This window comes from Lycium barbarum, chromosome 5 (assembly GCF_019175385.1).
Source record: "Lycium barbarum isolate Lr01 chromosome 5, ASM1917538v2, whole genome shotgun sequence".
In the NCBI taxonomy this organism is placed as follows: domain Eukaryota; kingdom Viridiplantae; phylum Streptophyta; class Magnoliopsida; order Solanales; family Solanaceae; genus Lycium; species Lycium barbarum.
Window position 1 is genome coordinate 22,166,110 of NC_083341.1, and position 72,089 is coordinate 22,238,198.

Sequence of the window (72,089 nt, forward strand, 5' to 3'; positions counted from 1 at the left end):
TTTTTACTATTCTTTCAAAATGTGTTTCAAGTGTATTTCATATGAAAACTTATGCCTCTATTTATAGTGCTACATATGCATTCAACATATGAGAAAATGGAGGAACCATTAAGATGGTGGAGGAAAATGGAGGAACCATTAAGATGGTGAAGGAGAAGTATTATATTTGTGTATTGGACATCCATAATATATTTCATAACACTTTTCTGTTTTTCCAGTTGATTTTTCTTATAGTAACTTGTGCCTTTTTTTTCCTTTTTCGAGAGATCATTCTTGCTGATATTTTCAATTTTCAACCATTTCATGAAAGATGTCGTTTTCTTCTCTTAATATTTTGCTTGGGAAAATAAGGAACTGTTAAAATATTTGACTTTCAAATTAGAACAATAAATATCACGCTCACAGAGACGTATGAAACAAAGATGATAGATTTTTCATCTTGTTCTTCTTTTTTCTCTATTGTTGAGTTCTGTAACCCCATACAAATTCCACAAAATAAAAAAATACGTAATAAAGAAGTTAAAGAGTAGATAAACCTTACTTTTGGTATGAGAAGAGAGAACGTGCAAGTTTGAGAATGATAAAAGTTGAATGAATAGTGCAGTAGCTTTTAAAAAAAGTAGAGCAACCACCTTTGATTGATTAAGAGTAATCCTTACAGGCAGAACTTGATAAGTCCGAGATAAAAAGATAATATCAACAACAGAAAGTGATGGGGGAGATTAATAGTATGTTTAGCTAAAACAATCCGTTTGTCCATTAGATTTTTTTTTTTTTTTTTCAATTTGTTTTCACTTTATTTGAAAATCAGCGTTTGGCCATGAAAATTCAAAGTTTGAGAATAATATACAACTTAAAGTTATATTTGGAATTTGGAAAACACCTAAAATCTTGTTTTCAATCTTTTCACTTTCAGTACATTCAAACAACCAAAAATTCTTTACAAAAACTACAACCAAACACAACTCCAACTTCAAAATTTCAAACAAAGTGAAAATATTTGATTTTCATGGCCAAATGCCTACGAAGTTTCTTAGAAGTCAAAATACATATTTTCTTCATAAAATTTCATTCTTTTGGTGAGTTGAGGTGTTTGACCAAACTTTCAGAAAAAATAAGTCTGGAGGAGTAAAATTATTTTTGAGAAGGTGAAAAAAGTAACTTTTCTTCGCAAACACTTTTGTACTTTGACCAAGCACAAATTCTACTCTAATATTGACAAAAATATTTTTTAAATTAATTTTCCAAACATAAACTATTATTTTCAAAAGTATTTTTCCGAAAATATTTCACACAAAAAATATTTTCTTAAAATAATTTTTTTAAAAAGTTTGACATTAAAAAGTAGATCACAAGAACAAAAGGTAAATTTAACATTAAAATATAAGATCAGGACCTAGAAGTAATTAATTGAAAAAGTTGACATTAAGTTGAAAATATTTGTGAGGACTACAAAAGCCTTTGATTGTCCCTTATAAATAGTACTTTTTTTGTTTCTCACCCGATGTCCCTAATTATTTCACATAGTTAAAATTTATGCAAATAATAGTGTTTGAATTGTGAATAAATGTAGACTCCACAGGGCATCAAATTATAGATACATAATCACTACTAAAAAAAAAAATAGGATTTAGCGACAGACGAATTCCGTAGCTATACAGCAAAATCTATTGCTAATCCTGTTTAACGACGGATTAGCGACAGATATCTGTTAGTTACGAGCAATATAGCGACAAATTAGCGACAAGGTTTGTAGCTATTTCCATTTTTTTTTTTTTTTTTTTTTTTTTTTTTTTTTTTTTTTTTTAGTGAATCAATGAAAAAGAGTAGATTCAAGATATGAAGGTATAGTATGACCAAAATTTTAAAGGGTAAGAAATTTTAATTGGAGTATAATCTTAGATTGAGGTGTTTAGACAGTATTTGCTTCAATTTGTTTTTTTTAAAAAAGAGTATTTATTAAAATTTAGGTTAAGACTTGAATCACCTTAGCAACATATTAGCAGAAAAAAAATAATTATGCATTGGATTAAACAACTGTTGAATTAAAAAAAAAAAACAAAAAAAGGGAAATTCAATTCTCAAAAAATTTAAAAAATTCCAAATAGCATTTCTTGAACTTGGGCCTGTGCGTAGCACGAGAAATTCTTTACTAGTATTTTATATGGCAGTATTTAATTGGCCACAAAACTTCTTTTTTTTTTTTTAAAATAAGCTATTGGTATATGTTAAAACTTTCTTAGAACTTGTAATCTTAGATATACCTGCTATGATATTGTTATAGCTATAAGAGCATGACTCACACAATTCAAGCCCATGTTGCATTTTGGCCCTTTAAATTAATTTTACAATTTTGTCTTTCGTGCTATGCCATCATTGAAAATCTAAAAGTACGCATAACAAGTAAATTAGTGTTCTTTGTTATTAAGCACTTAGCTTCTTATCAACCTAGAAGTCAATCAATCTTTCTCTATACAGTCAAACTTCTTTATAACAATATTATTGGGTCCGACATTTTTTGAATGTTATAGAGAATTGCTGTTATACACCTATAACAGCATTGACATTTAAATAATATTTCGCTGTTATAGGCTAAAATGTTGCATAAAATTTAATATTTCATTTTTAATTGTCAAATTCTAAGTTTAATCACATTTGTATAACCAAGGAAAATCTTTTAATGATGAATATATATATATATATATATATATATATATATATATATATATATATATATATTCATATGATATTTTTTGTCATAAATAGTGTATTAAATGATCAAATATTTGGCCAAAATCTCTACATTTGTTATCGGTAACCATATATATTCTATTTTTATAAAGATGATTAATTATTATATTACCAAAAAAAGAAGATAACTGTTATATGGGGGGTAATTTTACAAACAACGTACTGTTATAAAGTTGGTTGTTGCTGTTATAGCTGAAATGCTATTATAGAGAAGTAAAATATAACATAAAAAATCGGTTCCGAAAAAACTTAGTTGTTATAGAGAGATGCTGTTATATGCGGATGCCGTTATTGAGAGGTCTGACTGTAATTGGCTCACCCTTATCAGTCTGACCTCCTTATGTGTCACATATAACCCCTTAGGGATCTAGCATCCTTACTGAGGTTTGTCCCACCATTGTACTATGCAGGGGTAGAGCCAAGTGGTTGGAAGGGGGTTCGTGTGAAAAATTACACTATATATAAGGTTAAAATCATTTTTATGTATATATATTAGATGTTGAATCCCCTTGGCCTTTTCATGTGTTTGCTTTTTTATATTTTGAATCTCCTTAGGGAAAATTCTGACTCTGCCACTGGTATCATGGGAGTTCATCTATAATACCATCTTTGTCACGATCCAAGTAGATGGCACGTATTGTCTGCTTTGACCCAATAGGCCTCAGATTCGTTTTGGGGCTACGCTAGTATCGAATCCAAAAATGCGCATAAACTTGTACTTTGTCTTGTAGAACTTCAGTTTTTTTCTCCCGCCTTGATGTGGGATTTACTTAAGATTTCACATGCCCTTCTTCAAAGGCTTGCAATCTACAAGCCTATTCATCCTGCTTTTTTACGCGCCCTCCCCCGTGAACATCACAATATCATGAAAGGTCAACAGAGAGATTTGAAGTTCAAAAAAAAATTCAAATATAAAAAATGTACACTTTTTTAAACCTATTAATAAAAGAGTGAGAAATACAATGTGAAACAGAGATAGAATACAGTCAAAGCTCTCTATAATTTTCATTCGATATAACAACAATTCACTATAACGGTTTGATTTTCTCCAGAATCGATTTTTCATGTCATATTTTACTTCTCTATAACAACATTTTACCTATAACAGCAGTGACATTTATTATAGCGATACACTCGTTGTAAAATTATCTCTCTATAACAACCATACTTAGATATTGTGTAATTATATTTTGTAAGAAATATATTATGTATAAAACAACAACAACAACAACCCAGTGAAATCCCACATCGTAGGGTCTGGGGAGGGTAGAGTGTACGCAGACCTGACTCCTACCAAGGTAGGACGGCTGTTTCCGAAAGACCCCCGGCTCAATAAAAGCATAAAAAGAAGTCAGATAAGGTTAAGAGATTCGGATAAGAGATTTAAAGCGATATGGAAATGAAATAATGCAAGCGACACAGATAACACATGATAATCAGAGCACAGGAAATAACAGATAATAGCAGAAATCGGAGCACAAAAAATTATATTGCAATAATGCGACTACTAATAAGAACGGATAACGAGACTATCTACTAGCCTTCTACCCTAATTTGGGTCCTCCAAACCCTCCTATCTATGGTCATGTCCTCGGTAAGCTGTAATTGCGCCATGTCGTGTCTAATTACCTCTCCCCAATACTTCTTCGGCCTACCCTTACCTCGTCTGAAACCATCCATGGCCAACCTCTCACACCTCCGCACTGGGGCATCTGTATCTCTCCTCTTCACATGCCCAAACCATCTCAATCTCGCTTCTCGCATCTTGTCTTCCACCGAGGCCACCCCCACCTTATCCCGAATATCCTCCTTCCTAATCCTGTCACTCCTGGTGTGGTCACACATCCATCTCAACATTCTCATCTCGGCAACTTTCATCTTTTGAACGTGAGAGATCTTAACTGGCCAACACTCCGCCCCATACAACATAGTCGGTCTAACCACCACTTTGTAGAACTTGCCCTTAAGTTTTGGTGGCACCTTCTTGTCACATATCACTCCGAAAGCAAGCCTCCATTTCATCCACCCTGCCCCAATACGATGTGTGACATCATCGTCAATCTCCCCGCTACCTTGCACAATAGACCCAAGGTACTTGAAACTACTTTTCTTCTGGATGACCTGGGTACCAAGCCTTACTTCCAAGTCAGCCTCCTGAGGTGCTTCACTGAACTTACACTCCAAGTACTCTGTCTTGGTCCTATTCAGCGTAAACCCTTTAGACTCTAGAGTATGTCTCCAACACTCCAGCTTAGCGTTAACTCCGCTACGAGTCTCGTCAATCAGGACTATGTCGTCCGCGAAAAGCATACACCATGGCACCTCACCTTGAATTTGCCGTGTCAATCCATCCATCACCAAGGCAAATAAAAACGGACTAAGAGCTGATCCTTGATGCAACCCCATCACAACTGGAAAGTTCTCTGAGTCTCCTCCTACTGTCCTTACCCTGGTTTTGGCTCCCTCATACATGTCCTTGATCACCTTAATGTACGCCACAGGTACACTTTTAGCCTCCAAGCATTTCTATAGGATCTGTCTTGGAACTTTGTCATAAGCCTTTTCTAGGTCGATGAATACCATCTGTAAGTCCCTCTTCCTCTCCCTATACTGCTCCACCAACCTTCTCATAAGATGGATGGCTTCTGTAGTTGAACGTCCCGGCATGAATCCGAACTGGTTTTCTGAAATAGACACACCTCTCCTCACCCTCATCTCCACCACCCTTTCCCACACTTTCATAGTATGGCTTAGCAGCTTGATACCTCTATAGTTGTTGCAACTCTGGATATCTCCTTTATTCTTGTATACAGGGATCATTACACTCGCCCTCCATTCTTCGGGCATCAATGCCGTCTTAAAGATGACATTAAACAACCTAGTCAGCCAGTCCAAACCTGCCGGGCCCGCGCTCTTCCAGAATTCCCCCGGAATCTCATCAGGTCCGGTCGCTCTTCCCCTGCGCATCCTACGAACAGCACCCTTAACCTCGTCAACCTTAATACTCCTGCAATAGCCAAAGTCGCGACGCCTTCCTGTATGTTCTAAATCACCCAACACAATGTCTCTGTCCCCTTCTTCATTCAAGAGTTTGGAGAAGTATGACTGCCATCTCCGTCTAATGACAGTCTCCTCTAGCAATACTTTGCCATGCTCGTCCTTGATGCATTTTACTTGATCCACATCACGTGCCTTTCTCTCCCTCGCCTTGGCTAGCCTGAACAATTTCTGGTCCCCTCCTTTCTCTTCTAGTTCAGCATACATGCGTTCAAAAGCTGCCGTTTTTGCCGTCGAAACCGCCAACTTCGCCTCCTTCCTCGCCATCTTATAAAGTTCTGTATTCGTCCACTTCTCCACCTCATCCTTGCTTTCTATCAACTTCGCATACGCCACCTTCTTTGCTTCCACCTTCCCTTGAACTTCTCCATTCCACCACCAGTCCCCTCGATGCTGACCACGACTACCTGTCAAGACCCCCAACACTTCCCTTGCTACCACCCTAATGCAACTAGCCGTCTTATCCCACATACTGGTCGCATCCCCACTACTATCCCAGGCCCCCATATCCTTCAATTTCTCTCCCATCTCCAGGGCACTAATAGTGGTCAAATTCCCCCATCTGATCCTTGGTTGGTCCTCCACGACCCTCTTCTTCCTCGTCATCTTGATCGCTAAATCCATCACCAAGAGCTTATGTCGGGTTGTATGATATTCGCTCGGAATGACCTTACAATCCTTGCACAGACCTTTATCATCCTTCCTAAGGAGTAAAAAGTCTATTTGAGTCTTAGCCACAGAACTATGGAAGGTTACCAAGTGTTCCTCCTTCTTTGGGAAACTCGAATTGGCTATCACCAACCCAAAAGCTCTTGCAATATCCAAAAGTGAGACTCCTCCTCCATTCTTGTCCCCGAAGCCAAAACCTCCATGCACATCATCATAACCTCCCGAAATAGGTCCGATGTGTCCATTGAAATCACCTCCCACGAATAGCTTCTCAGTAGGCGGTATGCCTCCCACTAATTCGTCCAAATCCTCCCAAAAGCGCCTCTTCTCCTCGTCGCCTAAGCCCGCTTGCGGCGCATATACACTAATAATGTTCAAAGTGAGTCCTTCAACGACCACCTTAATCGACATCATCCTATCAGTGACTCTCCTAACCTCTACCACCTGATCCCTTAATTCACTATCTACTAAAATGCCCACCCCATTTCTATACTTCGACCTACCAGAGAACCACAGCTTATACCCGTCTACCTCCTTAGCTTTAGGACCTACCCATTTGGTCTCTTGGATACAAGCTATATTAATCTTCCTCTTCTGAAGAATCTTAACTAGCTCTATGGACTTCCTCGTTAACGTTCCAATGTTCCAAGATCCTACTCTCAACCTAGACGCTCCTTTAACCCACTTACCCCTCCTAACCCTCGCCCCCGTCCCTGAACGAGAACATGACCCTAGTCTACCATCACTAAGCAAAGCCACGAAAATGAGTATGAACTAATAAACTATTCAAAAGTCTAAAGTTAGCAAAAAATGTAACTACAAGTGTATGGACAAATATTTATGGTAATCATCATAGTAAAAGAGTCAATTGTTAAGCTTAGATAATCTTCAACGGAAAGCTACTAAATTTCCTTTTGCTGAAAGTTTGGACAAAATTCTTCGTCAATTCAAGCGTTATATTATCACTAAGGGCTCATTTGGTATGATGGATAGAGAAAAATAGTCCTGGGATAAAAATTAGTACCGCCTTATCCCATGTTTGGTTGGAAAAAAAACTCGAGATAACTAATCCTGTGATTAGTTATCCCGGGATTAGAGTATTTTTTTATCCCACCTAGAGGGTGGAATAACTAATCCTGGGATAACTTATCCCAGAATTTACAAAACAACTTACAATTTTAGAATTCTTAATCAAACTTGAAATATTTAAATTCTCAATTAATTTTAAATGCATATGTTCCTTAGATTTTAATTTTATCGATATGGTACAATTAGTTATGGATTTATTGATAATTTATTAGTCCTTTCAATTTTTAATTAATGAGAAATGAAAATCAATTGAGATTTTAAAATTAACGAGTATATATTGTTTTCGTTTATAACATAGAAAGTACTAAAATAAATTGTTTGCATACTTTTGTTTATAACAGCTAAATGAGATTTAAACATCAAATACCTTTATATATACATAACAACACCTCACTATAGCAGTCATGAAATTTTCACACAAACGCTGCCATTATAGAAATGTTTGACTGTATTTTTTTCTAGACAAATCGGCCAAAACCCAATATTTAAAGTAGCACATTTGGATGTTTGGGGCACTCAGAAAATATGGAATCCCATAGTGTGGAGAGAATTGAGAGTCAAAATCAGATCCCACAAACGCTGGAGCTAGTAAAGGAGGAACCTCTTTCTTTGGAACATGCTTCAATGGCATTAATGCATTATCAGGTAAATATCTCATTATTTGTTTTTTTCAAGACACATCCAATAATTCATAATCACTTAAATTTTTTGTCTTGCATATTTGAAATTTGGTTTACTATCAATATTTTCTTTTGGCTTCACTTTTGTTCAAAACATGTCAATAACATGTGTACCTTCTCTGCCTCTAATTTAGTTATATACACTTATGGTGCAAATACTATTTGCATTATCAGTGTAGTTTAATGCATTATAGCAAGTTACTTACTATTTTTATCAGGTTTATGTTATTAGTATAGTTTAATATAGTATAACAAGTTAATTACTTACTATTTATATCAGCTAGTTACATACTTATTATATAGATTTATTTGTAATTACCTTATAAGTGACGTAACTGTGAAAATATTTCCCCCTTTTTTCTTTCTTTCATATAGGTATTGGAATTATATCAGTACCCTATGCACTTTCACAAGGAGGATGGTTATGTTTAATGATTCTTTTCATGATAGCAATTATATGTTGCTATACAGGTTTCCTTTTACAAAAATGTATGAATGCCTCACCATCAATCAAGACATATCCTGACATTGGTGAATTTGGTTTTGGGTACAAAGAGAGAGTCATAATATCAATTTTCTTGTACCTTGAGCTATACTTAGTTGGAGTCCGGAACCAAAATGCCCCAAAAAAAATCATGTGGAACCAAAATACCCCAACAAAAACAAAGTGACAAAAGTACCTTTAGCGCAGTAATTTACTGTGCTAAAGCAGTTCACGGAGACGGAGCCGTTAACTGCTTTAGCGCAGTATTTTACTGCGTTATAGAAGCAGTTAATTTTTTTTTTCTATAACGCAGTAAAATACTGCGTTATAGAAACAGTACAAAAAATAAATAAATTGGCCAACTTTATTTTTTGCACACTTAGTGTTTTTTTCCATACTTTGACCAATGATTAGTCGTGTGTCAAGACTCCGAAACGACAATATTTTATATAGAACCTGATATTTTTTTCTACGTACAATAATGTAAGCTCAATACATCAATGATACGTAAAGGTTCGGATCGTCATTTTAGGGGTTGAAAAGGTGCCCGAAGTAAGTTTTGTTTGTAAACTTTAGGTTTAAGTGTTCTATATACATAGATGTCCAATTTTTGTTTGAAGACTTGTTGTCGTTAGCTTAAAGTTTTTTATTTTTAGGGTTTAAATTTAAGTATGTTATTTTTTAAAGCGTACCTTTATTTCGAATATACGCGGTTTTTTGTGCTCGGACGTCCGATTTGCGCGATTTTTTTTTTTTGCAACATATTCGAAAGAAAGTTACACATTAAAAAATAATACACTTAAGGAACCACTTAGTGTTTTTTTCCATAAAAAGATCACGACATCTTATTTTAATAAATCTTTTCTTTGCAGCACTTAGTGTTTTTTTCATACTTTAACCAACGATTAGTCGTGTGTCAAGACTCCAAAACGTCAATATTTTATATAGAACCTGATATTTTTTTCTGCGTACTATAATGTAGGCTCAATACATCAAGGATACGTAAACGTTCGGATCGTCGTTTTAGGGGTTGAAAAGGTACCCAAAGTAAGTTTTGTTTAAGGTTTAAGTGTTTTATTTTTTAAGGTTTTGATTTAAGCGAGTTATTTTTTAATCACGACATAACTTTATTTTGAATATAAATATAATTCTAAAAAATATAGGGAGAAAAACTAGTTGTAAAGTGGTCAAACTTTAGATGGTCATAACTTTGTGCTCGGACGTCCGTTTTACGCTTTCTTTTTTTAACTTGCGTATTTTTTCGAGATCTATGCGGACAAACTGCTGCAAGGCGGTTTGGCCGAGCCGATTTTAAAAAAAAACACCTTTTATCCCATTCAATTTCAATTTTCCCCCAAATTGGCCTGAAATTTTCAGTTTTATTTATTTATAAGATGATGATACGCAATAAATTTCAACGTAAAAATTCCGGGATAATGTAGCTGTGAATGTCAATTTCACTTCTGCGGTTTTAATTTTTGAAAATAAAGCTGACTAATTTTCTCGACATATAAAGTTGACTAAAATAACCTTACAGTCAAACACTAAGTTTTTTCAAACAAAACTTACTTCGGGCACCTTTTTAACCCCTAAATGACGATCCGAACGTATACGTATCCTTGATGTATTGAGCCTACATTATTGTACGCAGAAAAAAATATCAGGTTCTATATAAAATATTGACGTTTCGGAGCCTTGACACACGACTAATCGTTGGTCAAAGTATGAAAAAACACACTAAGTGTTGCAAAAAAAAAGTTTGCCAATTTTTTTTTTTAGTGCTCGCTATTTTACTGCGGTATACAAACAAAAAAAAAAATCTTTTACTGCGCTAAAGCAGTTAAAAACCTTTTGGCAACGGCTTTATTTTCAATAAATCTAAACCCTAAAAATAAAAAACCTTAAGCTAATGACAACAAGCCTTCAAACAAAAATGAACGTCTATGTATATAGAACACTTAAACCTAAAGTTTACAAATAAAACTTACTTCGAGCACCTTTTCAACCCCTAAAATGACGATCCGAACGTTTACGTATCCTTGATGTATTGAGCCTACATTATTGTACGCAGAAAAAAGAATATCAGGTTCTATATAAAATATTGACGTTTCGGAGTCTTGACACACGACTAATCATTGGTCAAAGTATGGAAAAAAACACGAAGTGTTGCAAAAAATAAAGTTGGCCATTTTTTTTTTTTTTTGGGTACTGTTTCTATAACGCAGTATTTTACTGCGTTATAGATTTTTTTTTAACTGCTTCTATAACGCAGTAAAATACTGCGCTAAAGCAGTTAACGGCTCCGTCTCCGTGAACTGCTTTAGTGCAGTAAATTACTGCGCTAAAGCTACTTTTGTGACATTTTTTTTGTTGGAGTATTTTGGTTCAAAATGGTTTTTTTGGGGGCATTTTGGTTCCGGACTCTACTTAGTTGCAGTTGAACTCCTCATATTAGAAGGTGACAATTTGCAAAAATTATTCCCAAATGCAAATATTCATGTTGGAGGCTTGAAAATTGTAGGAAGAGAAGTTTTTGTTATTTTAGTTGCTCTTATAATATTGCCAACAACATGGTTGAGGAACTTAGGTTTATTGGCTTATGTTTCTGTTGGAGGAGTTTTGGCCTCTATTATTTTGGTTTGTGCAGTTTTTTGGGTTGGTGCAGTTGATGGTTTTGGTTTTGAAGAGAAAGGTGATATTTGGAGATGGAGTGGATTGATAGGTGCAGTAAGTATGTTCACATTTTGTTATTGTGGTCATGCTGTTTTCCCAACAATATGCAATTCCATGAAGGATAGGAGCCAATTTCCTAAGGTAATTTTTTTTTTTAACATGTGCTCCATCCGTTTTCTTTTTGGATAATTTCAATAATATGCAATCCGGCATAAAATATTACATTCATATAGCCATATTTTTAATTTGCATCCCCATAGCCATTATTTTTTTGCAACAGTGTTTATAAATACGATATACAACATTATACACTTACCGTAGACAATGTATAAACCTTGTATAAGATTGTATAAAACGGCCCTTTCGAGTCATATTAGCAATATGAGCCACTTCGGATAAATATTTTCTCCAAATAGACATAGAGTTTATTTTCCCTTCTTTTCTTATACTCCTAGTAGTTTAATTTTTTTCCCCGATAATATAAAAATATTTATAAAATTAAGTCATTTACGAAAGAAAGAATTGATAACTCTATTTAATTAATACTCCTTCCATTTCAAACTAAATGAATATTTAGAGTGTGACACACTCTTTAAGAAAGTTAATTAAAGACATTAGTTCAAGGATAATTTGTCAATATTATTCTTGTGCTTCTTTCCAAACTTTCTTTAAAACAAGAAATAGGCAGTATTTAAATTTTTGGAAGATTAATTAAAGAGAAGGGTAATTTTGAAAAGAAATAATTAATATATTTTTGGATTTTGAAAAATTCATTCATTTTGGACCATAAAAAAAGTGTCAGAAATTTATTTATATTGAAAATTTGAAATGGAGGGAGTATGCTTTTATTTTTTGGGGGGCTTCTCATTCGGTGATCGGTACTCATATTGAGACATGACTAAATATGAATTTGTGTCAAAAAGTACCTAAATATGCTTTCATTGGCAATTTATAATAAATGATAAATATTCTGCGATAACATGCCATATTATACTAAATAGTTGTAAATAAATTTTCCATTGTACGCAGTATATAACTTAACTCATTCTTCTTTTTCTAACAGGTTCTGCTCTTGTGCTTTATAGTAAGCACCTTCACATATGGATCGATGGCAACTATGGGGTACTTAATGTACGGGCAAAATTTGATGTCACAAATAACCTTAAATCTCCCTACTGGAAAAATTAGCTCGAAAATCGCGATATACACGACATTGATCAATCCATTAACCAAGTATGCTCTCGTCGTCTCTCCAATTGTGACTGCCATTGAAGATACATTACCTTTTCGAAAGAGTAGATTTATCGTGAGCGACTTCATCAGAACATTTTTGGTTATCAGCACAATCATTGCGGCGTTAGCCGTTCCGTTTTTCGGATATGTCATGACATTTATAGGCGCATTTTTGGGCGTTAGTGTGTCTATATTATTGCCATGCCTATGCTACCTCAGGATCAAGAAGCCTTCATCAAGGAATTTTGATATAGAAATTATGTTTATTGGGGTGATATTAATTTTTGGTTCTTCTGTTGCCATATCTGGAACTTACATTTCTTTGAAAAGCATCATAAGTCATGTTTAGGGGTGGCAGATGAGCCGTTTGAGCTGAATTTGGACGGATCAAAATGAATTGAATGAATAAATAGGTCATTGGCCAGCAACCATGCTCAAAAATTTATTTGGGCTAAAATAGGGTTGTTTTAGATGGGCCAAATAATGACTTGTCGCTCAACCCGTCCAACTTGATCCTTTTTTTCCCTTCTAGAAATATCAATAGACATTACAAACCAAATATTCCCAAACAATTCATATATAGTGTGCACAAATTCAAGTTCCTAAGTTCTGAAATCACGCATTTCAATCTTTTCAAAATTAAATTTTACTAAGTTGCATGACTAAATCTTGACTTGATTTTTATAGTTGAAGTCATTTGTAAGATATGTTGAAAAAAATGATTAATTCTGCTTCATAAGTCCTTCTTTTGAATTTACTTTAGAATTTAGTAATTTTTATTTTAGACCTAATACTATTGGAAACAAAAATATTGATACTAACAAAAATTTCTTACTTGTAGCAAGTCCTTAGTTTTAATATTTAAATTTTGTTAGATGTAAACAACTCTTTAGTTATCTGTTTTCGATGTCCACGGTGAACAAAAATTTGAAATAATAATAATTTTTAGTTATATCCATATAGAGTATACGGAAAAGGGCCAAAAATGTCCTGGACTATCTCAAAAGATCTAAATATATCTTTCATCAACCTATTTTGCTAAAAGTACCCCTCCGCTCATATTTTGACTCATTTTTGCCTTAAAAAGTAATAGACCTCTTTTTTATTTTATTTTTAATAGTTTTTTTTTAAAAAAAAATTATTTAAATTTTTCCTCCCTTTCTTTTTAAATTGACATTTAAGGCTTCGGTTTGTCTTATGCTCAGGTATAATTTATTTTTTAAATTATTATTTATTATGTGTCATATTCCTATTGGACGAAATTTAAACTCAACATATATAACTTTTTCATAAGACATATAAATTATTTTATTTGTTCAAAATAAATTATTATTTGGTCACAAAAAAAATAATAAAATATAAAATTATTATTTTATTTGTTCACCCAACTTTGCCATAAAACATACTCTCTCTGTCCCAATTATGTGATACATTTCGGATTTCGAGAGCCCCTTGATCATCCCTAGCTTCCTCTTTTTTAACTCTAAATGAAGAGAACTGCCATCTATCAATGTTTAGGTGCCCCTTGATCTGTCTAGGCATGGAATTTGGGTTAGTATAAGCTCTAACTATGTCAACACCATGGCTCATGGAAGCAAGTTTATCAGCCACTTTGTTGGCTTCTCTAAAACAATGCCTAATAATTACATTAGACAATTTACTAATTTCAACTGTTTCCTTAATCCTCCAAGTTTGGACCAATTGCCAGAAATGCAGTTCCGAAGGAAAAGAGAATCAGTTTCATAATTATGAGATTATTCCCATTGTCAATGCACCACTTGACGCCAAAGAGAAATGCAATTGCCTCAACATTGTTACTGGTACCAGATCCTAGAGGTAGGATAAAAGCCATGATGCAGTTACCTAAGGAATCTCTGATCAAACCACCTTCTCCACTTGAGTTGCCAACACAGGATCCCTCAGAGTTCATCTTGACAAACAAGATTGGAGGTTTATGGGTGTTCATCTTAACAAACAAGTCCTGACACTATTTCATAAGTTGCCAAAGTTTTGAGGATAATTTGTAAGTGTCCTTTCTTCCACTACTGAAGATGATAGTGTCATTTGCAAGAGAAAGATGATTAACTTGAGGGCCCGAATCATTCATGGAAAACTTTTGAAAGCAAGTACTCTAGTGCATTTAACATTTTAGGAAGTAACTCAGCAGAAAGAACAAAAAGACTAGGAGAAAGAGGATCCCCCTTTCTGAGTCATCTAAAGAAACCATGTCTGCTGCCATTTACTAGCACAGTGTACCAATTATTAGAGATGTATCTATTGATCAAATCAATCCAAGAATTAGCAAAGCCAAATTTTCTTAATATGAAACCAAAAAACTCTATTATAAGCTTTAGATATATCTAATTTAAGCACTACATTACCACCATAGTTAGGTCTATTAATTAATATCATTCACAATTTCCTGCGCTAGAATTGTAGGAAAAACAAGGAAATATATGGAGAAATTTTCTGCATATCATTTTGTGTTCACTATACCAATATATATACAAAACAAAAGAAGATAAGGTTGTACTATTCTAATCCAGCTGTCCTATACAATTTACTGGCATATAACTAACTTTTATTCCTTGTACAAGAAATAGGAATCTGCTAGAATGTATATACGTGTATGAATCTAAAACTGAGGAAATATCTACATTTGTTTATGTGGGCTGAACAAGAGTAATTGGGCCTTTTTCTCTATATCTTTGTCTGTACAGAACCAAAGGCCCAATAGTGGTAAAATTAACTCAGTGAGAGAATGGAACAGATGTTGACTTCGATATGCACAAGGATGATGAACTTCTTGTCTTCTTCAATAGATATGAACACAGACCATGTCCAACACCCCCCTCAAGTTGGAAGGGTGTGGAGAAACCCCCAACTTGCCAAGTAATCGATGATGAGGGAGAGCAGGCAGCGGTTTAGTGAAAATATCGGCCAATTGGGAGATTGAAGGAACAAAATGTAAGGAGATAAGTCCGGCAAGAAATTATTGTCGAACAAAGTGACAATCGAGCTCCACATGTTTGGTACGTTCGTGGAAGACAGGATTCCGGGCTATATGAATCGCCGCTTGAGAGTCAGGGTGAAGAGGTACCGGTAGTGAAGGAGAAATAGTAAGATCTGTTAATAATCGAACAAGCCAAGTGATCTCAGCAACTACCCGGCGCATCGATCGGTACTCGGCTTCAGCAGATGAGAGGGAAATCAAAGGTTGCTTCTTTGATTTCCATGAAATTGGAGTACCCCCAAAACTGATGAAATATCCACTGATTGAACGACGTGTCTCCGGGCATGAACCCCAATCAGAATCGCAATAAGCTTGCAAGTCAAAAGAAGAAGCATACCAGAACAACAAACCAAGACCAGGGTTTCCAATTAAATACCGAAGACAATGCATAGCAGCCTGGAGATGAGGCATTCGTGGTGACTGTATATATTGACTGAGGTGTTGAATCACAAAGGATAAATCGGGGCGTGTATGAGTTAAAAAATTTAACTTTCCAACAAGATGACGATATACAGTGGGATCTGAGAGAAGCTCACCAACATCAGCTTGGAGCTTTGTAGATGGTTCAATCGGAGAAGAAGCAGCCTTTTTGTGGAGACAATCAAATTCAGATAGGAGATCAAAGGTAAATTTCCGGTGAGTCACTATCAAACCTTTCTTTTCTCTGAGTAATTCCAATCCAAAAAAATAGTGAGCAAGACCCAGGTCTTTGATCTTAAACTCCTGATGAAGAAACACCTTTAGAACAACCAGTTCAGTTAAGTCATTCCCTGTCATTAAAATATCATCAACGTAGATGACAAGAATGCAAACACCACCAGGAGAGTGCTTAAAAAAGAGTGAGTAATCGTTTAAAGAATGAGAATAGCCTTTGAATTGAAGGGATGCAGTGAGCCTTGCATACCATTGACGAGAAGCTTGCTTCAGCCTATAAAGTGACTTGTTTAATTTGCAAACAAGTTTAGGATTTGAAACCTGTAAACCAAAAGATATTCTCATATAGAATTCCTCCTGTAAAGTGCCATGTAGAAAGGCATTATTTACATCTAACTGAAAAAGATCCCATCCCTTTTTGATAGCAACAGCCAGTAAACACCTTACAGTGGTCATTTTGACCACTGGTGAATAGGCTTCTGTATAGTCTATCCCTTGTCTTTGAATGTCACCTCTAATAACTAAACGAGCCTTGTATCTTTCAAGTGAACCATCTGCTTTGTATTTTACCTTGTAGACCCATTTTGAGGGTAGTGCTTTGTGACCAGGAGGGAGACGGACTAAATCCCAAGTTTGATTTTCCTGTAAAGCTGCAAATTCCTGTGCCATTGCATTCTGCCAACAAGGATGTAATGATGCTTGGGAGAAAGACGTAGGTTCAGGAATGAGGGTAATATTGTTTAAAAGGGACTGGTTTGAATGACACAAAGCAGAGAAAGATAATACATTAGGTGTAAGAGGAGCTGCAAGACAAGTATTAGTCACATCACTTAAACAAACAACATTACATATGTAGTCAGCCAAATGAATAGGTGGATGTTTAACTCTAGAATATTGTCTAGTGGGAACAGGAACAGGAACAGGAACAGGAGAAGGAGACTCTGGAAGTGGAGGTGATACTGGTGGTATTGGGAGAGGAGGAGGAATATCAGGAGGAGGAGTAGTATCTAGTGGACCTGGATTAGATGGAATAGGATCTGGGAGAAGTTCTGAAAGATAATTAAGTTCATGAACTGTAATAGAAGGAGGGTTGAGAGGAAAAATAGGAGGAATAGGGGTAGGTGAAGAAAAAGGGAAATTGGACTCATAGAATTTGACATCTCTGGAAATAAAAACTTTCTTGGTTTTGAGATCCAACAGTTTATATCCCTTTTGGTGAAAAGGATATCCAATGAACACATATTTAGATGCCCTAGGATCAAGTTTAGACCTCAAATGTGGTAAAGTGCTAGCATAGCAAAGACAACCAAAACTTTTAAGAGACTGGTAATTGGGAGGTGAATGAAAAAGGATCTCATATGGTGTTTTAAAATTGAGAATCCTTGAAGGAAATCTGTTGATCAAATAAGTAAAAGTTAAAAGACATTCCCCCCAATAAGATAAAGGAAGATGTGATTGAAAAAGTAAAGCTCTACAAGTTTCCAAAAGATGTCTATGTTTTCTTTCTACAACACCATTTTGTTGTGGTGTTGCAACACATGTAGTTTGGTGTAAAATTCCTTGAGAGGATAAAAAATCAGAATTGGCTAAGCTAGACCCAAGCTCTTTAGCATTATCAGATCTGACAATTTTTACTTTAGTTTGAAATTGCCTTTCTACCATACATAAGAACTGTTTTAATACATGAAAAGCATTGCTCTTAGTTTTTAGCAAGTATGTCCATGTGCCCCTACTATAATCATCAACAATGGTTATAAAATATCTAAATCCATCATGAGTAGTGACTTTATAAGGTCCCCAAGTGTCCACGTGAATAAGATCAAACACTGCCTTTGTAGAAATGGTACTAGTTTGAAAAGGCAGTTTAGATTGTCTAGCTTTAGCACAAACATCACAAGAAAAAGGTAGAGTAGGAATAGATGAATGTAAGGGAAAATTGGAAATATTCTTCATATTAGATATAGGCAAATGCCCCAATCTTTGATGCCAAAGGCTTACATGAAGAGTACTTGTACTAGCTGAACTAGAACTTACTGAACTAGGAATGGAATTTGAAAATACTTGAACATTAAAAGGAAAATTACAACTAAGTTTATTTGATAGACTGCTAGGTGAAACAGAAACTGGAGAAACTGAGTTGGACTTGATAGGTGCAGATTTGAGAATGTAGAGACCCTCTTTGACATCACCAAGAACCACTGGGCTCTTCATGGAAGGGCCCTGAAAAATTGCACCAAAGGAGAAGAATATTAACATACAATGAAACTGAGAAGTGAATTTATGTATTGATAGAAGATTGAATTTAAATTCTGGTACAAAAAGAACATTGTGTAACACCAGATTAGGTAAGACAGTGACACTGCCTTTATGAGTCACTTTGAGTTTTTGAGAATTTGGCAAACTAACATATAAAACTGCAGATAAATATTTGACATTAGATAATAAAGAGAAATCATAAGTCATATGCTCTGAAGCACCAGTGTCAAGTATCCAAGAATTAGAATGAATTTGAGAAGAACAAGAAAAAGAACTGGGGTTGAAATGAGAGGTGATTATACCAGCACAGTTAGCTGAAATAGTGGCATCAAAATTTGCATCTTGTGGTTCCTCATACTTGAACTGCTGCAGAAGGTTTACCAATTGAGAATGTTGTTCAGGAGTCATCTGTTTCCCGAAAGAGGAAAGATCTCCTCCAAGGTGATTGTTCTGATCTTGACCAACTGGTGTTGCATTGCTATGAGCTGCAAACTTGTTTTTCTTTGAAATTGTGAACTTAAAATTAGGTGGAAAACCAATTAGTCTGTAGCATTTACCAACATTGTGATTTGTCATTTTGCAATGTGTGCAAAACATTCTTGAATTTTGGTTGTGAAAAATCCCTTTGTACTTTGCTTCAGATCCTGCATATTTCTGTTGATTGTTGTTAGCAAACCTTTGAACATTGTTGTTGTAATTCTGATTTGACACCATAAAAGCAGCCTCAGAGGGGTGTGCTTCCATATGCACCTCTCTTTGTTTCTCTTCTTGAATAAGCAAAGAATAGGCAAATCCCACAGTGGGTAAGGGATCCATCATCAGGATGGTGCTCTTAACACTAGAATAACTGCTGTTCAGTCCCATTAGGAACTGAATCAGTCTTCCATCCTGATGGGATTTGATAGTCTTAACCTTCCCACCACAAATACATTTGCAAGAACAATGATCAAAAGTAATAAGAGCATCAAGCTCATCCCATATTTTCTTAACCTTAGTGAAATAACCTGCAATATCTGAATTCCCTTGCACTGCATCTGAAAGTTCTTTTTGAAGTTGATAAAGTTGAGCATCATTACACTGTCCAAACCTTGTTGCTAACTTTTTCCAAATTTCTCTTGCAATTTTGGAGTAAAGAACAGATTCAACAATGTCTTTTGAAAGAGAGTTGAGAATCCAGGAAATAACCATGTCATTACACCTGGTCCATATTTTGTGATCTGGATCTGAAGCATCAGGCATTTAAACTGTGCCATCAATCATTCCCAGCTTGTTCTTAGCTGATAAAGCTATAATAAAAGCTCTACTCCAACCTGCATATCCCTTTCCATCAAACAAGGAGTTGACTAGCAATATCCTTGGTGAATCTGATGGGTGAAGGTAAAAGGGACTAGAATGGTCATTTGCAGGATTGGTTTTGATGTTTGTTTGGGTCAATTCCGTGTCATCTGAATTCACCATTGTGGTGAAGATTGAAAAATGAATAGGAGCAAAAAATTAGAGAAGAGCACCTAATGCTCTGATACCATGTAGGAAAAACAAGGAAATATATGGAGAAATTTTCTGTATATCATTTTGTGTTCACTGTACCAATATATATACAAAACAAAAGAAGATAAGGTTGTACTATTCTAATCCAGCTGTCCTATACAAGTTGCTGGCATATAACTAACTTTTATTCCTTGTACAAGAAATAGGAATCTGCTAGAATGTATATACGTGTATGAATCTAAAACTGAGGAAATATCTACATTTGTTTATGTGGGCTGAACAAGAGTAATTGGGCCTTTTTCTCTATATCTTTGTCTGTGCAGAACCAAAGGCCCAATAGTGGTAAAATTAACTCAGTGAGAGAATGAAACAGATGTTGACTTCGATATGCACAAGGATGATGAACTTCTTGTCTTCTTCAACAGATATGAACACAGACCATGTCCAACAAGAATAATGTTTTCAGTAATGGCTTTTCCTGTAACAAAGCCACTCTGATTATGGCTAATGATTCTAGGAAGGATTTTGGATGGTTATGACAACTTAAAATCATAGGTCATTACTAGCGCCCAACAAGATCATTACCCCCCGAGTCATATCCCATATCAAGTCTCCAAAATAATATCATGCATAATATATATATATATATATATATATATATATATATCAGAGAGAGAGAGAGAGAGTTGCAACAACATGTATTAGTGAATGACAACAGATATACATGTTGATCAGCTCTGTACAACAATACAGTGACAGTTATGTGATTCATCAGGCCATCCATATATAGGACACACCTTTACCTGCAATATAGGTGTATACATTTTAATCGTCCATCTATAGCCAACTCCATCCCATCAATCGCCCAACCAACAATGATATTGCAACACGTAGGTGCCACCGTGGTATTGTTTTGAACTGATTATGTATATTTGTAACTATTCACTTATAGATGTTGTTGCACTTATATTATATACTAGTTTCTGAAAAGCACGTGTATCTCGTATTAGTCAAAACTTTTTAAATTAATATAAATAATATTAAACTCTGTATATGATGAATAACACGAATTTTTAAAGGGAAAAACAAAATGGGAATATGGTGATAAAATAATATGGTGAGAGGTAGCCGAAAGTATAATATCTTGAAAAATCTGCTTTCACTATGACAATACTCATGTTCATATAAAGTAAATAGAATTACATCCGAAGTAACAACACTACGCTAAAAAATTATAGAAAGGTAAAGCACATGAAATAACGGTTCCAAGGGACTGATGTGGCGTCAAAAGAAATGACAAAACCAGTTAGAAGAGGAGTAATTAAGCTATTAAATCTGTATTACTTACCATATGGCGGAGTTTAGAACATAAAGGAAAAAAAAAGAGTACAAAATGAAGTGGGATGCAAAGTGTAAAAAGAAAAATGGCAGACTCTTTTATCCCGTTCTTGTCTTGGACTGCTAAAAGAAGAACTAACGAATAAAACTCGGATTTCGCTCAAAATAGACTTTCTGATTTGCATATACAAATTAATACATGAATTTGTTCAGCAAAATTTAGGAAATAAGTGAGAAAAAAATGAGTGAAAAAGAGAAAAGATGGAGGAACTCATCCTTGTGTGTCTATGTTTTCCACTGCGATAAATTCTCACCTTGTGTTGAATGGATTTAGTTGAGGGTTTAAGTAAGAACAAAGGATGTTTGTAACTGATGAATAAGAAGGAAGGTAAAACATCAAGACAGTGGCGGAGTCAGAAATTTGGTAATGTTGTTCAAATGTTGACGAGTATATAATTTTTTTCCGATGAATGAGTGCAACAATTTTTTTTTAACATCATCACTGCATACCCGCCTAAAAATTTATGGTCTATTTGATTTCGCAAGTTATTCTTGATAAATTTCATTGCAAGAAAACTCTTACGGTGATTACAATATCAAATGATTGCAACAACAAGATACCCAGTGTACGTAATCCCACAAGTGGAGAACAACAAGAGGCATTCCGAGAATGTTACAAAGCGAGAAATAACGACTAATTGATTTTCTTTGAAAAAAAGAAAGAAAGAAAGAGAACACAGTTGGATAATTAAAATGTTCACAGAAGCAATCTATATATAATATAAAGTTAGGCATAGATAAAGTGATGTGACACCTCTATATGACCACCATTCCTATTTATCTTTTTTTCTTAATTTTTTGACATTTTTAACATTTTTCCTTTTTATATTACATTAAAAATAGGAAATTCATTTCTTAATTAATTACATTCTCTTAAGTATCCATCTTCAATTTTTTTAGTTTACAAAGCTCAAAAGTCACTGCTATTACTTTGCATTTAGTGACCGTCACCGCTTTAAATTTGCAGTTAGTGATCAAACATTTGACTCTCTTAGTTATCTCCAATGCTCTGAATATTATAAGCAATAATTACCATTACTTACCATTTTTCTCAAGCAATAACGTTGCACGAACCTATACATAAATAACCCACTCCCCCATTTCTTAATCACTTAATACACTATGATAATGAGTTGATTATGATGGTTCCGTTACCTCATGAATGATTCAATAACGTGGCTTTTCACTTACCAAAACTCTTTGGATGAATTAAATTTACTCTTATAAGCTCTCTCATATCTATTTAAAGGTTTTCACATTATCATCCACCAATTAACAAAATCTGGTTGGAGGTGTAGTTATAAACTTGGAGACTTTTTTTTACAAGAAAAAGGGAAGTTTTGCAAGGTTGGATGCAATGGAGGTACATGAGATGAAACAAGAGTGTGGTGGAGTCAACGAAGGTGTTGGACGGCGACAGAAAGGAGTTGGGACGTATGGGGTGAGGGAGAGCTGTTAGTTTGAGTATATTTAGGTCTTACAATTGAAGAAGAAACTACTTAAAGAAGAGCGGAGTCTGTAAGCGAGCGAAGGAGAACCGAAAATTTGGCGAAGAATGAAGGGAGAGGAACATTAACGAGAAAAGTGAAAAAATCGATATTGAAATTTCACTGAAGGATGCCAAGGACTCATCGGAAGAAGTTTCTGAAAGACCAACAATAGGTAAATGAGTAGTATATGTATTGAGGCTTGGACAAGATCCTTCGTCCTTTATCAATTAAGTTTGTTCTTTCTTCGCAAATAGTAATTCACTTTTCATAATTCAATTTCACGATGAATAATTTCAAAAATTGTGAGTGTGCTGAAATTTCATGCTGACTAAGAACTTTTCTTTTTTACTATTTGTGTTTTAATCTGCTCATATAATTCATGTTTTGCTCCAAAATATCCTCTCCTATCATAAATGATTTTCTTAATATAATGCTACAACATGTTATTAAAGAGGGACAAATGGAAAGAAGAATGAAAAGGGGGAAAATGAAAAAGGTGAAGAAAAGATAATTGAGAAGGTGCATTTTTTTTTTTTGTATTTTCTTTTACTTTTTATTTCACATATCTTCTTTGTCATGTTTTTTCAAAATATGATAAACTTCAGGAAATGTTTTAGAACTTAATATGCAAATATAAATATATTAAATATATATTAGTCAAAGACTTTATTAATTTTTTCCAAAAATAAGAAATCATTATTTTCATTTTATAGAAAAGAACGAGCTAATTGATTAAGTGGGAATGAGATGGGCAAATCATGTTTTATAACACAAATTTCCCACTGAATGTCGGTGGAAAAACACTCTGTTTCTAGTAGTGCTTTACCCTTACGGTCTTCGCACTTTTAATATAATATGATTGTACTCCACACATGATATGCACAATATTTTTGGAGACTTACTGCACGGGGTATAATGGCGGGGCGGGTCAGTAATCTTGCTGGGATTTAGGCTCACACTTCTTGTTGTTTCTGTTCTATACATACTATATATATCCTACCACTAATATTGCAACAGGTCTACTGGATCTTTCTCGAGGGCGTAGCTGTGTTTAGCTGAGGTGAACCAACCAGGGGCGGAGCTACAGGGGTGCGAGGGGTGGCGACCGAACCCCCTTCGTCGGAAAATTGCACTATATATATACTGCGAATTTTTTTATTCATGTACAAATATTATTTTTGCATCCCCTTAACAAATGGAGATTGTGGATCAGTGGATAAGGCGCTTGTGATTGAGCCCGCGGTCGCGGGTTTGATTCTTGGCAATGGCACATGTTTTTTTACTTTTTTCATCCAGTCGGCCAGTCCCTTAAAAAAAAAAAACGACGTCACTTTATTTATTATTATTATTATTATTAAAAAATCGTGGGCCATTTGGCTGGGATATAGAATCCCTAATTTCAAAAGTGTTAACATTGTTCATTTGTTCTTGTTAGAATCGTGGGCCAAGGTATTTCTTTTTTTTCCCTCTTTTTTTTTTTAACCATACTCAAAATCACAATAAATCCATTATTGTTTCTTGTTAGTTGTTAATCAACCCATTTTGTGAAATGGGTAGCTGACCCATTTTCCATCCATGAACCTCAAGCCTTGATTGTTTTAATTTTTAAATGTTGTTTGTTTGCAAAATTGATCTTCTAGATATTTATTTTTAGCTAATAAAAGAATCAAAGTGTAGATTTTTATTTAGTAATCAATTCCCTTTTATGTGTGTTGGATTGTGGTTAAGTTGTTTTCTTGCTTATTGAGACATTTGGTAGAGTTTTTGAAATGGGATATGCTTAAGGAGTTAAGGTTTCTAATTGTTTTTTGCTGTATTGCTATATACAAGATTGAGTTTTTATTCTCACAGTTAGATGTTCTTAAATAGGCTTTATTTTATTGGCTTTTAAGATTGACATTGTGTCTAAATTTAAGGGAGGAAGAATGGGGTTCGCTTATTGATAAAGTATCTAAATTTTGTATCAAGTATCAAATTTTGATACCTAAATTAGATGAGCCGTACTTTACCTCTTTGAGATCACGGCGTAAACTTGCTGGTTGTACTATCTCACACCATTATTACGTTGAAGTGTTTTGCAAAGTTATTGATTGGCAAATTCAAGAGCTTTCTTATCGTTTTGATGAAGTAACGACTGATTTGCTTCATGGAATTGCTTGTTTAAATCCAATTGACTTATTTTCTAGTTTTGATCTCAGGAAAATAATGAGAATGGCTGAACATTATCCTGATGACTTTGATGAATTTAGTATGGGGGTTCTTGAGAATCAACTTGCGAGTTACATTATTGATGTTCGTGATCTTGATGAAAGGTTCTCCGATCTAAAAGGACTTTGTGATCTTTCAAAAAGATTAGTTCAGACAAAGAAGCATTCAAACTACCCTCTTGTATTCCTCTTAGTGAAACTTGCCTTGCTCTTGCCAGTTGCCACTGCATCCGTTGAAAGAACTTTTTCGGCAATGAAGTTTATCAAGAATGACTTGCGGAGTCGAATGAATGAGAGTTATTTTAGTGGTTGCTTGGTGCCTTATGTAGAAAAAGATGTGTTTAATAGGATCTCTAATGATGTTATTATAAAAACATTTCAAGGAATGAAACCTCGTCGTGTACAGTTGTAGTAATATACTTGCACTTTCAATAGACAATTGTGTTTGTTTTGATTTCTTCGCGTGTTTATTTTTTAATTTTCTTGAACCCCCTTATCAAATATTCTGGTTCCGCCCCTGGAACCAACCGCTCTTGATCGTGGTGGCAGCCATCAATTTTCCCTTTTTGTTGATTTCTTGCTTTTGATGTATATCCCACAATTGTACTCCGATATTTTTAGATGTTTCCACAGTACTATTAGATTTCGGTGTATTCATGACAATATGTCATATCTATGCTATGGATTATTTGAATTATTGCTTTCTTTCTTGAGTTATGGAATTGGCATGCCTGGGGTCTAGTCACGGTCTACGGAGAATCCGCCACAAATAGAAGTGTTGGTGAGTGCAATTAAACCAAAACACTCTTAAACTTAATTTAAAGTGATATAAATCACCCTCGGCTCGGAACTCCGTGGTAGAGGAAAGTCCTAACTCAATTTCTACAAGTTTCTCTCTCCTTGAAGTCCCTTCTAGCTTATATGACCTAGTGATAACGTCCAAATCCACTCCTTAAAGAGAAAGTGACATGATCGTCGCAATATAATTTATCCAACTATGAGTCGGGATCGATCCCACAGAGAACAATATAAAGGCGACTAAGAAAGTTAAGAATTTATCACCAACTAAGCTAAGCCAAACACATTTTCAATATTTGATTTTTGATTTAGAAACTAACAAAGACAAAACTAACCTATAAAGCAAGTAAAATGATCAATGACCACAAGCATGGATACAAGAGAATTTACACTCAAGTAACTATCCAATGTATTTTATGATTTTACAACTAAGAGCGAGTTCATGATTTCTAAAATCTCATTGAAAGTCTTCCAATCAAATCAATGAATTTCACTCTAAGCTTTTTCAAGCCTTAGAGCGTGATATTAGGCACAATCAATTTAACCTCAAGTTAACTATCCTATTACTAGCTCAAGTTATTAGATGGGGTTTAAAGCCCCAATCTTTGTTAATTAATCTTTCGCAACCTCATTTTTCCTCTTCCAAGCTCAAATCGAAGTAAATGAATGAGTCCTAGGGTTAGCTAATCTCTTAAGAAACATTAAAGATCAAGATTAATTATCCCTTGAGAAGCATTAAAGATCAAGATTAATTAAAGAAACAAAGACCCACTTCATTAGCAATAAAAATTGTTCAATACATAAGCAAAACAAGAGATTTAATTCAACACTTGATAATGAATATTCTCATAAACAAGATTCAAGTGAGAGAATAAAATACAACATACTTAAATATGCAATACATAACAAGGAAGTGAAGAAAGGGTTAAGAGTTTGCTGATTAAAGTGCTCCAATCTTCTCTTCTAAAGTGTTGGTTGAAGAACTCTAGCTTCCGAGGCTTGGAAATCTGGCCAAAGATGATAATAAAATCTCAAAGTGTTGCTTTTATAGTTCCCAAAAATTTCCCAATAAAAAATGACGAAAATGGCCTTCAAATTTCAGATTTTCAGATTGCCTTTTTATCCACTTTTTGCGCTTCTAGACAATTTTCTCATTTTCTTCAATTTGACCCTTTTTGGCACAAGATTTTTTTCTGTTTACTTCTAAATCACGTAAATCTATAAAATTAAAGTAAATCATAGTAAATGCACTATTTTCTCAATTAAACATAATAAAAATCTAAGCATAAATAAGAGATAAGTTGGTAAAAATACTAACTTATCAAACCCTCAAACTTAAACTATTGCTTGTCCTCAAGCAAATACAAGACTCACAATTTTCTTCAAAGGAATCCACATTTAAGCTCAATAGTGCACCAACATACCAAGTCAAAAAGGTCTACTTTAAGCACAAACACATGACTTTGATTGGTGCCAGCAATTAATCCAAGACATATGAATCACCAACTTCTCAAAAATTTCATTTCATTTCAAGTGCTTAAACACCAAGTTAATCAAAGTAGCAATCAAGTCATGACACTAAGCTTCAAAATTTGCCTCATTATCACAAAACAACTTTCTTTTGTTCATCCCTCTCAATTGAAAAATGGAACAAATTCACAACTTAAATTTTTATGTGTCCTCACAATCAAGAGAGAATCCCAAACTTATAAAATATAATTCAAAATATAAATGGGATATCAAATGAAAAGAATTAACTCTGTGTCTCTCTCTTTTTCACACACAAAGATGTTCAATGCACACAAGTAGTACCATAGGCTTGCCCTTCATGTATTTCTCCACTAATGTAGACACACTGAGTTCAAAATCAATTAGGACTTAAAGGGTTTTACTGTAGGCTTTTGGTTAAGGTAAGAGCATAATTTGGAACTAGTGACTCAAAACCTCCCTAAGCACTACAATTTACAACAATCAAAACACACTTCCTTTCGAAAAAAAATCCACCCTTTGCTTCCATTTTTCATTCCACCACCTAGTCATCCCTTTATTCACAACTATTATTCTTCCTTTTTGTTTGTTTGTCTGTTTGTTTGTTTTCAAGCTAACAAGGAAGATGCCATTTTCTTTTTACTCCTTTTCTCTATTTTTGTTTTTACCCTTTCACCTTTTAAGCAACTTCCACATCACGACTTTTCCAACCATCACCCCCAAACTTAGGCTTTTAGCATATGTTTACACTTTCAAAGCACTAAAGGAGGTAGGAGGTTAAAGGATAGATCAATAAAGAACAAAGGGTCAAAGCTTGTAACATGGTTGCCAAAGAAAAGGATAAAGGCTCAAAAGGGGTTGACCAGGAAAAGTATGCAAGGGTAGGAAATTTAAGGCACAAAATGATCCAAGGAAGGCCAAACATCATTTTTCAAACCAAGTGTAACCTAGAATTTCGCCTTGAAACACATTCCGGGCAAGTTCTAGACCACAAGATATGGAAAAGAACTCACAAATAAAGCTTACCACACATGGCATATAAAAACTCAAGTAGAATATGTATCCAAGATCCAATTGAAACAAATGAACTCAAAAAGTCACTCATAGCCTAAAGAGACTAATTAGTGAACATAAGAGCCAAAAATTGAGTCTAAAAGTCACAACAAGAATCCTTACTTCAATCCTTTTTATTGTTCAAAAACCAAGAATTCATATACTAAGGTTTAAATAAGTTGGTACCAAACAAGCCAAAAATTAGCCAAGGAGCAAAAACTCACATCCCAACACCATTTTTACTCCTAACTACCTAAAACTCACTACTATACCTAACCTGCAAGGCTTATTTCCCTTAAGAAAGTGCCCAACTATCTCTCGTAGGGACAAGCCAACTTAAAACTACCTAAAAACACCGGATCAAAAGACATTAGCATCCTCGGGAAAAGAACCACTACAAAGAAAAGCCAATGATATTGCTAATACATATGACAAAACATGGGCATACACAAACAAACAAAAACTAGCATATCATACTTATATAAATATGTCACAAACACAATAAAAAAAATCAAAACAAAGAGTCAATCTACCAAATCCATATGATTCGTCAACAATATCACCATATATAAATAAGCCACCCTACTAAAAAGATGTCGCATTGTCCCCAATGCACGCAAATAAAATCAAGTAGGATGAAAAGGACTCCCCTCAAGCATCTGGGGTCTCCCCCTTAGCAAGTGGAAGACCTGAACTAGTAGGCCAGCAGCATCACAAGTAGAACTCCTCTCTCTTTTCAAGTTAGCTGAACATAGGCATCAACAGGTATCTAGCAAATAGCAAACTCAATCCTATCTGAGAGTGTTCCTGAAAGCTCCATATAAGATTATACACAAGTGCAACCCAAAGAAAGTTCTATGTTTCAACATTCAAAGCACTAAAGAGCATCTTGAAGAAGATTTTTGTAACCCATCAATTGACAACAAAATCAGAACTATGATTCACCAAACCAATATTTCACATCAGTGAACTCCCACATTATTTCAAATAATTAGAGCAAAGGTCCAATGCCAAACATCCAGAAAGTTATGATACCACAAGTTTATGAGCAAAAAGACTCAGTCCTTACAACTTTACTCCCTAATGAAACTGAATTTTAATCCCAAACTAAGAATTTAACGGCTCAATCTCAACAAGAATTGAAGCACATTGCAAGAATTCATTGAAACAAGATTTCAAACAAGTATAGTTCATGCCCAAGGTTACTGCTTCACCTCATTTTAGATTATTCTCCCGACGAAATCACCACAAAATCTGAACAAGATACTTTAAAACTAACCCAAACTACCTTACACACACTTGGACATATCTCTTTACGTCGCTCGGTTTCTCAGACTTCACCAGCGAATCAATTTCACCATCAAAATTTCAGCATACAGATATAAGTCAAGCTCAAAAGTCTCGACAACAATTGATTTCATTTGCGCTTACTTTCAACATTTATCCTCATTTAACAGTGTAAACTAGCAATCATACCTAAGATAATCAGAATAATATTAGCGGTACATTCACACAATGAAAAAGTTATTGAGCAGATTATCAAAAAACCAGGTAGCACATCCTTTAATCGAATAAAATCAAATTTAACAAAGACAGAACTCTATCAGAGCGATAAAAATCGATATATATATATATATATTTGCAGTTCAAATTATTTACTGCTTCACTAGAACAGATTCACTCAAAATCCAATAGCATACCCATTTCTATTGCAATGCAGCTATAGTTCAATGCCAAAGGATTGTTTAACTAAGGTGTATCACAATTTTCAACTCAAGCAACCTGGCCAAGAAGTCCTCGACTACTTGAATACCAAAAAATTACTCACAATCATCTCCTAATAGAGCTCATGAAATTGTCTCTGAGACAATTCGTTGAACAAGTTGCGGGCAGGACTTTAACCAAGCTTTTTCTCACACATTGGTAATTGAATTACGCTCCCATTTACTGGGAATTATAGTTCAAAGAAGCGCAACTACATCTCAATCATCCAACAACACCAAAATTGCATAATTTAAGCATCAAACTCCACATGAAAAGAAGAAGATAAAATATGCAAACAAGAGAAATTTAGGGGAGAAAGAAAGAAAAACAAGATGATAACATACCGGATCACTTGAGAAGAGAGAGAGACAGAGAGTTTTTTTTGGTTCTGATTGCGGGCAGTTCATGCTGCGTTCTTGTATGTCGTTGCTGATTGTGTGTGTTGTGAGATTTGTGCGTGGGTGTGTGGGATTTGGGTGTGAAATAAAATGGTCTAAGTGTTTATAAAACACTTACCTGGACCGCCAGCTGAGCTAAAAATAAGGGTGGACGACACTTTGTGATGGAAAAAACTTACCCGCACCGGGTGTATACACCCAACTCAGTTAAATTAACCATAGATAATAAACTAAGGTTTAAAGTCCTATTTTTTAATAAAGTAAAAATTTAAAACAAGTAGCAAAATTAACAACGTCACATCAGTTAAGCTAGGGTTGCCGTCATTGGATCAATTTTCTTTGCTCATTCTTGGAGAGGGTGGAATTTCAAATTAAGCTTATTACGAATAAGGAAATTGGCTTCAAATAGGTGATTCCTTATTAACTTCATACGTAAGTTTATATGCATGTAGAAAGAAGCTATTGTCTATATCTGTTATATTTTAATGAATTATCAAGCATTCTTCTTAATAATCTGAATCAGTTTCAACTATTTGATCATCAAATATTATATACGAATTTAAACCAAACAAGCTAATGTCTCTTTATGCTACTGCTTCCTTTTATTTTCAATTAGTATTAGGTTAGTCTTTTATATTTTATTTCATGAACTTGAGGGAATTTTGATTATTGTTGCATGTATGTTTCTCCTTTTCTATGATTATACATGTTATAAATATTTTTCTCCTTGTTTGAAATATCAGAATGTCAACTTTTGAGAAGGCAAATAATGCTGAGAGTGACGAAGTATTATTAGAAGATATTAGAGCGGAAGATGAGAATGAGCAAAAAAATCAAGAGGAAGTTTCAGAAGATGTCATAATTGAATTAGAAGGGAAAATGAAAAATCACATTGTTAAAGACGAGAAAGAGGCTTATATTTTATATTGTGAATATGCACATTCCAAAGGTTTCAGTGTACGGAAGGATAAGCAATATTATTTTCAAGGTAGCGAAGTGGTTAGGGAAAAACGTTCCGTATGCTATAGGCATGGGGAAAAAGATGAAAGGCTAAGAAAATCCATTAAGGTGTCTTGCAATCATATTGACACGCGATCAAAATGTCCTGCAATGATAATCTTTAAGCGTCAAATTCCTAATAGTCTTTTCATGGTGGATAGATTTATAGAAGAACATAACCATGAGATGGCTTCACCGAAAAAGAGACATTTGCTAAAATCAGCTCGTTCTATAACTAAAGCCAAAAAGCTAGTTATTGAAAACATGGTTAATGCTGGTATAAAGCCAACTGCAACCTATTCTTACCTGGCAGAAGAAGCTGGAGGGGTTGATGTTTCAGGCTATTCAAAGAAAGATTGTTTTAATTTTATAAACCAGTTGATGAAATTTAAGGCGGAAGCTGGGGATGCTCAAAGTGTTGTTAATGAATTTAATAATAGACAAGCGAGTGAAAGTCTCTTTTATTAGGATGTTCAACTTGATTCTGAAGGGCGTATGGCTAACTTTTTCTGGAGAGATGGTCGATCTAGAATTGACTATGAGATTTTTGGTGATGTCGTTTCTTTTGATACCACATATCGGACAAACAAGTATCGTATGATTTGTGCACCATTTATTGGAATAAATCATCATTGGCAGAATATAATTTTTGGTTGTGCTTTTTTATCTGATGAGTCGGCAGAATCTTTCAAATGGTTATTCTCTACGTTTTTAAAGTCAATGGGAGGCATTTCCCCGCAAACTATTATAACTGATCAAGCTCAAGGAATGGCAATTGCTATTAGAAAAGTGATGTCTGGAACAAGACATAGACTGTGTCAATGGCACATATCCCAGAATGCCCCATCTCATTTGGGCTCACTTAATAATGATAAAGGTTTTTCTAAACTTTTCAACAAGTGTATGTCAGAATGTGATTCTATTACTGAGTTTGAAGAAACCTGGGAGATGATGCTTACAATGTATAATATAGAAGAACATAAATGGTTGAAGAATCTTTACAATATTCGACACATGTGGTCCACAACTTTTAATAATGATGTCTTTAGTGCTGGATTGAAAGCCTCATCTCGAAGTGAAAGTACTAATCATGTATTAAACGGGCATGGTGACTTGAGCACTTATTTGCACATATTTGTCACTAACTATGAGAAAAATGCAGTAAATAAGTGGCGGCTGAGTGAAGAACATGAAGACTTCAACTGTAAACAAGGTGGACCTACTCTTGCTGTAAAAGGTAGTCCAATTTTAGCTCAGGTTTCTATCGTCTACACTCACAAGATTTATAACATGTTTTAGAAAGAGTTTCTCAAAGGATCTGGGGCATGTTATATTGAGCCACAAGTATATTGTGATGGTCAAGTGTCCAAATATGAAGTAAGAATGCATAATTCAACCAAGAATTGGTTTGTGGAGTTGGATTCCACAACTTTACATGTGACATGCACTTGCAAGAAGTTTGAATCTGTGGGTATTTTATGTGCACATTGTCTACTAGTTTTCACTTCTAATAAGGTTAGAGAAATCCTGGCGAAATATATTTTGAAGAGATGGACCAAAGATGTGAGGAAAGAATAAAAGATTTGCCAAGCAAGAGCTCTTCTAGCAATGGAAATTCGGAATCATCTGAGATTGTTTACACTAATAGTGTGATGAAGGCTTGTTACAATCTTGCTTATCTTAGCAAATCTAATACAGAGTGTCGAGAAATTTTTCAAAGACATCTCAAAAATGCTTCAGATGAATTGGATGACTATCTAGGAAAATTGGACAACATTACTGTTCATTCTTCAGCAAAAAAAATGGTAAGAAAAATATAGAAGACAATGTATTGGATCCTCTGTATGTAAGAGCACCAGGCGTTCGCAAAGAGCGTATTCAAAATCATTGGGAGAAATCCAAAATGGAAAAAACTACTCAACCGACTCATGGGAGAACTAGTAAGTATTATGTAGGTCTTCATTTGATAATAAAAGTTTGTAATAATCTAATTAGTTTTGTTTGATTATAGTGAAATCTCAAAAAGTTGATGCACCACCAATAAAAAGTTTGTTTGAGAACAATGTATACACTCCTCGTCAAGCAACACCGTCTATATCAGAAGTCAGTTTACAAGGTAGTTTTCTTTTATTCTTTTTCATATAAATTTCTTATCTTAAACAATTGTTCTATATTATTAATTTGTCTTGGATTTGTCTTTTTTTTTAAGGATACTGCTTTTGACTTGGATTTGGATGACTCAAATGTCTCATTTTTAACCTTGTTACAAGGTGTTGAGAATGCTACACAGGTACTCTCACAACGTTAGGGGTAATATAATTATGATTAATATATTTGAATATTTTTTAATTCGAATTATTTCTTATTTGTGTAGCAATCATCTGCAAGTACATGGAAATCAGGATGAAACTACAATTGAAGTGTCAGATCTTCTCGGAGAATGATGTGATACTATGATTTTGAGGCATTTGGGCAGGAGAAGCTAGTCCTTTATTTTTTAGATAGTAGTATACTTACACACATTCGTAAAAGATCCTTAATTTCTTTTGTTGGATGGTAAATTGTTTTTTAGAAAACTTTTGATTGGTTCGTTGGTTAAAGCAACCAATAACATAATCAAAATTGTATTCTTGATTTCTTTTTATTGCTTGTTGAATTTGTGATGAAGATGTACCTTAAGCTTTTTATTTGAAAAAATTCTCGACTAAAATAAATTATCGTTATATCTACTAGTTGAACACAAATTTTTCATTACCGAAATCTTCTTTGTTATTGCAGATTTCTGATTTTTATATTTAGGTAGAGTATTTGTCATCTATCACATCCATACTCTTAACTAAGCTATTTTGTGAGGAAACTAGTTGACATGCCTTGATTAGTTTTTGAAATCTGTATGTGCAGTGTAGCTATGGTTTTCTTAGTGGTTCATGGTTCTAATATTTGCTGAATGATATTTAGATATTGTTTTGTATAAGCGTTTTGTAGCCAAGGAAAGATGTTGCAACTTGGCATTTCCTCAATAGGAACACAAAGAGCCTTCAGGCTTTCTGGAATAAGAATCATGTATGAAGAACAACAATATTTGTTTATGTATTGTGGGTGTACCACTGAAAAGAAATATAGTTATGACCTTTGAGATGTAGTTAATTGCTGGCACAAAAGTGTTTGATAAGTAAAAAAAAAAAAAGTACAGTCAATTACTTATTGTTAAGAAGATAAAAGAAATAGTGTGAGAATATTTTTATATTATTAATTAAGTTTATGTGCAAAAATTTGGTTAACTAGAGTTAAGTACTAATATTTATAGTTAAATAATGTGACAAGTGTCATTTATTTATTAGTTGGGTGTATACACCCGGTGCGGGTAAGTTTTTTCCACTTTGTGACTGCTGAGTGCAAATTGGAAAAACAAAAAATGACTTGAAGCACTTTTGTGCATATTTTGTACTGGATGCAGCCACCCCAAATTCTATTCAAAATCAAGGGAAATAAAAGTTAAGGGGCAGGAGTTAGATTTTTAAAACTGAACAGTTAAAAGACTACGTTCATGGAGTGTTTTAACTGCTCTAATTTCCACCTTGTCCAAAACAAATAAAAAATTGTGAAATATGGTAGAGGGATCCAAAATCGTAAAACAGACTTATCTAAAAATTAAAATTGCAAAATTTTAATAAAAATAAAGGAAATAAATAAAAAAAGACTTAGAATTTTGAAAACGATAGGTTGCCTCCCACCAAGCGCTTGATTTAACATCGCGGCACGACGGTTACCAACTGCACCACTTTTCTCGTCATTTGGAGCTTATGAATTGGGCACCCCGACTCAAGCTTGTGACCATGAGCGGAGGGGGGTGGTAAGTAGATGAACAAGCCAAGCACTAATTTCTTCATTTTGCACTTCTTGGCTTTCAAATGAGGAATGTCATTTTGGCTTCTTGGGTTCTCAAACTTCAAAATATATGGCTCTAGTCTTTCCTCTTTGCCCTCCATCACGAATTCATGTGTTTCAATTTCCATATCGCCACACAAATTCAATGTTGAAAAATGCTTAGAATGAGACATCAAGCTTCCAACTTGCGATTTTTCCCAAGTCTTGACATCCTATCTTTCCCCCGAAGTAGAGTCAATGTCAACTATATTTTTCATGACACCGGTTGACTTTAATTCCTTTACGTTTTCTGCGGCATCTCCAATTAGCATGAAGTCAGTTGGCGGATGTTCAATTCTTGATTCCTCAATTTCAAGATTGACCACCAACGTGGGCATTATCTTATCATATTTAGCATTTTAGAATTCTTCTTGATTTTGTGCAAATGTCCATGAAGGATTTTTGTGTTCAAGTGCGAAACCATCTTGGAGGCTAGTTTCCAAGTACTCCTCCAAGGCTTTTTGTTTTCATTACTTCCTTCAAATAAGCATTCCATCATAAGCTTGAATTCTCTATTTTGACTGTGTCCAACTTCTTCCACTTCTATTTCCCTATCATTGTCACAATAAAAAGTAGTATCTTCATAGTGGGGGTGTAATGACCTGCCTGGTTGTTGTTGGACCTTTCGCAGCCCGTGTATGAAAACCAAGTTTCTTGCTATAAAATTAGTCCATAGGGAAGTTTTTCGTGTATATTTGTTTTACCGTGATCAAATTGGTAGGAGTTAAAATGTTGTGAGCCCAGATAAGACAGTCTCACCGCAGTAGTCCAGGCCCTGCCATAGCGATTCCACCATAGCAGACAAGCAGATCGCTGCAGCGGTCCGAGCGGACCAGACTCAGTTAAAAACCCTAGTACGGGATTAATTCCCGCTTTTCCCCCAAACCTTCTCTAAGCCGTCACTTAGGAGAATTTATGGACAGAACGCATAGAGACCTGAGCAAGACTACCACGTCGTGGCCTCCGAATTTGGAAGCAAGGGATGAAGACTCCGTGATTGTTCGTGGCACCTGTTCGGCCTCGAGGTGGGTTAAGGTTTACTTTAGTTAGACTTTGATTAGTGACTCGTATGTATGTGTAGAATTGATGGGAGAAAACATGATTCGGTCTTCGAACACGACATTCAGTTGAATACTAGTTAGGTTGGCATTAATAATAGAATTACGTGGCCTTGTCGCCATTAAAAGAAGTAGTCGAACCAAGTGTGTCGTTGTTATATTCAAAGGGAGGTGGTAAAGCGTGCGTATCCTCTTGGGGTTGATTTAATTTAAGAATAGGGGTTGTCTTACTAATGAGTTGGCTATTAGGAGTCCTGTTATATCATATGCTAGAGTGGCTCGTACTTAGAACATAATTGACTTCATGTTGTCCTATTAGGCGGGGTGACTTGTGCGGTAATTTGCATGTGTCTTCATTAGAGTATTCATGTCGTGATCTAGCGGATGTCAAATTTGTGTGATTAATAAGTGGAGTTATATTGAGTCTTGTTTTTACTTGTGGCATGATGCCTTTTGAGCTTGATATTGATATTGTTGACTGATTATACTTCATATTTACTGATGAAATGAAAATACGTGAGAGACATATTGTGATGAGAAACAATATATATGTATGTATGTATATATATATATATATATATATATATATATATATATATATATATACGAAAAGGCACATTTGACAGGGGGTGAGTATGTGACCTAATTGAAGGCTCGTGATCCAAGGCCAGTTTCGGAGCGAGTGGTACATGGACATCATGGGTCCCCTGCAGGTCATGGCTATTTGGGAAAACAATACTAGCTAGCATATGTGTACAGATGTGATACTAACTCGGGATGTATTACATATTACTTACTTCCATGCATGTGATAGAGGTGATACTTGTCTTGGTTGTAATACATTGAATTGTGACTCATTCTGTGATTTCATACTTGATTTATCCTTATGGTTGAGCGGTAGTGTTTACGTGTAATTTCATGGCTCAGTTGACTAAGGAGGGAAGGTGATGTTAGAGTGATTTCATTTAGTATGGTCCAGATTTGAAAGTACGGTTGAGATACAGTTGTGGGATGTATTGCTCTTACTTAGCTTTATTTGTAATTGATAAGTGACTTTTGGCTAACGTCTGATGTGGGCTATCATGCTGTTATGTCTAATTGTCAAATTACGAGGGTGTTAAAGTAAGGAGGTAAAAAGCAAGAATTAGTGGTCCTAATTAGTGTCGGTTGATAGGGAGGTTCATGTCTGTCCTTTATAATTTGCTGTGGTTTAATTGGTATAGGAGTCCTTCTTCGATATAATTAGTTATTGTCTGTTGGCCTTACTTTCTAGTGTTGCGTTGACGTGGGAATGGGATATGATCATGTTATGTCAGAACTGTTTAAGTATGGGTAGGATTTAAAAAAGTGTTACGACTGTACCTACCTGTTTATTCTGATTGATTTCATATCGTGTTGCATGAACTAATGTTAGTCGGTCTATGATGCTTACCAATACGTGTGGTGTGTTGATACTACTCTTGCTATATTTTTTCGAGTGTAGATGTGTTTCAGGTTATTTCTTGAAGGTTTCACTTAGTTGCGGTGGCGGATATCTTCCTACAACTTCTGTGCATCTCGCTCCAAGGCAGAAGTTGTGTCATTTTATTTTAAGGTTATTCCTTTGTATTGTAGAAGCTCTTCTATACGTCTAGACCAGGTCCCGGGAAATTGTAAGCTCTAATTTTATAAAGAGTGTCATTTATGTTTTCTCACTTAACGTTTATGATTATCAGCTATTGGATGGAAAAAAATGAGTTTCAACAATGGGTTGGTTGGTGAGGGTTCGCCTACTAGGAGGTAATCAGGAAGGTGCCCGCACGATCCGTAATTTGGGTCGTGGCAGTTGGTATCAGAGCCCTAGGTTACCTCTCTCACGAGTAAAAGAGCAATGTCTAGTAGAGTCTCGCGGAGTGGTACGGTGACGTCCGCACCTATCCACGAGAGGCTATGGGGCATCTAGGAAACTTTCTTTCTTTCTTTCCCATCGTGCTGTCTCAGTCAGTTTCATCTCTAAGTTAAATCCAATTAGTATCTGGATGATCTCAATTGGTATCTCAACGAGTCCAATCGGTATCTGATCGATTCCAATTGGTATCTAGCAGTGCCGTCCTATTAATGGTCTTAGAATTACGTGTGTATGTTACGTTTGTATACAATGAGTTCCCTGTGTTGTACAATCCTATTGGGCAGTAGAAAAATGCCCACTGGCTCAGATCCTTCATAGCAGCGGTGCACGCACCACCATAGCGGGACTTAGTCTGCTATAGTGGTCCTTCACATTTCAAACCCTTGCCGTTGCGAAGCCTGCTGCACCACAGCGGATCTGCTATATCGGAATCCAACCGCTGCAGCAGGCAAGATTTCTAGTGACCAGATCCCCTGTTTCACAATTTCTCAACCTGTGCAATTCATGCAAACTCAAAGAAAACGAGAAATTCCAAAGCCACAACTTCATACAAGCACATTGCCCAACAAAGGCAAGGGCCATTTAATACCAAAATACCCATTATCCCAAACCAAATTCGGGAAAAACGAAAGAAATTCTTCGAAACATACAACCAAAACAACCCAAAAACAAAATAAACTATCGACCCCACACGAGCATTGAAAAGCATGCTTGGGGGGGAGGGGGGGAGGGAAGAGAAACCTAGGCCTTGCCCCTGCTCGTCACCTCCTAACCAGAATTTTTGAAGTCGTCGGAAGAGTCATTGTTGACCCCGGACCAGCTCAAAAAGTAGAGTTACTGGGTGTCATCCTTGGTCACCTTGGGGAGCTTCGCCTTGGGGTCCAAAGTCTTTAAAAGGCTTTTAATGCCCTTCCACATTCGGGCAAACAACTTATCCCTAGACCGCCTCTTCTGTTTCTCCTTCTCGAGGTCTGCCTGGAGGCTTCCCTGGTTCTCAGCCATAGAAATATAGATGCCCTGCGAAGTGTCTACCGACTCCTGCATCTTTGTCTGAGCATCCATGTATTTCTTCACCTCATCCAGAGTGAAGCCACTTAACACAGCTGTAGCACTAGATGAATCAGCCTTAATAGAAGGCCGGGATAAGCCAGGATCATATTCTTCATGGCCTCCATTTCGGTCTCAATCCGCTCGAAGGTTCTTTGAGCCGGAGGCTATGAAAGGCCAGCCCCATCCCCACCCTCCTCCTGATCATCATCAGAATCAAGATTTCTCTTCTTGTTTCAGCTTCTTGACCCCTTTATCCTTAGTGGATCAAAGTCAACATCTGTGTTGACCATGCTATCAGTGGGATCCCTCGGCACATGGGCCCACCTGCACAATATAGTAATAAGGGAAGAAAACATCAGACTCGGACCCGGTTTGGCCAGAAAAGCCCTCCACTCTAGAATCACCTGCCTCCTTACATTCATAGGCACCCCGTCCAGCACACAAGCCACCACAAACGCCCTAGGGTAGGTAACATTATTTGTGTCGCTCGAGGGGCAGATTCGGTGAGACACAAGGTTTAGCCATCTACGAGCGTCAACTGAAAAGTAGATACTTTGCATGTGTCTTCATTAGAGTATTTATGTCGTGATCTAGCGGATGTCAAATTGGTGTGATTAATGAGTGGAGTTATATTGAGTCTTGTTTTGACTTATGGCATGATGCCTTGTGAGCTTGATATTGATATTGTTGACTGATTATATTTCGTATTTACTGATGAACTGGAAATACGTGAGATACATATTTTGATGATATATATATATATATACATCGAAAAGGCACATTTGACAGGGGGTGAGGATGTGGCCAAGCTGAGGGCTCGTGATCCGAGGTCAGTTTCGGAGCGAGTGGTACATGGACACCATGGGTCCCCTGCAGGTCATGGCTATTTAGGCAAACAATACCATCTATCATATGTGTATGGATGTGATACTAACTCGGGTTGCATTACATATTACTTACTTCTATGCGTGTGATAGAGGTGATACTAGTCTTGGTTGTAATACATTGAATCGTGACTCATTCTGTGATTTCATACTTGATTTGTTCTTATGGTTGAGCGGTGGTGTTTACGTGTAATTTCAAGGCTCTGTTGACTAAGGAGGGAAGGTGATATTGGAGTGATTTCATTTAGCATTGTCCGGGTTTGAAAGTACGGTTGAGATACAGTTGTAGGCTGCATTGCTTTTACTTGGCTTTATTCTTAATTGAGAAGTGACTTTTGGCAAATGTTTGATGTGGGCTGTTGTGCGATTATGTCTAATTGTCAAATTATGAGGATCTTAAAGTAAGGAGGAAATAGACAAGAATTAGTGGTCCCATTTTGTGTTGGTTGATAGGGAGGTTGAGGTCTGTCCTTTATAATTTGCTGTAGTTTAATTGGTCAAGAAGTCCTTCTTGGATGTAATTGGTTGTTGTCTGTTGGCCTTACTTCCTAGTGTTGCGTTGATGTGGGAATGGGATATGAGCATGTTATGTCAGAACTGTTTAAGTATGGGTAGGATTTAAAAAGGTGTTATGACTGTACCTACCTGTTTATTCTAATTGATTTTATATCGTGTTGCGTGAACTAATCTTAGTCGATCTATGATGCTTACCAATACGTGTGGTGTACTGATACTACTCTTGCTACATTTTTTCGGGTGTAGATGTGTTTCAGGTTATTGCTTGAAGGTTTCACTTAGTTGCGGTGGCAGATATCTTCCTACAACTTCTGTGCATCTCGCTCCAAGGCAGAAGTTATGTCGTTTTATTTGTATTGTAGAAGCTCTTCTATACGTCTAGACCAGGTCCCGGGAAATTGTAAGCTCTAATTTTATAAAGAGTGTCATTTATGTTTTCTCACTTAACGTTTATGATTATCAGCTATTGGATGGAAAAAAATGAGTTTCAACAATGGGTTGGTTGGTGAGGGTTCGCCTACTTGGAGGTAATTAGGTAGGTGGTCGCACGATCCGTAATTTGGGTCATGGCAGTTGATATCAGAGCCCTAGGTTACCGCTCTCACGAGTACAAGAGCAATGTCTAGTAGAGTCTCGCGAAGTGGCACGGTGACGTCCGCACCCATCCACGAGAGGCTATGGGGCATCTAGGAAACTTCCTTTCTTTCTTTCCTATCGTGCTATCTCAGTCAGTTTCATCTTTAAGTTGAATCTAATTAGTATCTGAATGATCCCAATTAGTATCTCGACGAGTACAATCGGTATCTGGTCGATTCCAATTGGTATATAGTGGTGCCGTCCAATCGATTATCTGAGAATTATGTCTGTGTGTTACGTTTGTATACAATGAGTTCCCTGTGTTGTACAATCCTGTTGGGCAGTAGAAAAATGCCCGCTGTCCTAGACCCTTCGCAGCAGTGGTGCACGCACTGCCATAGCGGGAATTAGTCCGCTACAATGGTCCTTCACGTTTTCAAATCCTCACCGTTTCAAAGCCTGCTTCGCCACAACGGATCCGCTATATCGGAATCCCACCATTGCAGCAGGCAATATTTCCAGTGACCTGATCCCTTATTTCACAATTTCTCAACCTATGCAATTCAAGCAAACTAAAAAAATACCAGAAATTCCAAAGCCACAACTTCATACAAACACCTAGGCCAACGAAGGCAAGGGCCATTCAGTACCAAAATACAAATTATCCCAAAACAAATTTCGGAAAAATAAAAGAAATTATTCGAAACATACAACCAAAACAACCCAAAAACAAAATAAACCATTGTCTGAAATAAAGGCCCTACATGGGCAATGAAAACCATACTTAAAGAGGGGGGGGGGGGGGGGGGGGGAGGGAAGAGACACCTAAGACACCGCCTTGCCCCGGCTCGTCACCTCTTGACCACAATTTCTAGAGTTGTCAGAATAGTCGCTGTTGACCTCGGACCGGCTAAAAAAGGAGAACTGCTGGGTGTTGTCCTTGGTCACCTTGGGGAGCTTCGCCTTTGGGTCCAAAGCCTTTAACAGGCTATTAATTCCCTTCCACATTCGGGCAAACAACTTATCCTTAGACCGCCTCTTCTGCTTCTCTTTCTCGAGGTCCGCCCGAAGGCTTTCCTGGTTCTCAGCCATAGAAACATAGATTCCCTGCAAAGTGTCTACCGACTCCTGCATCTTCGTCTGAGCAAACATGTATTTCTTCACCATATTCGGAGTGAAGCCACTCAACCCATCTGCAGCACTAGATGAACCAGCCTCCATGGAAGGCCGGGATAAGCCCAGGATCATATTCTTCATAGCTGCTATTTTGGTCTCAATCCGATCGAAGGGTCCCTGAGTCGGAGGCTGTGAAGAGCCAGCCCATCCCTATCCTCCTCCTGATCATCATCAGAATCAAGCTCTCTCCTCTTGTTTTGGCTTCTTAACCCCTTCACCCTTAGTAGGGCTGGGCATAAATACCGAAAATCGAAAAACCGAACCGAGCCGAAACTTCAACAAACCGAACCGAACCAATCTAGTTTGGTTCGGTGTTTGGTGTCCATCGTAAAAAAACCGAAACCGAAATAGCCAAACCGAAGTTTGATAAAACAGAACCGAAAAACCGAACGCGCACCAAAATTTAGTACATTACCCAAAAAAATCCAGGCCCATTAAGTTTAAAGCAAAAAAAACCCAATTGTGATAAGTCCTCTTTTGCATTTGTATCCCTAATTTTCCACTTCAATTGAAAAAAATCAAATATCCTTAACAAAGAAAGGTAACTAGGATGTCTCTTTAGGATTAATGTATGTCCTTTATGTGTTTTCTTAATTATTCTTACGGTATGTATATAACACCTAGTAATCCTTTGTCATGATTATAGTTTTATGTTCTTGTGTATCCTGTTTGTTTGATTTTGATTTCAATTTATCAGTTTTATGTTTTATTGCTTTTGAGAATATGAATTAGTGTCAATGGAATCGCTTTTAATATTATATTAAAAAAACCGAAATCGAACCGAACCGAACTTTAAAAAACCGAAACCGAAAGAAACGAACCGAACTAGTTTGGTTCGGTGTTTAGTGTCCACCTTCAAAAAACCGAACCCGAAATAGCCAAACCGAACCGAAAAACCGAACGCCCACCCCTAACCCTTAGTGGATGAAAGTCAACATCTATGTTGACCATGCTATCAGTGGGCTCCCTCGGCACATGGGCTCGCCTGCACAACATAGTTATAAGGGAAGGAAATATCAGATTCGGACCCGGTTTTGCCAGAAAATCCCTCCACTCCAGAATCACCTACCTCCTCACATTCATGGGCACCCTGGCCATCGCACAAGCCACCACAAATGCCCTGGGGTAGGTAACATCAGTTGTGTTGCTTAAGGGGTGGATTCGGCGAGACACAAGGTTCAGCCACCTGCGAGCGTCAGCTTAAAAGTAGGTACTTTTGATCCCGATCCGGCTAGTAACCCAAGTGACCTTACACCTCTTGTTCTCCGTAACCAACATAGATATTAGCCAAAGACCATTACCGTCGTGGTCCTTAGCAAGCATCTCATCATCCGGGACGTTGTCTATCTCATTTATTGCATTAATCACCTTGGCCCCAATTTTCACCAGACCCCTCGAATCTGGATCTCCGAATCCGGAGCGGACCAATCTACCGAAGGGAGCATAGCGTAAAAATCTCGGACCGCATTGCATATGCCGGGGTCCTCCATCAATTTGTGCCACCCTACGACTTGAAGGCGGTTGCAAAAATCCGAGGCATACCGATCCGTTTCGTCTATAACGAAGCCCCACTCGGCCAACAACACCTTACTGTGCTGTTCCATGTAGCGCCTTCTGCTTTGGGGAGTGGGAATTTTTTCATAGGTGGGAGGTTCTTCTTGTTGGGCCATTTGTCTGGAGGAAAGTAAGTACCTATGCAATGAAACCATGTTAGTTAGTATTGTATCACAATCGATATGCAATAAGAAGTAACTAAGAAAAATAATTAGACTAAAGTCACTAGCTTATGCATTAAAATCTAAGTTAATAGAAACATATTTTTATTATTTTTTAATTTTAAAAGTGCAAATAAAACTTAAATCTAAAATATGACCTTTTTTTGTTTTTTTCACAAGTAAAACTCGCTAAATATAATATAAAAGTTAAAATATCAAAATGAACTTGTCCTCTATGATACCCTGTTAGTATATGGTACATACTTGGTTGGTATCTATAGGGCAGAGTTTTTTTTTTTTTTTTTTTTTTTTTTAAAGGAATGAACAATCCTCTATGATAGCTTATCAGTATATAATATATGCGAGGTTGGTATCATAGAAGACTGGGCTTTTATTTGGAACGAATGAACGAGTCATGTATGATTCCCTGTTAGTATATGATATATATACCATATGAGTATCATAGAGGATTGAGGAGTGTTTTTGTCGGAAACCAGTCTCTATGATAACTTGTCAGTATATGATATATACTAGGTGAGTATCATAGAGGAATAAATAGTGTCATTTCTTAAGGAATGAACATGCCATCTATGATACCTCGTCATTATATATGATATATACCAGGTTGGTATCATAGCGGACTGAGTGTTTTTCTCGAAGGAATGAACTACTAGTGCTCTATGATACCCTGTCAATATATGATATATCATGTTGGTATCATAGAGGACTGAGTGTTTTTCTTGAAGGGATGAATTAATCTTCTATGATACCCTGTAAGCATATGATATATACATGTGGTATCATAGAGGACTCTAGCTTTTTTGAAGGAATGAACCAAACTTCTATGATACCATGTTAGTATATGATATACCATGTGGGCATCATAGAGAATTGAGTTGTGTTTTTCTTAAAGAAATGAAATAGTTTTCTATGATATCCTGTTTGTATATGATATATACTATGTGGATATTCTAGAGGACTGAGGAGTGTTTCTATTGAAGGAATGAAGCAATGAAGCAATCCATTATGATATCCTATTAGTATATGATATATGCCATGTGAGCATCATGGAAGACTGAGTAATGTTTTTATAAGGATTAAATCTATCATCTGTGATACCTTGTCAGTATATAATATATACCAGCTTGGTATCATAGTGGACTGATTGTTTTTCTTGAAGGAATGAACTGTCAATCTTGTAAGATACCCTGTCAGTATATGATATATACCATGTGGGTATCATAATATACTGCAACAATATACTTCAACTGCTACTGATTTGATATACTATATGCTAGAACAAATTATTTTTTTGAGATATAGCAAAAATAAAATAAAACATATATATAAGTTATCCTTTTTATAGATTAAAAAAATAAAAAATAAAATAAAGGAGACAAAAGGTGTGTGGAATTAGATTATAAAAAAAAATGAAATAAAGAAAAAATAATTTGAAAAAAATAAAATTAGAAAAGGAGAGAATGAAAACCACCATAAATTAAAAAAATAAGAATAAATAAAACTAGTAAAAAGGTGAATGAAATTAGATTATGGAGATAAAAAAGAAATTAAAAAAGGAACAAGAAAAAATGATTTTTTTTTAGAAGTAGAAAACAAAAACAAAGAAAGGAGCTAGAATTAAATATGGAATCAGATTAGAGTTAAAAGAAAATAAAAAATAGTATGATTTGTTGTCATGACCCAACTCGTGGGTCAAACGGGCACCCACGCTAACCCCCCTGGTGGGCAAGCCATTCCATTACTTTACCATTTTTAGTATTAACATGTGGAAGATTAAATAATACAAGCAGTCTCAAATCATGTCATAAATATCTAAAGTGCGGAAGTACAAACGTCACCCCAAGAATCTGGTCAATTCATAGTACAAGAGCCACTACATAACTACATAAGTCTGAATATGAAAAAATACATAAGTGTCTAAAATATTGTCTCGAAATAGGACGGATATAACAATAGAAGAGCTTTCCGAGCTATGGACTGGAACATGGCTCACCCTGGAAACTCTAGCAATGGGCCTCGCGATCACTCGCGAGGTGTAGAAGTACAGCCTGTGATGAACTTTGCACTCAGAAAAGAGTACAACAAGGTAGTATCAGGACAAACAACTAGTGCTGGTAAGTATCATAGGCCGACAATAATTAGTTCACATATATGAAAAAATAAATCAACAAGTAGACTTGTAAGCAATCAAGTACAGTCACTAAGCACATTCAAGCAAAACTCACAGTATTAGGAACCACAATAGATCTCAGTAAACTCAAGTCATAGCTTAAGTGAAAGTCTCTAAACCCCGAGTCCGTCAAGTTTCTAAGTAAACACCTTACTTGCAAGTAGCAACGCAAATGAATCAACCAAGAAATCAAAGAGGAAACGTACCATCTAGTGATAGAAATGCAATGCAAATGAAATGCGATGCAATGCAATGTAATGCACTGGCCAGCTGTGCATAACGTACACACATGCTAAGGACGGAAACCTCCACGTCTCAATAGTCATGACCCATGGGGGACCCGCGAAGTCCATGTAGACCCTCGTCCCGGCAAGAAATCTCGGGCAACTAGTATAACACATTCCGCTCCGGTAAACAACCTCGGATCACGGATTCTCATCTCTCTTTTACACGATTCGGCAAAGACCTCGGATATTCCACTTTCTCACTTATCATCATTTAATACCAAGTCACAGTTCATATCCCTGCATCATATGAAATGAGAATGTATGCCATGCATGATATCTCAAACAATAGTAAATCATAATCAAGATCTCATCCGTGTCTTATCATAAGTACACATCACGATTCAAGCCTAATCTCATTATTCTTCCTCTTTCCGATGATAAGTGATATAACAAGAGAGAGATGAATGCATAGACAAGTCACAACATAGCAAATAAGGCGACAAGCCCAATCATAACCACAAGGCGTCAAGCTCACAAACAATAACAAAACCAACCTAATAGGATTTTACCTCCACACCATACCCGAAGGCCTAATATGCTTTCCCCGTTAATATCTAACTCCTACATATGATTCACTAAGTAGAGTCTAACTGATACGCTTAAATTACACCTATTAATGACGTAAAGCGGACGTTGTCAAATATAGTAACCCAAACAAGGTTGGGGTCGAATCCCGCAGGGAATATGGAGAGAAAAGAGTACTAATTGTATGCGATACTAGTCTTTAAAGTCTTTAATCCTATTCCGAATATTTTGAAAAGAGATTTCGTTTGTATTCGCTATTTTGAAGAGTTTGGAATTTGTTTGGATTTGGAGAACCAAAGTTGTGTCCCCGCGATGATTAGATGTTATGCTATGGGTGTCAATATGATATATTTCTAATGGGTCGGGGTTATGTATGCACTTAATCTCTAACGCACTTTCTAATATTTTCCAATAGTTAGAAAGTATTTCTTTTCATGATTTTCCCAAATGCAGAAAAGTTGTAAATAAGATAGATTAAATATGCCAAGTAGAACTCATCTTATCCCTAAGCGAGTTCATTAAACGAGGGTTAGCGCCCCGAGTCCTTGTTATAATATTTCAAATCACACCCTAGTTCATCCTTTCAAATAAACTAGGGTTTGTGCATGAACAAGTGTTTTCAACCACTAATGAACAATGAATATGAGAAATAATAAAACACATCACAACCCATTATATATATATATACAATGTTAGACACCCATTACATAGCACCCATCATTTGGGTCCACAACTTTGATTAAAGGAACTACTCACACATTATGGTTTCAAAAGTAGTAAGCAGTAAATGTGACATAAAGCTTACAAAGTATGATAAAGATGATGGAATATGGAATCTTGTTGTCTTCACTAAGCTCCAAAATGAGAATACTCAATGCTCACCCACCAATGGAACTTTGTTCAGGTGGTTACAATAATAATTGGCTGCTAATATGGAATCTTGTTGTCTTCACTAAGCTCCAAAAAACGCACAGCAGCTACTGACAAAATTGCCCCCGATAGCAAGATCGACGGACCGTCGATCGTTCGACGATCCGTCGATTTCTCCGTCCTTTGTACCTTCATCAATGTGTTCCATTCGACGGTGCCGTCGACCAGTTCGACGCTCTGTCGAGTATTCCGTCTTTCTCTCTTCTTTTTGACAGATCCTGATTGATGACATAAACGACGAAGCGTCGATCAGTTCGATTCTTCGTCGATGTCTCTGTCCTTTGTTGTTTTCAACTTTGTTATCATTGGAAAATCGAGCTTATCGATGCTTCAAAGGACGGTTCGTCGGCTGATCGACGGAAGGTCGATTCTTCATTTCTGGCCAATTTTTCCTTTGTTCTTTGCTTTTTGCTTTTGGGCCATTGTTTTCCTAAAACACAACAAAACATATTAACAAGAACCAGACTTACTTGAAAACAACCAAAATTGATAGTAAAAAGGCGTCGAATGTGCCACAAATCTGCGGCACATCAACACCCCCAACTTAGGATCTTTGCTTGTCCTCATGCAAGTCAGACAAAATAACCACAAAATAAAACTACAACTATGCTAAAAATAAAGTAAAATTGATTACAATGGTGCTTGCTCACGCTACCAGCATGTGCATTTTTTAAATCAACTCCCTCTTTCCTCATTCCCAAACAGGGTTCTTTCAAAAAAACTTATTAGAATTGACCATGACGCTTCAATCGATGACATCACACTATTAGAAGCATTTATGCGTGCGAGTATTCACCATTATGCCCTCACTTAGATTAGAGAATGTCCCATACAAAATTTTACAATAAGAATCGAGACAAGGATGGATGAGAATAGAAAGCACTCGCGCTTACAAAGAAGTTCATGATTTACAAGTGCAAATACCATATGCTTGCCTTTAATTTCAATGCCTAACGCTTTCGGATAGTTCAGTTGTGATCACTATAGGACTTGTTCTTGGGTTGTAATGTAGGCTCGGGGACGGGCAGGATACTCATTTCGGAATTAGTGACTCATCCTCCTCGACACTGCAAATTTTGACCTTTCTTCTCATGCCCAATCTATTCATTCTTCAACTCATGACTAAGATCTGATTTTACTCTCACTAGAATTTACAATATTTTTATGAGACAATATTATTATTATTATAAAACTATATATATATATATGCATTTTTTTTGTAAACTTTTCTCAAATTTAATTCGCTATCACATCTAGTTCTCGACTATGCAACTCACGCACCCCCAGCTTTAGGCTCTTGGCCTTTACTTCGCACATATATTACCCCAGCTTAGGCGATTTGCCTCTTTTCTCTAGTAGTGTCAAGGAGGGAACGGGTGCAAAGATGGAATGAATTCATGAAGTGGGGAAAAGGTTTGTTACGGCTAATCAAGAGAAAAAGTCAAAGGCTCAATGTGGGAACTAGTGATGTTCATATAGAACGGGTTTTGGGATTTTTAAGGTTGACGTGACTATTTAGAAGGAAAGCCTATGATCACTTCACAACCAACTATCCTAAGCTATATAGCACGACCTACCTGGCAAGTTCTGGATCCACATATGCTAACAATGAACACAAGAAGTACTCACACTCACAATGGCATAAGGATTTGAACACTCAATTCATACACACTCTAATATCTATGATGTCACAAAAAAAATCATACATGTCAATTCATTACAGCCTGAGATACTCAATAAACTTTCGGAGGGGTCAATTTCAAATCAATCCATTTTCAAGTTCACAAATATCCTTTTTCATTAAAAATTCATGCCATAAGTTCAAAATGCAACAACTATGAAAGTCAAAATTACTTTAAATACGATTTAACAAATATATATACTACAAGGTACATCAGGTTACCCCACCCCCCGCAAAAAGAGGATGCATTGTCCCCAATGCATCAAAAATCATACCATCACCCCATGGTGGAGGGGCCGACCTGAAATGCTCTAATCCTGCTGTTGCTGCTGAGGTGTCTCCTCCGCAGCAGTGCGAATGGGAGCCCTCTCTACTGCTGGCTCAGTGGAATGAAGAGGTGGAGCTGATTGGCTCTATGGCTGCAAGTCCTGAGGAGCTATCGTAATCGGCCTGACTGGTGCTGGGATAGCACTAGTACTGGAAGATGCGCCGGTGAACCTCGTGTTCAGGCGCGACCGCCGAATACCCTCCTGAAGCTCGGGGTCTTCATCCTCATTATCCTTCTCCTCATCCTCATCATCAGCCAATGTGACAGGCCTCTTTCTCTTGCGACTTTCTCTAGGCTCATCCTCAGTCACCAAGTCAACTACTCTGATCAAATCGGAAATGCTGGCGACCGGTGCAGGTGGTGTCGGGTCATCCACAGTAACCTGCTCTCTTGTCCAAAGGGCCGCAATCTCAGCTCGGAGCTGGTCAAGCTCGGTCTTCAAATCTCCCGAAGTACCAGACTCACTCTTCTTCTCAATAGTGAGTATCCGCATCTCTAAACTGTCAAGTCGTGCATTGACCCTAGCATGATGCCTCTCCATAGCCTCCTGAAGATGCTCCAACTCCGGTGCAATCTCTTTCCAGACAAACCTACCCAACTGCTGTAATATCCGGGTCACCTGCTGATCAGCACGCTCTGCCTTGATTGAAAATTCTCTGAAGTTGGCTCTGTTGAGGACAAAGAGATCCTCAGAAGCTGATGCTGCGACTGACAGAGGAATAGGAGATACAGATGGGACAGCAAGCCGAGGTGGTGCCTCTGAGGAAGGGGTAACATCAACTACAGATGGTGTGGAGGCCTCTGTTGTGGACAGTCCTTCCGTGCCTAAATCAACTGTGCCCTATGGTACTGAATCCATAACGTGCTCAGCCTGCTCACCCATGAGATCTAGCAATGAAGTACTGGTGGCCTGAGATGTACGGAGGGTCTCATCCCTACTCCGTGTGATGTCACATACCATTTGTTACAGAGAGAGTAGCTGCAAATGTATTAATGTGCCTCACCTGGGCCAACTTACACAACTGCGTGATAAGGCACGGGAATATCAAGGCTGTCGCCTCCAGTGGTACGCGTCCCCGAATGGCTCTACTGATCAGATCACCCAAGTTCATTGGGTACCTGGATAGCATGGCAGCCATAACCACTGCTCTGTCTGGCGTGACTATGTTTTCTGCTCCAGTGGGCAGAACCAGATATATGACGAAATTCCACCAAAATTTAGCCTCCAAGCTGATATCCGCCTTATGGATTTTGGCAGCCAAGTGTCTCACCCATGGGGCCTGGTTCGCCGGCCCTCTAGCCATCACTGTCGCAAACCATTCCCTTACAGATTGCTTAGCCCTTCTTTCAAACTTGTCATCATATTCCACTGTGGTCGGTGCCACATAGTCATCACCAAAATAAAACCCGTTGATTGTGCGGGCTGAGATGTCAACATGGACACCCCGAACATACACTGTGTCTAATGGAGGGGTGGCTTTCAAAGCTCTCTTGTTCTTGTGCCGCTGCTCGAGCATTACTCGGTAGGTAGCATAGAATTCCCGAACCATGGTCGGGAAATAATCCCCTGAGGGCTGTGTGAATGCCTCAAGATGATAGTGCTGGATGAGATCAGTAATCCGAGGGTAGCTCTTTAAGCCACTCATACTGATTTATTCTTCTTCTTGAATATTTCTCCTTGGATTACCCCCGCTGACTGTAGTGGCCCCTTTTATATAGTACTCTCGGCACCCTTCATAGGGGAAGCGGATTGCAGCTATCTCCATCTTTTGCAGCCGCAGCCGCTCTTGTTCTTCATCTGAATTTTGCTCAGGAGCGGCTGGTTGCTCTATTGCTGCATCGCTAGAATCATCGGATGTGGAGAGGTAGAGAGAGAGAGAGAGAGAGAGAGAGAGAGAGACAGACAGACAGATACGTGACAGAAAGTGAGAAGCAGTGAAAACAATGTGGGTTACAAACCTACGTCCTTGAACCGACGCGCTAAAAGGACGGAGCGTCGATTAGTTCGACGCTCCGTCGAGTGAACACCCACTTTATATATATATATATATATATATATATATATATATATATATATATATGAAAAAGAGAGAAGAACACCCGTCGAACTGACCGTCGATCAGTTCGATGGAGCGTCAAACTTGTCGTCGAATTTTCATTATTTCCAGTGACCAATCTTTCATGTGATCCACTCGACGGTGCATTCGACGGCTCATCGATCAGCTCGACGTTCCGTCGAATGTGTCGTGTAACTGCTTTCCTGGCAATTTCTGGGTTCAACACTTAGGTTCCTCAACACATCAACAAACATTTAAAGAATACAACAACAAAAATCAGCGGAATGAAAAAAACATATTTCGAAAATGCACATGGGTTGCTTCCCAAGAAGCGCACAATTTAACGTCGCGGCACAACGTAATACCACTTTTGATGCTAAGGTCCAATGCCATGTTTCAACCGGTGAGCATCAACAATCTTGTCTCCATCAACCATCCATTGGTAGTGCTTTACCCAATGGCCATTTACCCTGAAAGTGTGCGTCCCATCATCAGACTTTAACTCCATTGACCCATTGGGTGACACACTCACCAAAGTAAAAGGGCCGGACCACTTGGATTTCAACTTGCCCGGAAAGAGCTTCAACATTGAATTGAACAGCAACACCGAATCACCCGGCTAAAAATTTCGCTTCAGAAGTTTGACATCATGATATTGCTTCATCCTTTCTTCATACAAACTCGCACTCTCAAGGCATGATACCGAAACTCATCTATTTCATTCATTTGAAACAACCGCAGCTTGGTTGCTTCGTCCCAATTCATGTTCAATTTTTTTAATGCCCACAAAGCTTTGTGTTCAAGTTCAACAGGTAGATGACAAGCTTTACCGAACAACAACCGATAAGGAGAAGTACCAATGGGTGTCTTGAATGCTGTTCTATAAGCCCAAAGAGCATCATCAAGCTTAGACGACCAATCAGTGCTGTTTGCATTAACCGTCTTGGATAAGATGCTCTTTATCTCCCGATTGGAGACTTCGACTTGCCCACTAGTTTGGGGGTGGTAAGGAGTTGCCACCCTGTGCTGCACTCCATATTTATCCAAGAGATTAGCGAATTACTTGTTATAAAAGTGAGTGCCACCATCACTAATGATTGCCCTTGGAGTGCCAAACCTTGTGAATATGCTTCTTTTGAGAAATTTGGTAACACTCTTGCCATCATTATTGGGCAATGCTACAACTTCAACCCACTTGGACACATAGTCAACTGCAACAAGGATGTATCGTATACTACGAGAACTCACAAATGGGCCCATAAATTCGTTGCCCCACATATCAAATAGCTCAACCTCCATGACAAAATTCATTGGCATTTCGTGCTTCCTCCTAATTGACCCTTGGCGTTGACATTGGTCACAAGATTTCACCATCAAATTTGCATCATGATAAAGGGTGGGCCAATAATAGCCACATTCAAGCACTTTAGCTGCTGTGCGGTTCCCACTGTGATGACCCTTCACGGGAGAGTCGTGGCAAGCTTTCAAGATTTTCACGGCCTCGGATTCGGCCACACATCGCCGAATGATGTTGTCGGCACAAGTGCGGAATAAATAGAGCTCATCCCAATAGTATTGACGACTATATCTAAAACATTTCTTCTTTTGGTAAGCCTGGATGTCATCAGGGATAAGATCCGTCACCAAGAAGTTGGCGATATCTGCATAGCAAGGGGCAACCTCACAAGATACAGCCAAGAGGCTCTCATCGGGGGAAACATCATTTAACTCAAGATTTCCACTTGGTCTCCCAGCTTCCCTAAGTCTAGATAGATGATCCGCAACTTGGTTTTCACAACCTTTTCGATCTTTGACCTCAAAGTCAAATTCTTGCAACAACAATACCCAACGAATCAACCGTGGTTTTGCATCTTTCTTTTTCATCAAATATCTCAAGGCCGCATGATCCGTATGAACAACCACTTTGGATCCAAGTAGATAGGCCCGGAACTTCTCAAACGCGTAGACAATGGATAGAAGCTCTTGCTCGGTGACGGTATAATTCATTTGAGGTCCATTGAGGGTCTTGCTAGCATAATAAATTGGGTGCATGATTTTGTTGTGCCTTTGCCCAAGCACCGCACCAATAGCAAATCCGCTTGCATCACACATGAGCTCAAATGGCATTGACCAATCCGGAGATATAATAATTGGAGTAGAGGTGAGCATTTCCTTCAACTCATTAAATGCCTTAAGGCACTTCTCATCAAATGCAAACTTAGCTTCTTTTTCAAGAAGCTTACACATCGGGTTGGCGATCTTGGAGAAATCTTTGATGAACCGCCGATAGAAGCCGGCATGTCCCAAGAAGCTACGAACCCCTTTGACAGAGATTGGTGGAGGGAGCTTGGCTATAACATCAACTTTTGCTCGGTCTACCTCAATACCCTTTTCGGAAATCCTATGGCCAAGGACAATCCCTTCCTTCACCATGAAATGACATTTCTCCCAATTATGTACAAGGTTGGTTTCTTCACATCGCTTCAATACCTTATTGAGATTGGCAAGACATTCGTCAAAAGATTCACCAACAACCGAAAAGTCATCCATGAAGACTTCCAAGAAGTCTTCCACCATATCCGAGAAAATAGACATCATACACCGTTGGAAAGTAGCCGGGGCATTGCACAAGCCAAAAAGCATGCGGCTGAAAGCAAAAGTGCCGTAAGGACAAGTGAAAATGATTTTCTCCTGGTCCTCTAATGTAATGTTAATTTGGTTGTACCCCGAGTAGCCATCCAAAAAGCAATAATAAGCTCTTTCGGCTAGCCGATCAAGCATTTGATCAATAAAAGGCATAGGGAAGTGGTCTTTACAAGTTGTGGTGTTGAGCTTTCGATAGTCCATACACACTCTCCACCCGGTAACTGTCCTTGCAGGAATCAACTCATTATTGGAGTAAGAGACAACAGTGATGCCCCCTTCTTTGGCACACATTGCACCGGACTAACCCACGGACTATTTGCAATTGGGTACACAACACCCGCATCCAACCATTTGATTATCTCTTTCTTGACCACTTCTTGCATAGGAGGGTTTAGCCTTATTTGATGCTCTACACTTGATGAACTGTCCTCCTCAAGTTCGATTCTATGTTCACAAATAGAGGAGGGAATCCCTCTAATATCCGCAATAGTCCACCCAATAGATCTTCGATAAGCCTGTAACACTTCAAACACCTTTTGAGTTTGTTCCTCATTTAACAAAGATGAGAGAATAACCGGTAAAGTATTATCTGGGCCAAGAAAAACATACTTCAAATGAGAGGGAAGTAGCTTGAGCTCAAGTTTTGGAGGCTCAATAATCGAAGGCTTAGCCGGAGGAGTGGTTCTTTTATCAAGATCAAGAGATAATTTCTTCGGCTCATAAAAGTACGAACCCCGGCCAATGAAAGAATTAACTGTTTCAATATACCCCTTCATGTCATCCGCATCGAAATTCACCAAAATAGTCAAAAATGTTTTGTCAAAATGCTCCTCTCTAACTTATGATCCACCGCTTCGTCTACCACATCGAAAGAATCAATGACCGAAATGCTCTCATAAGCACTAGGCAATTTTAACCCCTTGCTAGCTTGGAAAGTTACCTCTTCATCATTGACCCGGAATTTTATTTCATTCTTTTCCGAGTCCATTAGAGCTGTCCCGGTGGCAAGAAATGGCCTTCCCAAGATAATTGAGACTTTTTTGTCAACTGCACAATCAAGGATGACAAAATCTGCTGGTAATAAGAATTTTCCCACTTTAACAAGGATGTCATCAATAACCCCTACCGGTGTTTTGATGGTTTTATCAGCCATTTGGAGACGTATGCTCGTTGGTCTAGGTGTTCTCAAACCGGCTTGCTTATAGATGGCTAGTGGCATCAAATTGATACTAGCCCTATTGTCACATAAGGCACGAGCAAAATCATGATGACCGATGGTGCAAGGGATAGTGAAAGCCTCGAGATCTCCTTTCTTCTCAACCTTTGATGACAAAATAATAGCGCTTACACGGTGGGTGACCCCCACCGTATCATGCTTGATTGGTCTTTTCTTCGTCATTAAATATTTCAAGTATTTATCAAATCCCGACATTTCTTGGAATGCATCAAGAAATGGGATATTCATTGACAACCCTTTCAACTGGTCGTAGAAGCATTGACACTTGGCATCCTCCGTTATTTTCATCAATCTTTGTGGGAATGGGGGAGGAGATTTATATGTTTGAGTCAAGGGTTTAATTGCTCCCGTGACCTTGCTCTTTTGTGTACTACCACCGGTAGCTTTTTCAACACTTGGCTCCTCGTCACCCTTGAGAACAGTAGGGTGTGCTTCCTTCTCTTTCTCAACAATAATAGGCACTTCAATTGGTTCCTCTATTTCTTCTTCAACTTCTTTCTCAATAACCTCATCAACAATCGACTCGACAATGGTAGGTTCAACCACTCTCTGGTTCACCGCATTAAGGATTTTTTCACTTCTAGTAGAAATATCTTTGCATGAGGCAATGTGATCACCTCCACTACCCCTTGGGTTTGGAATTGTGTCACTAGGAAGGCCCTCTCTTTGTGGTAGATGTTGCTCACGAGAAAGATCTCGCATTTGTGACTCAAGTTTATGAATCGAAGCGGTGTGAGAGCCTACCACTTCGGTCAAATTTTCCATCTTCTTGTCACTCTTATGCTGGTTCTCCAATATCTTTTCAACCATAGATTCCATTCGAGAGGTCCCTTGATCATTGGAAGGAGCCTCTCGCCAATTTTGAGAGTTATAAGTACGACCCTTTGGTGGAACATAGGCATTGGAATTCCGATTACCATAATTTTTGTTGTTGTAATCCCTCCTGTCTGAACCACCATATTCATTTCAACCATATTGATTGCTCTGTTGTTGGGGTCTCCATTGATTTTGATAACCCCCTTGAGAGTGATCGATATAATTAGCATCCTCACGTTATGGCTGCCCCTCAAGATAAGCTTCCTTCGAGACTTGGTCCATTCCGGGAGCATGACATGACATCTCTTCGACAACATTCACACTTTTAACTTCTTTCTCCGTAAGTCTCTTTGACAACAAATCCACTGTGGTTTGCAATTGAGCAAAAGCATGATCTCGCTCATGATTTTCTTTGGCCACCGCGGCAGCAGAGGGACTACCATATGACAGGATTTCACTATCACTTGAGTGCCAAGCTTGATTGTGGGTGGTGAGCTTATCGAGCAACCTGGTGATGCTGACAAATGATTTGTCCTTGAAGCATCCCCTAGCTGCAATGTTGACAGCAATTTGATTCATTGTATCTAACCCCTTGTAGAACTTCTCGGTGAGAATAGCATCCGAAAACCCATGAGTTAGGGATTGAGCTAGATAGTACTTGAAACGCTCCCATGCCCAATATAATTTTTCCCCCGGAAGTTGTTTGAACTCAAAGATCTTATCCCGCAGCTCAGTCTTTTTGCTTGGTGGGAACCACTCCTTAAAAAATGTATTAGCTAACTCGCTCCAAGTATGAATAGAATTGCTGGGGAGCTTTTCATACTATTCCCTTGCTTGGCCAGCTAAGGAATACTTAAAGACCCGTAACCGAAGTGCATCAGTAGAAACAACACCTTGGGATTGTTGAGCACACACATGCAACAAGTTCTTCAAATGTCGGAGTGGACAATCCTCCGAAGAATTTTAGAAATAACCTTCAAGTTTCAGCAGCTGATAGATAGAACTATCAATTTTGAAAGTAGCATTTCTAGTTATAGAAGGAACCACAGCAGAAGCATAATCAGCTTCATTGATGAATTCCGCAAATATATTCTCATCCTCATCCTCTTCTGGTGCAGGTGGGTTCACTTGGAGTCCACCTTGGTTTTCTGGATTCCGATTCTGTCTTCCTGCCATGTTCACCTGGTTCACCACAACAGCAAACAGGGTGTGATGGAATAGAAAAAGTTTTAAAGAAGAGTACACAACAATCAGTAATTTCAAAACCGTATTCCCCGACAGCGGCGCCAAAATTTGATACGCTCAAATTATACGTATTAATGGCGTAAAGTGGACGTTGTCAAATATAGTAACCCAAACAAGGTTGGAGTCGAATCCCACAGGGAATATGGAGAGAAAAGAGTACAAATTGTATGTGATACTAGTCTTTAAAGGCTTTAATCCTATTCCGAATATTTTGAAAAGAGATTTGGTTTGTATTCGCTATTTTGAAGTGTTTGGAATTTTTTTGGATTTGGAGAACCAAAGTTGTGTCCCCGGATTGATTAGATGTTATGCTATGGGTATCAATATGATATATTTCTAATGGGTCGGGGTTATGTATGCACTTTCTAATATTTTTCAATAGTTAGAAAGTATTTATTTTCATGATTTTCCCAAATACAGAAAAGTTGTAAATAAGATTGATTAAATATGCCAAGTAGAACTCATCTTATCCCTAAGCGAGTTCATTAAACAAGGGTTAGCGCCCCGAGTCCTTGTTATATTATTTCAAATCACACCCTAGTTCATCCTTCCAAATATACTAGGGTTTGTGCATGAACAAGTGTTTGCAACCACTAATGAACAATAAATACGAGAAATAATAAAACACATCACAACCCATTATATATATATATATATATATATATATATATATATATATATAATGTTAGACACCCATTACATAGCACCCATCATTTGGGTCCATAACTTTGATTAAAGGAACTACTCACACATTATGGTTTCAAAAGTAGTAAGCAATAAATGTGACATAAAGCTTACAAAGTATGATAAAGATGATGGAATATAGAATTTTGTTGTCTTCACTAAGCTCCAAAAGGAGAGTATTCAATGCTCACCCACTAATGGAAATTTGTTCACGTGGTTACAATAATAATTGGCTGCTAAAAAAACCTAAAATGTTCTTTAAATAGGCTCAAAAAAATGCACAACAGCTACTGACAAAATTGCCCGCGATAGCAAGATTGACGGACCGTCGATCGTTCGACGATCCGTCGATTTCTCCGTCCTTTGTACCTTCAGCAATGTGTTCCATTCGACAGTGCCGTCGACCAGTTCAATGCTCCGTCGAGTATTCCGTCTTTCTCTTTTCTTGTTGACAGATCCTGATTGACGACACAAACGACGAAGCGTCGATCAGTATTGATGCAGTTCCAGCCTTGGGGATGATCTCAGACCCGTGGCGGGTCTGGTTATGACCTTGACTGATCAGGACCTAGGTAGGAGATTTAGGAAGTTGGAGCCGCCGAGGTTCTCGGGTACTTCTAGAGAGGACGCTTATGAGTTTAACTTGGATATACATGAGCTGCTACATAGGATGGGGATCATAGATTCCCATGGAGTTGACTATGTGTCCTACCAGTTTCGCGGCGACGCGAAGACTTGGTCGAGGCATTTGGTTACTTGCAGACCTGAGGGTTTTTCTCCCTTGACTTAGACTCGGTTCTACCGGGCCTTCCTTGAGAAGTATGTGCCCCGGTCTGTGAGAGAGGCGCGTAGGGAGGAGTTTCTACATCTACAACATAGAGGTTTGTATGTGGAGGCTTATATTACTCGCTATCTGTATCTGGCCCGTTATTCAGCTCCATTGATTCCTATTGAGCCTGATAGGATTAGACACTTTGTTGCTGGGCTCGTCGGTTCACTTTAGATTCCTTTTCTTCAGATAAAGGATATGGGGGCTTCCATCCAGTCTATCGTTGAGCATGCTTCTTTGGTTGAGGCAGCTAAGGCCTGTGTATTTGGAAGGGGTAGTTAGAAGAGGCAACATCAGATTGGGAGTTATGTTAGTTCTAGTTCGAGGGGCACTGGTCAGTCTTCTAGGCCGTATCAGCCATATTTCAGCAGCCCTGTATAGTCAGCTTTACCTGCTTCCTCCAGTGAGCCACCCAGGCAGAGAGCTCCTGAGAGCTTATTTTCTCCACCAGTAGACGGGGTTGTTCTGACCAAGTCCTCAGCTTCAGATTATCAGTCTCCGCCTTCCAGGGGCTGCTTTATGTGTAGAGAGATTAGCCATAATTCTAGGAGGTGTCCCTGATCCAGGTAGGATCATCAGTCCAAGAGGATTACGGCATCGTCCGGTAGTCTAGGAGGTGCTTCACAGAGGGGCGGTGCTCAGTCAGGCCACGGTGGTTCTCAGGTTTCTAGAGGTGGACCCCAGGTTGGTAGAGGTGGGTCCCAGAGTTCTAGAAGTGGATCTCAGTCTGGACGTGGTGGAGCCCGGTGTTACTCATTTCCCAATAGACCCGAGGCAGAGACCTCAGATGTTATTATTTCAGGTACCGTTTTTGTCTGTCATAGAGCAACTTCCGTGTTATTTGATCCTGGATCCACTTATTCGTATGTGTCTGCATATCATGCCGTTGATTGGGATTTGCCTTGTGATAGCATAGCTATACCTGTTCATATGTCTACTCCGGTTGGAGATTCTATTGTGGTTGATCAAGTTTATCAGTCTTGTTTGGTTATTTTTATGGGGTATGACACTTGGGTAGATTTGATGATTCTTGATATAATGGACTTTGATATTATCTTGGGCATGACTTAACTTTCTCCTTATCATGCGCTCTTGGACTGTCACGCCAAGATAGTCACGTTAGCCATGCCGGACATTCCTAGACTTGAGTAGAGGGGTACTCTTAGCCCCACTCTGAAGAAGATTATTTCCTTCCTTTAGGTGAAGAAACTAGTCAACAAGGGGTGTTTAGCTTATCTGGCTCATATGTGTGACACTACTGCTGCATCTCCACCCTTGAATCCATTCCTATTGTGAGCGAGTTCGTAGAGGTATTCCCGACTAATTGTCGAGTATGTCACCCGATCGGGACATTGACTTCTGTATTGACTTGGATCCGGGCACTCGCCCTATTTCTATTCCGCCATATCGGATGGCACCGGGCGAGTTGAAAGAGCTTAAGGAGCAGTTGTAGGACTTATTGAGCAAGGGATTCATTAGACCGAGTGTTTCCCCTTGTTATGCTCCTGTGTTGTTTATGAAGAAGAAGAATGGATCTATGAGGATGTGTATTGATTATCGCCAGTTGAACAAGGTTACTATTCAAAACAAGTGTCCTATGCCTCAGATTGATGATTTATTTGACCAGCTTCAGGGTGCTTCGGTGTTTTCGAAGATCGACTTGCGTTCAGGCTATAACTAGTTGAGGATCAGAACCGAGGATATTCCGAAGACAGCCTTCTGGATGAGATATGGACATTATTAGTTTCTGGTGATGTCATTTAGGCTTACTAATGCCCCGAATGCATTCATGACTTTGATGAATGACATCTTTAGGCCATTTCTTGACTCCTTTGTGATTATGTTTATTGATGATATCTTGGTGTATTCCAAGAGTAGAGAGGAGCATGAGAGCCATCTTCGCATTGTTCTTAGGTTATTGAAGAAGAATAGCTTGTTTGCTAAGTTTTAGAAGTGCGAGTTTTGGTTGGAGTCTGTGGCATTCTTGGGCCACGTTGTGTCTAAGGATGGCATCATGGTTGATCCTCAGAAGATTGGGGCTGTGAGAGATTAGGTGAGGCCCAGTACCGTGATCGAGATATGTAGTTTTGTGGGTTTGGCCAGCTACTACCACCGTTTTGTGAAGGGTTTTGCTTCTATTGCTTCGTTTTTTTACCAGATTGATGTAATGCCCAAGGAGGAAACCTACCTGCTGTGCCCTCTCTAAGACCTATTTTGTACCTCTAATTTGAGATTCTGATGGGTTGCTTACATGGTTAGGGTCACTACTTGATTGGTTGGCTTTCTGCATCTATGAGAATGCTCTGCCTGTGTGCTAAACTACTATTGCTTGCTAATTTGGTTGTGTACACCCCTGGGTTTGGTTTGAATGGGGCTTATGACATGGCATAGCCTATAACGAGTGTAGAGCTATTTGTGGTGAGACTGTGAAGTCAGAAAGACCTGAATAACCTGTTAATGGTGAGTTGACCAATGCTATGACTCTAAATTAGTTTAATGACGTCTTGAGGAGTTTTGAGAAATGGCCATGACCTTAGTTTAGATAATTATGCCCGCTTATATGAACATGTATACCTGAAACCTTTTGGATTAAATTCTTGGCTGCAAATAGCTTGAGAGACAAGCCCCCCCCCCCTATGATCACAAGGGGACTGAAAGTGAGCTAAGGCCACATGACCCAAGATGAGCCTTTTTAAAGGTGCCTTGGAGAAAGGATAAAGGAAAAACCAAGCCTAGCTTGGTTTATAATACCTTTCCTTCACATAAAGGACATTATGGCCCTTCTATGGCCTGTGGGGTTTGTATGTTCATTGAAAAGAACCTTGGGACCAAATGGATTCTATACCTAGAGGTTAGAGTTAAGTATTGTTAGGAATGATTGATGATTTGACTGAATTAGGGGGCAAGTGTGCATATGTGTTTAAGTTAAGACACTAAGGGGAGGGGCTTGACAGAAGTGTAAAACTTAGATATTAACTTGTCTTGTCCATGTCTTATTTGATTGTTCTAACTGTATTAACCACCTCTATAGGACACCATGTTTTACATAACAACTTAGACATAGAAATGACCTAGTCCTGCTTCTGTCCATGCTATGTCCACAGACCTTAACTTGCCTTGTGTGCCTCTCATCTGCAAGATGTAACTTTCTTTAGTCCACTCCATGGTTATATACTTTGATTTCTTGTTCTTGACTACCTCACATCTGTGTACTACAGTCCATGCTATCTCATCCATGATCATATGCTTGGTTCCTTGTTTATTTACCTTACATTAGTGTGCTGCAGTTTGTATTAGTCCCCCATGACTGTATACTTTGATCTTTTTGTTTTGTTCACTTCAGCTTGCTTTAGGTTCCTTCCATAAGTGCATGTTTGGTTCTGGTCTTACTACTTCATGACCATGTCCTGAAGTTCTGCTAGTGATTAACTTGTGGTTATATGTTCTTGACTTACATTTGTTTGTACTATACCCATTAAGGCCAGTCTACTTCTGGCTATCTTGTGTTTATACATGGCAAATTATGTTATGTTATGGTCTTGGGATCTGCCTATTTTCTTGAGGCTACATTGGTGGGGGATGAGGTAATTTTGGGAAGGGGCCTGGTCTTAGCCTTTCCCCGATGTCCAGCCATGCCTGGGGTTTATGAAACCCCTTGGAACTTATGCGGCATCGGGAATATGGGAGGCGGCGACTCTTGCCTCCCCTTGTCATCAAAATACCTGCCTGTGGAGCCTTGTAGTATACACTTATACCTATACATATAGGTGTAGCTTTATGACTTGTGAATACCTGCCTGTGGAGCTTTATGACTTGTGAATTTGTTTGATACACATATACATATTTGATACATGTGTTTTGAATAACTATAAGTGTGATAAGTTTAGGCAATTCCTGCATATTTATCGAGTGCGAAAAAAATAAAAAAGGAAGCTACTATCAAAAAAGAATGCGTAGAAGGCCCAGCCATGGGTGAAAATGGCTAACTAGGGGCTTGTTACACCCCTAGCCTTCCCCTTCCCTTTATTTAATTATTTGCGTTTACCTTTTGTTCATAATTTTGTTGTAATTGTATTTATAAACTTGTAAAAATCTCAGACTATATTGGAATCATTTATGATTAGAATTAGACGTCCTAGGACAATGGTACTTACGCCGTTTAGTCGACTTTAGGTCACCCACACTTTTTTTCAAAAAATTGGATTTAGCATAACGATTTTGTCAATTAAATGGATAATCAGCCAAACTATTTTCACATGGTTTAAGTCAATAAGAACAAAAGGATATTTCAAAGTCACAAGTTTTTAAACCAAAGCACATATTCTTTATAAAAATTAAACTAAGTTTTATTTCCAAACCAAGTTTTGGACCAGATCCAAATAAACGAATTTGGCAAAAGTTTTGTGCCAAAGGTCCCTGCTGATCTCCTCCTCTTTTCCAGAAAAATGACTTAGACCCAAAAACGAGCCAAGTCCAGTAAAAACAAAAAGGGAATTTCAGGCTGAAGCCCGCTAAAAGGGTAAAAGGGTTAAATGACACTGGTTTCTTTTAAACAATGTTTCCATAACGCGAGTTTACTTGGGCCAAAGCCCAGAAGAAAAATGGACAGACCTTTTTATGGCAAGTTATAAATTTTGACTACGAGTCCAAATCTGAGACCAATTTTATAAAACTTGTAACAAAGGACGTATATTTTTAATACACTTCAAACAAAGCATTCATATATACAAAGTTCTTAGATAAGGCTCTCCAAATGTATTAAACGGATCGATCTAAACAAATTATGAGTTAAGCATGGACAATAGTATGTACTCATGCATAATAATTTTTATATTCTTTATAAATGACATGCATAAAAAGGATGACCATTTTTATATATTCTCTTTACAAATAAAATATATCCTCCTTATATATGAAGGGAGGCTATTTTGCCCAGATATTATAAATCCAGATCTGAGTACCCTATATATAAAGGGAACAGGTTCAAACTCTTTTCTTAAAAAAAAAAATGACAAGGTTTTTTCGGGAATAAACACTAAATAAATAGTTCATGCAAATACTCATACATTGGAATTCGAAGGTCAACCCTATAGTATGGATCCTTAATACCGGGGTGCCTAACACCGTCCCCAAGGGATGATCAGAACCCTTACCTGGAACTCTGGATTACGAAGTATTTTTCACGGTATTTGAATAAAACCTTCACCCTCGATTTTCCTAATTTCCTAAAAATTAGGTGGCGACTCTTTTAAAATAAAGTCCGAAAGAGCACCAACAATTTCGTAGTAGCTTTTATGTGCCCGCATAAATGCGAACTGTTACAAATGGAATCTTCTAAAGTCTTCTTGTCCTTGCCTAACTAGCTAAGCTTATGATTGAAATGACTTACTAATTGTGCAGCAGACATGACTGATAATGGGATAATGCAATAAAACTAATCTTTAATAGAAACATGCTCTGCTTGTCTTGTTTGTTGAGGTTCAAAACTTCATCAAGATTGTTCTGATCTATCTCATGTGAAAAAACCAATTTTAAAGTAGAACATCTAAGCTAATTAGACCTCTATTAAAGATAGAAGGACTCAAAGCCGCATCATGATCAACACTTTAGGTTAAGTCAACTATATATATTAGTTGTCATTACTGATTGAGGGTTTGACTTAGTTGAATGATAAGAAGATAAGGTCATGTGTGTGCATATGAAAACTATAAATCTCTTGACTTAAGGAAGCCTTTTAATGACACCTTAGAGAGGGGATTGAGAAGAGCCACGTATAACTTGGCTCATAGTGTTTTTCCTCACAATAAAAGGTGCCATGGCATGCCTTATAAGTCTATGGGATGTGTGTTTGCCATATCCATAGTACTGGTTCTCTATTCTTATCATTGGATCAAAGGATTGTACTGATAATAAACTTGCAAAGTGATCAAGCAGGCTGGTATAGTTGAGGGAAGAGTCTTTCCATTTAATATTATTGATTTTTTAGAAAAAAGGGAAAAGGCATTAACTAAGTTGAAATCTGAGTAGTAAATTTTACCTTTTAGTGAATGATGAATCATTAAAATCACTTGATCTACTTGACTGCCTTGTGTTACCACTTCTCCTTAAGATTATGCCAAAATTAAAGGCCAGAGTTATTTTTTCTTTCTTTCAATTCATCTAAGTTAGAGTACATAAGGACCCTGTATATTTTTCTTGTGAACTTCCCTTATGCTGTTAAACTTGACTGGGGTCTAAGGGGTCATCCCTGTGTTGTCTCTGGTTATTTGAATTTATGAAAATCTTGTCCTTCTTGTGCTGTCTCTACTTGTCTAAACTGATAAGCTTCTGGATCTTTATATTTTATATTGTTGACATAATAAATTCTATCATGTGGCCCATTTGTTTGTCTTTGGTTCATTGAGTGAATTTATCTTTGCTATTTGACATTGCCCAGAATTATGAGCAGTTGAGATGCTTAATTTGATTCTCTGTATTTGCTCTGCAAACTGCCTAATGTTTGAGATTATGTTAAATCTGTATGAATAACTTATCTAGTGCTTAGCTAATTAGTTTGAGATTAAGCTTGCCTTAGTGTAGGGTTGATCACACTGCTTATAGATTGAGAGATAAATAGGAGATTGATGACTGAACTGAATTTAAGATTTAGTCTAAGTTTAAGAAGGAATATACATGGTGATATTCATAGATATTAGTAAAAGGAGTAGTGATGACAAAGGTGTGTATACACATATGGTATATCATCCGATATACTGTATATATATATATATATATATATATATATATATATATATATGTGTGTGTGTGTGTGTGTGTGTGTGTGTGTGTGTGTTTATATGGGACTTAGGAAATGTATATCAATGAGAAGAGGGAATAGAGAGCCCATTTAGGCTTCAAACACTTAGTCAAAATCGTAATTTAGTAAGTAATTGGGCCTAGCCCACCCTAAGTTTAGTAGTCAGCCCATGTTCATACTTAGTCTGAAAAAACAGAGAAAGAACAGGTGCTGGACAGGGCCTCCCTTTAAAAGGTTGAATTTGGGCTTCTTGGCTCTATAAGCCCATAGTTATGAATGTGTGTATATGCTTATTTATTTTTGTTACACCTCTCATTTTTATGGTAGGAAAACATACAACTACCTAATCGAGTGTACCTTGGAATGGAGTCTGAACCCGAGATTTGTGATGTTACGTATTTTACCCCGTGGATGGAAGTTCTAGCAGGTGACCTCAGCGATTTGTAGGGTTATATGTTGAACGGACCAAAACGACGCAACAGACTGGATCAGAAAAATTACAGGCACCAGTCACCATCGACGGGCCGTCGATTATGTCGACAAGCCGTCGATTAGGCTGTCAATATGAATCTTAAATTTTTGAGCTGCAGAAGAAATTCGACGAGCCAGGTCGACGAGCCGTCGATGTGTCGACGGTCCGTCAACCCGATCGTCGAACCGGACATCTGGAACCTTCTGATTCCAGGTATAAATATGTGAGACCACGACTTATTTATCATTTTCCTCAATATCAGACCAGAGAAACCCTTGAAAATTTCTTCCCAACATATATCTTTAAATTAGTGAAGATTAAGGTAAAATCTGAGCCCGTAAACTCGAGCTAGTGAAGGAAAAATATTATTTCTAGGGTTTAATCAAGCCAAGAAGCTTGGGAGGTGGAGTTGAAGTTGGGCTTTGAGATTCTACACTCTTCAAGGTATGTGAACGATGTTTATCTTTTTATTTAAGTTAAATATCGAGAGTTTTAGTGATTATGAGCAAGAAAAAATATAGTTATTGAAGTGATAAATTGAATAGAAACCAAGATGAGATTAAGAGTTGTTTTGAATGAGGATTTGGGATGGATTAGATTATATTTTGCTATGTAAGAGCAGATGATGTTGTTGATGATGTTGTTATTGATGTTGGATTGAGTTTGAAGTTAAGGGAAATATTGCCCACCATTTAATATGGTTTTATTGCACTCGATAAGATTATCAAATGAGGTGAGAGACCTAATTATGGTTTGTGTTATCCCAATTGTAGACTTGCGAGTTCAAGAGGTAGAAATCGAACGAATTGACACGCTTAAAGGTATGTAAGGCTAGTTTCTTCTTTACAAAGGTATGATTCTTATGACATGACTTCCTTTATTATTCCATGACCTTCTTATATTTCGGAAACTATGAGTCCATGTTTAATAAAGAGCTTCTCATGAGGTAAAGATAAGACATACGTTACGAATATAATGTGATAATTCCACGAAGATAATGATCCCTATACGATTCTTTAAGGTTATTCATTGTTGGTAGACCCACCTTATGATGCTAGTTCCTTGAAGGTGAGGTGTGATGATCATGATTACACCATAATGGAATCGGGGGTTCTCGACCTTACGTCACCCCGAAAGAGTTATAGTTTGTTTTTGAGCTTTTATGCATGCTTTATGATAAGTATATGATGATGAGGTTACACCATGCCTAGATGGCCAAACATGTCACCGCGAAGGTGGGCAGCATACGATTACACCATGCCTAGATGGCCGGACATGCCACCGCGAAGGCAGGCTACATACGATTACACCGTGCCTAGATGGTCGGATATGTCACTGCGAAGGCGAGCTGCAAATGATTACACCGTGCCTAGAGGGCCGAACATGACACCACTAGTGGGCGGCGTGTGATGGTTACTCGGACGCGGTTTAACAATGATGGTATATGTGATATGTATGACATGTGTTTTCTTTTAAAGGATAAACAGGTTATATCTTCATCTTATGTTTCATGACTTCTTTATTATGCTAGTATTATCCATGCCTTACATACTCAGTACTTTATTCGTACCGACGTCCTTTCTTTTTGGACATTGTGTTCATGCCCACAGGTAGACAGGGAGGTGGCCCAGATTCATAGGAGCTGGCCAGCAGATTTACAAGAGCACTCCATTATTCTGGAGGTGCCATTTTAATACATTATTTTGTGTACATATTTGGGCACGACGGGGTCCTGTCCCGTCCTTATGTCTAGTACTCTAGTAGAGGCTTGTGGATACGTACGTGTGGGTAATTGATGTCCCATAATGATCGCATTGTACATTTGTATATCACTTTTGTAGCCGTGAGGGCTTATGTATATCCATGTATTGCCTTGGAGTTATATGTGTTCAGAATGACTATGATGACTAGTGTAATGAGTGGTGCTCGGTAGCCAACTCAGGGTACCCGTCATGGCCCCCTAGTCGGGTCATGACATTTTGCATATTGTGTACATGTATACTTGTGATAGTTTCAGTAAATAAATTCTAACCGGGTCCCTTTTTTATCCTCTCCTCTTCTTCATCACATGGCCACTTGGGTCGGGTAAAAAACCAGCCTATTGGGCCAAGGCCCAACAGGACATTTCTTTCGCAATGAAGGGTCCGAGAGGATGAAAAAAAAAGGAAACTAATATTATAAATACCCGAGAAGGTCTAGCCATAGGTGAAAATGGCCAACTAGGGGCTTGGTACGCCTCTAGCCTGTCCCTTTCTCTTTTCCTTATTATTTTTCTCATTTTTTTAACCTCTTGTATTTGTATTTATAATATTTGTAAGAAATTCATATTATTATTGGAATCTTTATTGTTTGAACTAGTCGTCTTAGGACAACGGTGCTTATGCCATTTAGTTGACCTTAAGTCCCCAAATAAGTTTCAAAACCCGGGTTAAGTATAACGATTTCAAGGTTTAAAGAATAATAAAAAATAATTTTTGATACAAGATGGATAGAAAGGCTAAAAGGATTTCAATTAAAAAAAAATTACAAGTATTGTGGTGTTTTTTTGTTTAACCAACCGGATAGACATTTTAGAAACTCAAGGGATACATTCCTTGCAAAGTAAACTAAGTTTTCTGGACCAAACAAAAAAATTGAATTTAGCAATTTGGGCCAGGCCCAATAGTGGAAAACAGAGACTTTGGGGCTGAAACCCACTTGGAAAAAAACGTATTTTGGGATAAACCCCAATTGATTTTCAGAAAAAAAAAAACTACAATTTGGGTCAAGCCCAAACTGAAAATATTCCTTTTAACAAAAGAAAGTCATAAAATTTTTAGGCTTTAAAGCCCAACTCCAAAATCGATTTTATATATACATGCATTCATAATAAAAGCAAACAGTTTTATATACTAAACTTGTTCAAATAAGTGAAAACATTCGTAGATGAGAAGTTTTAAGATAAGACGTTCTAAACGCATTATACGGATTGACCCGAAGTTAAGTGTGGGATTATACACTTACTTATATGTATTATAAAACCAAAAACATTTTACACTTTTTATAAACAAAATACACTATCCTTGTACATAAAAGGAGACTACTTTTATCCGGATACAATAAATCCGAACCTAAATACTCCATATATAAGGGGAATATATTCAACCCTTTCTTCCAAAACCAAATGATATGCAATAATGACAGTCTTTATAAATGCGAAAATAAACACAAAATAAACAGTTCAACAAATAATCATACACTAGAATTTAAAAGTCAACCGTATAGTACGGATCCTTAATACTAAGGTGCCGAACACCTTCCCTAGGGAATCACCAAAACCCTTACCTAGAACTTTGGATTACTGTAATGACCCGTTTGGTCGTTATAGTTTTTTCGGCATTTTCGCCTTTTTCCGAGCATTGATTAGCTTATTTTTGACTCGAGGAGACCATTGACATGCTTCCCGAGGTGTCTAGACCGGATTCAAGCAACTTTTGTGAAATTTAGGCTTGAAGTGGAAAAAAGTTGACCCAAAGTTGACTTTTGGGTAAACAGATCTTTTTCGAGAATTCGTCAATTTCGAGAGATCCGGATGGTCGTTTAGAACTTGTGTGTATATCTGGTTTGGTTTCCAATGCACTCGGATGCATTTTGGGACTTGGGTTGGGAAATTAGAATTAAGGTATCGGGGGTTGACTCGGTCAATGAGACCTCCGTTGGGAATTCTGAGGCCACAAACGCTTTCGCAGTGTGTTTTTATGTGTTTAGGTGTATGGAATGTGAGCAGATGGCCTCAGGAATTAGTCAGAAAATGAAATTGAATTATGAACTTGGGTGATTTTCTGGTGTCAGGTGCCCGCTTTGGCGGCCCCAGCACCACAACAGCAGTACCGCTGGAGCAGTAACCCTGCCACTGGAGCGGTCTAAGCATTTTAGCCTTGACCGCTGAAGCGGATCCACTGGGGCGGTCCCAGTGTTACCATTAATGAAGTGTTAAAAGCCTTTAAACCCTCATTTATTTTCATTTCGAAACTAGAGCTTTTGGGGTATGTTCTTGGAGATATTTGGGGAATACTCTTAGAGGTAAATCTTGCTATCCATCTTCTATTTTATTAATCCTAATCATCATAGATTACTCTTTTCCTTAGTAATTCCTTGGTAATGGAAGATAAAAGTGGAGATAAAGAATATTCTATCTAGGCTTATAAATGGTGAAATTGTTGGAGTTTATGCTAGTTTTTGATGAATCTAAGGTTGTTAATCATATGTCTTCCATTTTTAATGTTGAATTTCGGAATCAAAGATATAGGGTTTATACATAAAATTGGGGGTTTTGCTTCAAATTTGAAATTGAGTAAATCTATGAGTTAATTTAGCAATTAGTGGTTGGGTTATGGTCGCCTAGTGCTTAATTTGATATTTTGTTTTCGAATTTCCCGTTTTGACCTTGTGGGCCCGTTTTCCCCAAATTCTAGGGTTATGTTTGACCTAAATTGAATGATGGAAATATTAGTATCATTTTTCATGATTTCTAATCTAGATTTCGATTATGCCTAGACTTTATTGAACTTGAGGCTTAGTGGAAGGGGAAGGCGATAGAGTGATTTGTTGGTTTTGCTGTTCGGTCGTCCAGGTAGGTTAAGGCTTACCTTTGGTGAGACTTCTCATAGCGAAGCATATATTTAGATTATGTCATCGAAGAAAGCATGTGAACCTTTAGGTATGAAGTTGGGATGGATATTGTCTTAGGTTGGGCCCTGTTGTGTGTTTAGAACCAGCTATCCGGTTATGTGTTGATTGATTGTTCTATTATGTTGGCTTGATGCCATGTGTTGTTAGTAGACATTGACATTTGTTGTTACATCTTGATTATGATATCGTTAGTGTACCCATTATTGGCACAGATATATTGTTGGCGTACCCGCTGCTGGTACTTGTGATTCAGATATATTAT

At 37.5% G+C, this 72,089-nt stretch overlaps 4 protein-coding genes, 1 long non-coding RNA gene and 1 other non-coding gene across 6 annotated transcripts; 5 read left to right on the plus strand and 1 right to left on the minus strand.

Annotated features, from left to right (window-relative positions):
• The first annotated feature begins 8,091 nt into the window (after positions 1-8,091).
• On the plus strand, positions 8,092-12,985 carry LOC132639309 (amino acid transporter AVT1I-like). The gene is made up of 5 exons (XM_060355763.1): positions 8,092-8,211; positions 8,622-8,667; positions 8,718-8,777; positions 11,162-11,544; positions 12,467-12,985. The coding sequence occupies exons 1-5, from the start codon at positions 8,092-8,094 to the stop codon at positions 12,983-12,985; spliced, it is 1,128 nt and encodes a 375-aa protein (XP_060211746.1).
• A 9,817-nt stretch (positions 12,986-22,802) lies between these two features.
• Positions 22,803-25,554, plus strand: LOC132639310 (uncharacterized). The gene is made up of 2 exons (XM_060355764.1): positions 22,803-22,879; positions 24,852-25,554. The coding sequence occupies exons 1-2, from the start codon at positions 22,803-22,805 to the stop codon at positions 25,552-25,554; spliced, it is 780 nt and encodes a 259-aa protein (XP_060211747.1).
• Positions 25,555-26,688: 1,134 nt separating this feature from the next.
• LOC132640714 (uncharacterized) lies at positions 26,689-30,885 on the minus strand. The gene is made up of 2 exons (XR_009582344.1): positions 30,590-30,885; positions 26,689-26,947 (listed from the first exon to the last, which is right to left on the minus strand). It is a non-coding gene; the product is annotated as an uncharacterized LOC132640714 (long non-coding RNA).
• Positions 30,886-31,387: 502 nt separating this feature from the next.
• LOC132639312 (protein FAR1-RELATED SEQUENCE 5-like) lies at positions 31,388-32,110 on the plus strand. Its single transcript, XM_060355765.1, has one exon. It carries the CDS (start codon positions 31,388-31,390, stop codon positions 32,108-32,110), a length of 723 nt encoding a protein of 240 aa, XP_060211748.1.
• A 27-nt stretch (positions 32,111-32,137) lies between these two features.
• On the plus strand, positions 32,138-34,049 carry LOC132639313 (protein FAR1-RELATED SEQUENCE 5-like). Its single transcript, XM_060355766.1, has 5 exons — positions 32,138-32,899; positions 33,163-33,447; positions 33,638-33,745; positions 33,852-33,932; positions 34,017-34,049. The coding sequence occupies exons 1-5, from the start codon at positions 32,138-32,140 to the stop codon at positions 34,047-34,049; spliced, it is 1,269 nt and encodes a 422-aa protein (XP_060211749.1).
• A 23,706-nt stretch (positions 34,050-57,755) lies between these two features.
• LOC132643090 (small nucleolar RNA R71) lies at positions 57,756-57,862 on the plus strand. The gene has a single exon (XR_009583536.1). It is a non-coding gene; the product is annotated as a small nucleolar RNA R71 (small nucleolar RNA).
• Positions 57,863-72,089: the final 14,227 nt, after the last annotated feature.

What these genes read in the sequence shown, in the direction of transcription:
- LOC132639309 (XM_060355763.1), top strand. Translation starts at nt 8,092, where the DNA reads ATGGAATCCCATAGTGTGGAGAGAATTGAGAGTCAAAATCAGATCCCA. An exon ending in GCACTTTCACAAGGAGGATG is followed by an intron (nt 8,668 to 8,717) that starts GTTATGTTTAAT and finishes GTTGCTATACAG; the next exon opens with GTTTCCTTTTACAAAAATGT. An exon ending in CAAGACATATCCTGACATTG is followed by an intron (nt 8,778 to 11,161) that starts GTGAATTTGGTT and finishes GACTCTACTTAG; the next exon opens with TTGCAGTTGAACTCCTCATA.
- LOC132639310 (XM_060355764.1), top strand. Translation starts at nt 22,803, where the DNA reads ATGGAGGTACATGAGATGAAACAAGAGTGTGGTGGAGTCAACGAAGGT. An exon ending in CGACAGAAAGGAGTTGGGAC is followed by an intron (nt 22,880 to 24,851) that starts GTATGGGGTGAG and finishes TCTAAATTTAAG; the next exon opens with GGAGGAAGAATGGGGTTCGC.
- LOC132639312 (XM_060355765.1), top strand. Translation starts at nt 31,388, where the DNA reads ATGTCAACTTTTGAGAAGGCAAATAATGCTGAGAGTGACGAAGTATTA.
- LOC132639313 (XM_060355766.1), top strand. Translation starts at nt 32,138, where the DNA reads ATGGCTAACTTTTTCTGGAGAGATGGTCGATCTAGAATTGACTATGAG. An exon ending in CAACACCGTCTATATCAGAA is followed by an intron (nt 33,746 to 33,851) that starts GTCAGTTTACAA and finishes TTTTTTTTTAAG; the next exon opens with GATACTGCTTTTGACTTGGA. An exon ending in GTGTTGAGAATGCTACACAG is followed by an intron (nt 33,933 to 34,016) that starts GTACTCTCACAA and finishes TTATTTGTGTAG; the next exon opens with CAATCATCTGCAAGTACATG.